Source organism: Amblyomma americanum, chromosome 1, assembly GCF_052857255.1.
Source record: "Amblyomma americanum isolate KBUSLIRL-KWMA chromosome 1, ASM5285725v1, whole genome shotgun sequence".
NCBI classification, from domain to species: Eukaryota; Metazoa; Arthropoda; class Arachnida; order Ixodida; family Ixodidae; genus Amblyomma; species Amblyomma americanum.
Window position 1 is genome coordinate 420169361 of NC_135497.1, and position 72089 is coordinate 420241449.

General features: G+C 46.0%; 1 protein-coding gene across 2 annotated transcripts; it reads left to right on the plus strand.

Moving 5' to 3' along the window:
- Positions 1-7926: 7926 nt before the first annotated feature.
- Positions 7927-53685, plus strand: LOC144103363 (uncharacterized). 2 transcript variants are annotated; one of them, XM_077636105.1, is made up of 7 exons: positions 7927-7997; positions 9261-9284; positions 12012-12167; positions 25774-25905; positions 35885-35984; positions 45982-46055; positions 53441-53685. In XM_077636105.1, the coding sequence occupies exons 1-7, from the start codon at positions 7978-7980 to the stop codon at positions 53577-53579; spliced, it is 645 nt and encodes a 214-aa protein (XP_077492231.1). In that variant the 5' UTR covers positions 7927-7977; the 3' UTR covers positions 53580-53685. The 2 variants fall into 2 exon arrangements, with proteins under 2 accessions (XP_077492231.1, XP_077492235.1); XM_077636109.1 differs by having other exon boundaries at positions 7929-7997; positions 9261-9324.
- Positions 53686-72089: the final 18404 nt, after the last annotated feature.

Here is a 72089-nt window from a genome sequence, read left to right on the forward strand (position 1 = left end):
ATATCATGGCTGCAGATTTTTCCTTACTAAACTTGAAACCTAATTTATCTCCCTCTGTACCATTAATGTCTATCAACTTCTGCAAATCTTCCTTGTTGTCAGCCGTTAGCACTATATCATCCACGTATATTAGTCCCGGTAATGTCTGTTTAGTCCATTCCCCTTGCTTGAAGATGGAAAGGTTGAAGCCTAGTCCCCTCCTCTTTAGCTTGGTCTCCAACCCTTGCAGGTACCACATGAACAACGGAGACAGAGGACATCCTTGCCTAAGCCCCCACTATATCTCTACAGGCCCTGATACATTTTTTTCCCATTTTATAGGCACTCGGTTACATTTATATATATCTTTTAAAAGATTAATTACTCCATCTTACGCATCCAATGTGCCCTGTATGTCCCACAAATACTCTTGAATAATGTTGTCGTAGGCTCCCCTAACATCCAGAAATGCTAGCCATAGGGGCCTGTATTCCTTTTCAGCAATCTCTATACACTGCATCAATGAAAACAGATTGTCCTCCAACCTCCTTTGTTTCCGGAACCCATTTTGTAGCTCCCCTAGCACCCCCTCATTCACCCAAGCCTGCAATCTGTCCTTTATAATCTGCATCACCACGCTGTAAACCGCAGATGTCACTGTTATGGGATGGTAGTTACGTCAGCTTTGTCCCCGTTTCCCTTGTATATCATGTTCATTCTACTTAATCGCCATTCATCGGGGGCTTTGCCATCCACTATCAGTTATTCACTACCTGTATTAATGTTTGCTTGGATTTTGGTCGCAACTTCTTTATTAATGTAATCGGAATACCATCTGGTCCTGTTGACGTGTCGCTAGGAACCTTCTTCTGTGCCCTTTCCCACTCGCTTTGTTCAAGTGAAGCTATTGCAGTAACCGGTCTATCCTCCTTCGATAAATTATGTGCAACATTTCTTTGTTTAAATTTTTCTGTCATCCTTGTTCCTATGTGTTTTATCGCTTCAACCCCTTCTAGTCGAATACCCTGATCTGAACAATAAACCTAGCCTAGTCTTATTACTCATTGCATTTAGATGCTTCCAGAATTTTTTAATCTGCTTTTATATCCTTTTTATTTATTTTAAACCAGCCAGAAGACGCGACACAAAGGAAGAAGCAAACAAGACGAGGCTGGACTAACAACTGAAGCGACACTACTGTAGTTTATAGAAATGAAAAACAAATCTGTCACGAGATAGTTGAAGCCTTCTACATTGCTAAGGCTAAGGACACGTGTGTGGCTAAGCCGTCGGTAAACCTTCACGCTAAGGAATTTGCCTTTTTAGATAACTTGTTAGTAAGACCCTGACATTGAAAAATTTTTTTGTGTGCCCTTTCACTGATACGGCTTATGTGCGCGCGCATCTCAGTGCGAGTCTTCGTTGTTTTCTTCCTTTCAATAAAACTTCAGTTGTTAGTCCAGCCTCGTCTTGTTTGCTTCTTCCTTTGTGTCGCGTCTTCTGGCTGGTTTAAAATGAATACTTACCAACTCACCCAGTCCTCAACCTTTTTATTTACTTTTGACATCCATTGGGCCCCTTTCTTCTACTTTTCTCAATAATCAAATAGGATGCTTCCCTTTTACACTTTATGAATGTATCCCATTTACTGTTTACTTCAACTTCTGGTTCCCCCTCTTCTTGGAATATCTGTGTTCCCTGGACGCTTCCTGGCGTGTCTCTATCGCCCTCTTGACCTCCTCATCCCGCCAACTCTTGGGTTTGCGTCTTATTCCTTTTGGCTGTACTCGTACCATAGCTAGTTCTAGCTCAAGTAATCGAGTTAATTTGGTATAAGTTCATTCTATTTCATTGTCCTCAAAAATTGCTTTCTCAGTTTGTTTGGCTGCTGCTTCCAATTGCTTTTCTGTAAAAGTTCCCCTCTGATTGTTCATCTCTCTTCAGTCCTACATTAGTTTCTCTTCTGAACTCAACTTGATACACTTCTGGTCACTACCTAGACTTCTGGAACCAGATTTATCTATGCTCATTACCCATAATCTATTATACGTCCTCTGTGACATTAGAGCATAATCTATCGTCGAGTGCAGACTCCCTGCCTCCCATGTTATGAGCCCTTCACACTTCTCGGTACTGTTGCATACAAATAAATCATGCCTGTCGCACATATCCTGCAGCATGCTTCCTGTCGAATCTGTGTACCCATCCAGGTCTTCTATCTGTGCTTTCATGTCGCCTAACAATAATCTCACCCTGTCCTCCTAGCTCATCAATGTCGCTTACAATACATTCTAACATTTTCCTGTTTTCCTCTCTGGCATTAGCACCTGTCCCATAGGTATACCAAGCCAAGGAGTGTTTGCTCCCCCGCCACTTTTCCTTTTAACCATAATTGTTCCTTGCATCCCAGTTTAACCCTTTGAAAATTCATACTTTTATGAACGAATGCCCCAATTCCACCCCTCTTTCTGCTGCCCTCTGTTCTATTGCAATATTCCCATGCGTAGTCTGGGTTACAGGGTGGTTGCTCCATGTCTCTAAGATGCGTTTCCACTAAACCAGATGCCATTAATTCCTCCTGCCTTAACTGCTCTTCTATTTCCTCCCATTTCAGTCTATTCCTCATCGCATGACATCACAACGCGCACCTCGCCGCGGATATTTCTCTCTCTCTCGCTCTACTCACAACTGTGCATGCGCCACTATACCCCGTTTCAATCATCAAGTGCAACGCTGTGAAGGCCACGGAAGTAGTCCGGAAAAAAAAATAGAGAGGTGTATCACTCTGCTCCGTGCTGTGGCCGTGTGCTCTTCACTCCGGAGAATCGACATGCAACTGGAGGTGCGTGGGTTCAAATCCTGCATAATGAAACTTTTTTTTTTGCATTTTTTTCATCGCAAGTTGCATTTCGTGTGACTTGAATGAGAAATCTCATTTTGTTCAGAATCGCTTGAATATTATGCTGCGTTCTGAAATGAACTGCATGCATCTGCTCATTTGATGCATACTGCGTTAATGTGAGCTGTCCAAATCCGTTGTCAGTGAGCTTGCACCAGCTTTTGGTCAAGAGTGGTGGTTTTCTTCCCGAATCTGCAGCATTGGGACTTAAATGCAAGCGAGAGATTTGTGTGAAAAGATGACGTTCATTCGTCGGGTTTAATTAATTAGCACAGTAGTGAGTACTCCACCGTGCCCGATTAACAAGTGGCCGTCTGCAACTTTCGATCTTGACGTCGCCGAGGAACCCACTCCTTTGTGGGCCTCTCTTAAGGTACCTGGCATGTTATGAATTGTTCCGTGCAAACGGTTATCAGCGGATCCAGTTTTTGCCAAGAGTCTGGAACAGACTTTGGCACTCTGCCTGTAGAGTAGCCCAAAGGATTTGGCGAGAGCAATTATTTTTTACAGATCGTAAAGTTCAGAAGGAAGATGTCTCTTAATTTAGAAAGCTGGTTTATCATTCGTGAGCACAGAAAACATATTCTAGACTTCTTAATTGCCTGTTTTCTGAATGTATATCTGCAATTCTTTTGTTTTTGTTAAGATATTTTTCGTTCTTAAGCAAAGCGAGTTTTCCTTTGTCATTGAAAAGAGAGCTCTGTAACTGGGCTATGATATGTAGCAGAAGAGGAGTATATTTAAACTAATGGGTCAAATTATTTATACACACACCACCCCATTATGCCCTGTTTTCCAGTGTTGTGTTAAATTCAGAACATAGTCTTGATTCACACAGTGACAGAAAATAGTACTGCCTCAAGAGTTACAGATTTGTTGTTGTGCAGAAATGTATATGAAGGCAACACAGAGGCAAGTCAGCTTGTCTCGATTTCCCTGCTCTCCTAGAAGAGCAGAAGATGCTCAGGCAGGATTTTCATGCAGCCAGGAAAAAAGAGTTCCGAGCTGTGGGAGCGCCAAGTAAGAATTCAGTAAAAGTTGTACAACGCTATGAATAAATATTTCTAAAGAGCAATCAATCAATGAGACAGGACAATAAAGAATGTTGACCCCACAGTGTTTGCGAGAAATGGTTTATTTTGGAAACAGCTAGTGGCATGGATCGGAGAGCATACAAATCAAAGGACACATGCAGTGGAGGTACACCAAAACACAATCAGTCAAGTGCTCCAAAATTGAAAAAAAAAAATATCCAGGCCATCGAACAACATTATTTCATACAACGAGAACCTGACCAATGTTTGGACAGGGTTCAAAAAGCAGTGCATTTTCAGTCAACAAAATCAAATTCCTGGGACATGCACTAACGAAGAGATGACTCGAAACAAATTCACACTGATCTGAGCAAGAGCCAGCTTGAAATCATTCACACACCCAAAAACTAAGGACAAAACATACAGTACTGGTTACCTCAACACTGGCACTGCATCTTTGCATAACATGTCAAAACGACTAGAGACTGACAGTAATGCAAGACAACACCAAACCAGGACTCCCTTTTCAGGACATGACGATCAGACACCGATACATACCATTTCCAACCCCCACACACAAAATGAGGCCCATTCTTAGGGGTGTGTGAATGTTTGAAATTTTTGGACTGCAATTTGAATAAATTCCTGTTCAATTAGTCGAATGAATAAAACAGTACACGTTCGAAATTATTTTAAACGAATTGAATTTGCTCTCAGATTTTCAGATACTCTTCGAATAATTGACACAACGCTTGATTAAGCTCCACTGTATTTTTCTGCAATGAATCTCCCAAAAACTGTACACATTGACAATGTGTAACACTATTCATACTCTAATTGGAAAAGGTACTATTTGCACTCCCTTACAAATTCTACTTCTATACAGACACTATTAACACGACCACCAACACCACCACCTCCTCCTTTGCCCCCACCAGCACGTCCTTCAAGTTACTGCCTGATACAATTCGAAGCTAATGAGCATGTGCTTTTACACACATGCACACACAGGAGTGATCACAGCATGCCGATGAGTCCTCTCTCTTTCCTCGGTAGACTGATCAACACGCACACCCACATGCACGCATATTTTCTCCTTTCCACCCACACACGCACAAAGTTGATCACAGCATGCTGATGAGTCATCTCTCTCTTCTCAGTAGCATGTCTATTACACATCCATTCGAAGTCAAACAAGTGCCTTTTTTGCTCTGAAGAGGTCAGCAGCATCTTGCACGAATCCTGTTGTACTGCTCCCAGCATGTACAAGGATCAAACGGGCCCCTTTGCCCGAAGGCGCAGCCAATCCCGTTGTTCAACCTTTCAGGAAGGCATCCTGAGATGAATTCACAGTGTTGTCCTGCCAGACGTGTTTTTTGTGTGCCTTGCGTTGACCCTGGTTTCATCTAGGTAGATGATATGCACCTTTAAATGCAGAGCAACGGAGCGCACGAGTTAATGCTTCTGAGTAAACAAACACAGCGCAGCATGTAAGTAGGCAACACATTGAAACACAGTGCTTACCACTGTCTCACAAACAGCCGCACAAAGACAATCGAGAAAAAGAATTATCTCGGCTTTATTGCTCCCTTGTTCGGGTTTATATTTCGAGGGCCAGGCAGCATTTTGTAGCCAGTTTATATTCACTGTATGTTTGCATGGGGTACTTGGCTAATTCGGCAACATTTGAAATCTCTTCACTTGAGACAAAAGTTGCCAACGTTCGCAGCAGTAGCGCCAGTAACTCGCACCACCGGAGCAATGGGCAGCGTACAGTGGGTGTTCATTCGCTCCTACGGTGACGACGAGATGGCACTACCCGTTGCAATGCTACGACATTTTTGGAAGTTTTGTTGTTTTTGCTTGCCGCACCAATTGAGATTTAGCGATTAAATCTGACCCATGCAGACACGTGCCTCACCCAAACGTAGCGCAAAACTGGCCGTGAAACGTCACCTCTACGAAAAGGTCGGCAACAGCAACGTGGTCAAGACGATTTCCTTTAAATGCGTTATTCTGAAGCAACGCACACTGTTACGACTACGAGGTTGCAACGCTAACTTCGAGCTCTATATGAAGCCAGTCTAAACGTGCTGCGTAAGAAAATAACCAAGGAACGACTCGTGCTTGCCCTGTCTTCGGAATTCCTTCATCGCCCGCAAGTAGTACCTGTGACGCCAGGCAATGATGTCACTTCGCTCGATCAGTGCAAGGTTCCGTTTTCTTTTTTTCAAATGTGAATCCGACGTCCTTCATCAAACTCCACAACGTCGTTTTCTTGAAGTTCGGCAGGTCGTCGTCCTCATTGACAGCCTTTGTCAAACTGTCCAGTGTTGGGACTTCCCTCTTCGCGTACATACTGTGCACTTTCAGACTGATGGCATGGACTGTGAAGCTGTCATTCTTGACTGTTCGCGAGCTTGAATTCTTCACGTCGCGAGGTCTTTTCTTCGGAGACGCCAAAGGCCCACACAGACGCGCCGCCTTGATTTTGGCAACGGTACGCGGGGAGATACTCCGGTATCCTCGCTCGCAGCACGCAGTGCTTCCCGAACTGACTTCTCCGGAAAACGGGTACGGGATTACACATTTGCAATTACTTGCTTGGCGTGCCTTGACAGCTTGGATGTACGAACCTTCGAGAAAATGCGTACAGGAGAGGTGGCTGCGGCCGCTGTGCTCGACGCCATTTTCTCAAAAGTGAAAGGTAAACGCGGCGGCCAGCGCATCGCCTCCTCTAGGAAGATGCCTGCCGTGTGCGCCAAAAACCTGCTGCCTGCTGCCCTTACCTTTCTCTTTTTCCTCCTTTCCACTTGAGGTAGTAGGTAGCGATCCTTGTGGCGGCCGCTTTCAACATATGCCCGCATGCGCACATCACCGTGCGGTCGTGGCGCGCCCGCGCTGTAGCAGACGACGTCTGTGAGCCAGACGGCGCCTTCCGCGCGTTTTCGACTGTTTAAGCAAACGAAAGCAAAAGCACGCAGAGCTGAAAGTAAAAAGTCGCAAATAAATTTATTTTTCTCTCTCATATGCTACTTAATCCCTCCTTAAATGAAGTTTAAATCTTTTGAGAAAAATACGTTGGCAGACCTATTAGCAGAAGAACTGTTTAACACGTCTGCTTACTGCTGCCGCTCGCTGCTTGCAACTGTTCAGGTATTTTGGCACTTCAGCCGCATTTTTACTTGCTCATGGTGCGTATTGAAAAGAATTTTGCTTTGTAAAGCACTATGCGCTATTGTTGCGTCCCAAACTGCACCTCAAGCGAACGAAGAAAGGAGCCCGGAGTCTCATTTTATGAGCTACCATCCCACAGCGCTACGTGGGAGCGGTGGATAGGGGCGATTGCGAGAAAGGATTGGGTGTCAGCATGTGATTACACTGTTGTGTGCAGCCCGCATTTCAAACCGTCTGATTTCTGAGACGACTGCAAGCGACGTCTACTGAAGGCCGAATTTATTTTCGGGACTGGTTTCTAGCCATCCAGAAAGCCGCACCCGCCGCGGTGGTTCAGTGGTTAGGGCGCTCATCTACTGATCCGGAGTTCCCGGGTTCGAACCCGACCGCGGCGGTTGCGTTTTTATGGAGGAAAAATGCTAAGGCGCCCGTGTGCTGTCCGATGTCGGTGCACGTTAAAGGTCCCCAGGTGGTCGAAATTATCCCGGAGCCCTCCACTACGGCACCTCTTTCTTCCTTTCTTCTTTCATTCTCTCCTTTATCCCTTCCCTTACGGCGCGGCTCAGGTGTCCAACGATATATGAGGCAGATACTGCGCCATTTCCTTTCCACAAAAACCAATTATTATTATTATTCCTCCCTCCTTTATCCCTTCCCTTACGGCGGGGTTCACGTGTCCAACGATATATGAGACAGATACTGCACCGTTTCCTTTCCCCAAAAATTTATTTTTTTTTCTTCCCTGCCGCGCGGCGCGTGATTGGCGGGCCGCGTGTTGCGACCCGTGTGCAGATTGCTCGTGCATCGCGTTCCGTGCACTGTGCTGGCTCGGCGCTGACGTCCGCTCCATTAGTACGTGCGCTTCCTCAGTTAACCTTCAGTTGCACGATGGCCTACTTACGATTCAGGTCAGTCATCTGCTGCCGGCATCTGTGAACGCGTCTCGGTCAGGGCAGGCCCAGACGAGACATTTTTTCACAGTTCCTTGTCCGTTCGCGATCACGCCGCGCCGTGAAGGGGGGACGCGATCGAAGGCCTTGTCCCCAGAGCGTCTCTCGTCTGACCCTGTGTAGAAGGCAGCGCATTACCGCCGCCTCCGGTTGCTGATAATGCGCCGAACCACTGCCTTGGAGCGCATGGGTCGCTACCGCTTGTTCGAGGGCGCGTCTCGAGTTCTCAGGTTGCGCCGGGCCAAACGGCGTTGTGTGTCGCGCATCTGCTTCTGCACGTCTCTTCCACGCCAGGCTGCGTCGCGTGGCCCATCGGCGTTCGAACGAACCGGAGGTGTCGCGTTCGCCCCAGAAGGGGACGTGTGGTCGTGCGCTGTCTGGGGGACATTCGCAAAGGGAAGCTTGCAGCATGTCGGTAACCTGTTGGTAGGCATAGAACGGCAGTCACGATCGTGCCGTGGTGAGGCGACCCTGCACAATGGAAGCATCTTCCGGCCATGACTAGCCCTGTTCAGCTTTAGCTGTGCCTCTGGTGGATTAATTTGCTGTACTTGGATTTTTGTGACTTGTGCAGAATTATTTCACAGCAGAAGGAACTAGTGAGCACTGAAAGTCAGTTGTGCATGTGTATGATACGGGGCACGTGCCGTCAGGCATTTTCTGCACATGGTTGACGGTAATATTCAGGGTTGTAAATCATTCTAAAGCTGGAACTGCATTATGCATTCTGGTGTTTTTGTGTTAAATTTCGCCATTTACCCGCTGCAGTGGCTCAGTGGTTTTGGTGCTTGACTGCAGGTCCCTAGGCTGCGGGCTAAATCCTGTCTGTGGTGACTGTATTTCAATGGAGGCGAAATACAAAAACACATTGAAGAACCCCAGGTGGTCTAAATTAATCTGGAGTTCTCTGTTACGGTGTCCCATAGCCAATGTGTTGCTTCAGGACAAACCCCACAATTAACAATTTGCTTTTCATCATTTCATTTATGTCTTGTGTGCAGGTCTTTCAAGAGTCTAGTTTTAAGGTTTTTTAGACATCTACTATTGGAGTGGATCATTGTGCTTCACTGTTTTCTTCAGACATTTGTTGAGTTTGGTTTTGCAAAGGCAAAATCAGTGCCTATTGAGTCAATGCATGTGGAATTCTTGTGAAGGCCATTTAAGTATTCTACTATTTTGGAGATGAAAAGTGATATTCATTAAGAAATTTCCTTCCCACAGGTGGTCACAGGAACTGCAAAGTAGGTAAGTTATAGAAAAATATAGACTTGGAGTTATCAAAGACGTAAGTAAACAAAGGACAGATGCTGAAGTAAGTGCTATATCAATTGAATGTAGTTTAGAAAAACTCACTCAGATTTCCACTGCTGCACAATGCACAAACCGAGGTGGCCGACTGATGGCAGGCAGTACGGCACACTGTATTTCAGGAGCATGTGTTTTTCTTCTGGCAAAGCTACCAAAACTCGTCGTGTTTACATCTCACAGAAGGCTGCCACAATGGCACAGTGGTTATATCACTCGACTGCTGACCCGAAAGATGCGGGTTCGATCCCGACCGCAATGGTCGGATTTCGATCGAGGCGACTTTCTGGATGCCCGTGTGCCGTGCAATGTCAGTGCACGTTAAAGAACCCCAGGTGGTCCAAATTTCCTGAGCCCTTCAATATGGCATCCCTCATAGACCGAGTCGCTTTGGCATTAAACCCCATAAACCAAATATCTGACAGTGTGCAGAACTGTCATTTTGTCTCTAGTATAAGAACTATTGAACAAGTTAATGGGGTTTATTTCATCTTTGCTTCAAATTTTCATATCCTGTGTATTTTTGTGTTTGGCGAGTATGGTGGCTGCTTACAATGGCCATTGATTCCAGTGGCCATTTGCAAAGGCCCATTGAGTCTTATCAAATTGAATGGTAATTAAAAATTGCCATGTGGTTCGATGGCTATTAGCTTAATGAGTCTGTCTGTGTGACAGGGGTATAACACAATCATCTTAGGCCATATGGCATTTGCTGGAAAATTCTAAATGCTTTCTAAAGATGCGTTACTCTAGTTAATAGCATTCTGTCTTGCATCATTCATGCATACTCACTTGGATTTATTTATATATCTATTTATTTATTTATTACCTCAAGGGCCCTGGGTATGGGGTATTAGATGAGGGATGTCCATGACAGATTACATGATGATGGCCTCGATCTTTTTCTTGAATTCGATGGGGTTGGTAAGGTGTATGGCTTACGTCGGCAGATCATTCCAATCACGATGTGATTTGACAAAAAAAGATGGGAAATGAGATGTGGTTCTTGCAGGGTACACATTTTTGTGGTCAGTGCGGCTGGAGAGACGATATGCTGATGATAGGATTGATGCTCCTAAAAATGAATGATAAAATTTATGGAAGAGGCATAATTGAGATATTTTTATTCTCAAGATTAGATAAGGAGGCTCTGAATTTTAAGAAGGCACACTAATATAATGTGAGTATTCACAGTAAATGTAGCAGATAGCATGATATGTATTTTTTCAAGGGGTAGTGAGAGGCTTGACTAAAGAGGATACCATACTGCTGAAGCGAATTCTAATTTAGGTAGGACAAAAATTTGGTAAGCTAATAATTGAGTGGAAGGGGTAGCAAAATGAAGATTGCGACATAGAAAGCCAAGAGTGAGGTTTGTGTCATTAATGATGTCCGTGATGTGTGAAGACCATGTTAGGGTATATGTGAAAGTAATGCCCAAATGCTTACAGGTAACGGAAGGCACTTCAGAGCCGAAAAGGATGCATTTAGTGGGAATGCGAGGTTACCTGCAATGAAAAGAACTTATACATGTTTTAGCAATATTAAGGAACCTTAACCAGTGTTTGCACCAAGTTTTGATTCGGGTTAGAACTTGTTGAAGGGTGTCGGCATCAGAGCAAATCAAGCTGTAAATTATTCAACCGTCAGCAAATAATCAGATAATAAAGGTAACAGAGGGAAGATCGTTAATGTAAATGAGAAAAAAACAAGGGTCTGAGCACTGTGCCTTGAGGAACACCTGGAGTAACCGGAGAATGATGGGATGACAATTTGTTGGAGTACACCAATTGGTCTCTGTTAGTCAAAAAATTCTGAAGCCACTCCATTACCAAATAATTAAGGTTTAGATGCAAGAGTTTTATTAATAGTCTTTTGTGCGGTACTTCATCGAAAGATTTTTAAAGTTAAGGAACAGTGTGGCAACAGGAATTTTTAAGTGAAGTTGCGAGCTAAGGTCATTTATAAAAAGGACTAGTTTGGAGTCACAGGAAAGGCCTGTAAAAAATCAGGTTGGTTGGGTGAAGAACGTTCACGGAGACTAGAAATTTGATGATGTGAGAGTAAATAACATGTTCCATTAGTTTTCAACAAATGCTTATGAGATAAATAATTTCAACCAGCAACCCAAATAAATTGGTTATGGCACTTGGCTGCTAACCCAAAAGATGTGGGTTCAATCCCGGCCGCAGCGATCGGATTTCGATGGAGGCGAAATTCTAGAGGCCCCGTGTACTGTGCGATGCCAGTGTACATTAAAGAATCCCAGGTGGTCGAAATTTCCAGACCTTCACTATGACGTCCCTCATAGCCTGAGTCGCTTTGGGACGTTAAGCCCCTATAAACGATGAACTGCATTGGTTTGGTTTTACGGGGTTTAACAACCCAAAGCAGCCACCACCATGCTGGCTCAGTGGTTATGATGCTGAGTTGCTGACCCAAAAGATGTGGGTTCGATCCTGGCATCGGTGGTTGCACTTCAATGGAGGTGAAATTCTAGAGGCACCGTGTGCTTTGCAGTTCCAGTGCGCATTAAAGAACCTCAGGTGGTCAAAAATTGTCTGGAGCCCTCCAGGCATGTAGTCACATTTTGGTGGAGACTTTTGGGTGGTGCTCAATATGGAGAAGATAGATGGTTGAAGTTAATCTTGTGAACCCTGCTTGCAGTTCAGGTCTGATGGATCGCCCCAGAGCTGCTGCCCCAGGCCTTGTGCCGCGTTTTGGCCAGGGAGGCGCCATCCATAGACCGTTGCTCCGCCGCCCTCATCCTCGTCCAGTAGAAGACGTTCTTGATGAACTGTGGCCACTGATAAATGACTTCTGGTATGTGGTATTTTGTGTGGCCAACTATGTCCCATGCTTAACTTAAGGGACAAGGCTGGCCTTAGCTGCTTAACTCAAACATGGTGAACATCTGTTGACTTACTTCTGAGCTCATATCTCGGGCTTACTTATATGCAGTGCCTGAAATAGTCTGGAGGGGCTGTAATGGCTTGATAGCCATGCTCTGGAACCATTGCATACAGTCTGTATCATGCAGTGCGTGCGTTGCCTTTGCAGGGGTGGTGGGCCTGCTTTTAAGTGCTTTTGTGGAAGGTAGTTGAGAGAAAACGAATGTCAACCAATATTTTTAACTTTACCCAACGTTTCGGGACCAACTCTGCCCCTTCATCAGGGGTGACTAAAGAGTGCCAGCAGCAGCGGGTTGCTGCCTTCTCTCTCCCTTTGTTAGCACGTGGCGCAGCCCACTAACGTACGCGGAGGGGACCGTTCCTGGAGTCCTATTCATCGCCACCTTTGTGAGCCGGATGTGCCACGACTCCCCATGTCGCCTCTTGAACAGGTTTGGCTCCACGGCCAAGACGCTCACCTCCTCGGAGCTTATCCAGTGTTCGGCGAGGGGGTTGGATTCTGAATTCATTAGACGAACGTCATTTTTGTGTTGCCTGATTCTTTGGTGGAGGTTTTTGTTTTGCTGATGTATGAAGCCAGGCACTTTGAGCACAGGATTCTGAAAGGGCACCTGGTTGTTTTTCTCGGGGAAAGCGGTCTTTCGGTCGGGGTAAGAGACTGCTTATTGTCGAGGCTTGTTTGTGAGCTACGTAGATTCCATGTTTTCTGAGAATGCATCCAAGTGCCTCGCTGGTTCCCCTCGCATATGGAAGGACAATGGGTGCGCGTTTCGTTGTTTCATTGTTGGCTGATCCTCTTGTCCTCTGAGCTTGACGGTGACCCACGCATTGAATAAAGCCACGTGTGTAGCCATTCTTCTGTAGGTCGCCGAAAGCGGCGGCTTCTGCTTTTTTCTTCACTTCGGAGGAGCAGATTGGCTTAGCTCTTCTCAGGAGAGAGGAGACAACAGATCCCTTATAGCTAGTACGGTGGTTGGAATTGAAATTTAGGTAGCGGCTGGTATGGGTTGGCTTCCTATAGGCACTGAACTTTAGATCTGCCCCTTTTCTTCTTATCAAGACGTCCAGGAATAACAATGTGTTGTTCACTTCTCGTTCTATTGTGAACTGAATAGAAGGCTCGACTGAGTTGAGGTGTGCAAGGAAATTTTCGACCTACGATGTCTTCAGAATGCAGAAACAGTCATCAATGTAAGGAATGAAAACTTTTGGTTTTTCTTGCAACGACATCAGTGCTTCGTCTTCAATGGCCTTCATTGTCAGGTTGACAGCAGTCACCGAGCTCGCGGCGCCTATGGCAGTGCCGCTGGTGTGCTTGTAAAATTCTCCTTTGAAGGAAAAAGCTGTGGTGCTTAGGAAAAACTCCAAAAGCCGGCAGAGTTCTTCTGGGTTCAGGCTCGTCCTAGTACCTAGGTCAACGTCCGCTTCGAGGGCTTGCTTCGCTGTGGAAACGGCAAAGGGCACAGGAACGTTGGTAAAGAGTGAGACCACGTCGAATGAAACTATACAGTCGGCTTTCAGTTGTACGTGGGAAAGACGTTCGACGAAGTGGCTGGAGTTGCGCACATGCGTTGATGAGATGCCTGTCAGGGGCGATAGGACTCGGTGGAGATAAGCCGAGAGTGCCTTAAGCGTTGAGGTCGTGAAGTCGACGATGGGGCGCAGCGGAACGCCAGGTTTATGAATTTTTGGCAGTCCGTAAAAGGCCAGTGGCTGAGCCTTTCCAGCAGATCAAGCGTAAGTAGAGGTGTTTTGATTCCGGGTGATGCTTGAAGGTAGATGCTAAAAGTTTGTTCATTCTGGTCTGAAGTTGGATCCTTTCTTAATTTTTTATAAGCTGTGCCGTCGAGGAGTGTTTTGACTTTTTCTCGTAATCCTGTCGGTCCAGCACCATTGTAGCACTTCCTTTGTCTGCCGGGAAGATGACAATGTTTTGGTCACTGCAAAGGTCTCGGAGAGCTGAGATTTCTCCTTTCGAGAGGTTCTGCGGCTGGCGGCCGGGAATCTTGAACAGAACTCCCATAGCTTTTAGCCGAACTCTTAGCCGATAGCCATGCCAAACGGCATGGCATCGATTCGTACAGGGAACAGACACCACATCTGCGTCAGCCTTTGTCATCCTCCTTTTATTGCTTCCCTCAGTGTGTCTACGGTGGCATTCCCAAAGTGGGGCCTCAGATTAGCTTTCATTAGGCCCCACACATTTTCAGTGGGGTTCATGTTGGTTCTCTTTGGAGGCCATGGCAGCTTCCACACGCCACACATATCGAGAACAGCACTCAGGCCTCTGATGAGAATCGATGGACCCTTTTTCTGGCAGTCTTACATCGACATCATTGAGAGCATGTTCCTTCCATATGGCGTGCTGGCAGCTTTGAAAAATGAACAAACACTACAAAGATTCGCGGCATTACTCCCTTCTCAAAGAAGATCAACCCGATGCATTAAAACAAATGAGGCAACTAGCAACTAATAAAATGGACCGTGTGAAAATAAACACTGAGTGCGGACGCACAGTGTCCTTTAGCGCACATAATAGGGCTTTAAACGGACGATATGGACAACTTCTGGTCGTACGTGGTGTCGCTGGGATGCAGTCATTGTGTCAGGGATGACTCATAATCCAGTTCGCCTACCCAATAAAGAACCTTGTACGGGCCGAAATAGCGGCGCAAAAGCTTTTCACTCAATCCACGGCAGCGAATGGGCGTCCAAACCCAGACTTGGTCTCCTGGCTTGTATTCCGCGTTTCATCTTCGTAGCTTGTAGCGTCTGGCATCTGTCCGCTGCTCGTCTTCGATCCGTAATCGGGCAAGTCTTCGAGCTTCATCTGTGCATTGAAGGTATGCAGTGACGTCGACGGTCTCTTCTCCGGTAACGTTGGGCAGCAAGGCGTCTAGTGTGGTCGTGGCCTCCCTGCCATGGACGAACCTAAAAGGTGTCATCTGGGTGGTCTCCTGCACTGTGGTGTTGTAGGCGAAGACGTAAGGCAGGTTGGCGTCCCAGGTCGTGTGTTCGGCATCGACATACATGTCGAGCATATCGGCGATGGTTTTGTTCAGGCGCTCGCTCGGTCATTCCGTTGGCCTGCGGACAGTGCGCAGTTGTCCTTCGGTCTCTGGTTTGGCTGTAACGCAGGGTGGCTTACGTCAGCTCCACCACGAAGGCTGTTCCTCTGTCCGTGATGAGCACATCGAGGGTGCCGTGTCGCAGAAAAATGCACTCCTCGAAAAATTTGGTGACTTCTGCTGCTGTTCCATTCGTACGGCTTTTGCCTTGGCGTAGCGGCTCATGTAGTCGGTTGCTATGATGGCCCACTTATTGCCAAGCGTTGACTTTGGGAAAGGTCCAAATAAATCCTTGCCAGTCTGCTGAAAGAGCCTTGAGAGGGTTCAATGGGGTTCAGAAATCCTGCTGGTTGGGTGGGAGGTGTCTTTCGTCGCTGACAATCTCGGCAGGCTTTCACATAATGTGCGACATCAGCAGACAGTCGGCGCCAGTAATACTTGTCTTGAATGCGGCGGAGGGTGCGAGAAAACTCGAGATGTCCATTTGTCGGCTTGTTGTGTGAAGCTTGAAGAACTACAAGCAGGTACAACAAGAAGGTAGGCTCTTTTGTTCGCTGCGAAGTTCTTCACGAGGACATCATTCTGTACACAGAAGGAAGACACTCCTCGCTTGAAAGAGGTGGGGGGGAAGAAACCTTGCCTTCCAAAAACTCGATGAGGCATTTTAGGTCGGGGTCTGAGTATTGCTGCTATGCAAAAGAGCTGAGGCTGATGGGTCCCAGGAAGGCATCCTCATCGTCGTCTGGCGGCGGTGCATCTACAGGGGCTCGTGAGAGGCAATCAACGTCAGAGTGCTTGTGTCCTGACATGTAAACGATGGTGACGTCAAACTCCTGGAGGCGCAGACTCCATCGAGCAAGGCGGTCAGAGGGGTCCTTCAAATTGGCAAGCAAGCACAGCGCGTGGTGATCGCTGACCACCTTGAACGGTGATCTGTACAGGTAGGTGCAGAATTTCGACGCAGCCCAGATGATGGCATGGCACTCCTTCTCAGTTGTCAAATAGTTAGCCTTGGCCTTGGGAAGGATACGGCTAGCATATGCGATGACTTTCTCCAGCCCATCGCTTTTTTGAACAAGGACGACACCTAGGCCCACGCTGCATCGGTATGAACTTCAGTTTCGGCGTTTTCATCAGAATGCACGAGGATCGGTGGGGACTCTTAACAACGCTGAAGTTCTTTGAAGGCTTCTGCTTGTGGCACTTCCCATTTAAATGGCACGTCTGCCTTCATCAGTTGGGTCAGGGGCTCAGCGATGCGTGAAACGTTTTTCACAAATCGTCAGTAATATGCGCACAGTCCGAGGAATCTGCTCACTGCTTTCTTATCGGCCGGCGGTGAAAACTGTTCAATAGCAGCTGTTTTCTGCAGGTCTCGAGGTACTCCCTCTTTGGCAACGATGTGGCCTAGAAGCAGCAAGCTCTTCATAGGCAAAGTGGCACTTCTCTGATTTCAAGGCTAGGCCAGTCTACTTGATGGCGTCTAGTACTGTTCGAAGCCTTTTTGAGGTGCTCTTCAAAGTTCGTGCCGATGACAACTACGTCATCTAAATATACCAGACAAATTAGACACTTTAGGCCTGCAAGCATTGTATCCATTACTCGCTGAAAAGTCGCTGGTGTGGAACGCAGACCAAATGACATCTTGAACTCCTAGAGGCCATCCGGAGTGATGAATGCGGTCTTCTCTCAATCTTTTTCATCGACCTCGATTTGCCAGTAACCGCTCTTGAGGTCCATCGAAGAGAAATACTTGGCATTGCAGAGCCCGTCCAGTGTGTCGTCGACGCGGGGGAGGGGATGGACGTCCTTTGTTATGTTGTTCAAGCGGCGGTAATCAATGCAGAACTGAAGTGCGCCGTCTTTCTTTCTCACTAGAACAACTGGTGCCGCCCATGGGCTGTTTGAAGGCTGCATGACGTCACCGCAAAGCATTTCTGCCACTTGGTCCCAGGTGGCTTGTCGTTCTCGTGGCGACACACGGTAGGGGATTTGATGGAGAAGTGCGATGCTTGTCAATGGACGTTTGTCGGACTTTTGGTGATGATGAAAAACACTCGCTGTAGCTTCGAAGCAGATTGCGGATCTGGTCTTGTCTGTTCGGGGGCAGGGCTGGGTTGATGTCGAAAGTGGGCAAGTTCTCTTGGTCAGGCGAATCTTCTGCGGAGAGGGCGAAGGAGTCTCGTACGTCATATATTTTGTCGAAGAAAGCAATCGTAGTTGCTCTTTTAATGTACCGGTATTCTTCGTTGAAGTTAGTCAGCAGTACTTCGGCCTTGCCATTGCGGAAATGTGCGATGCCTCTTGCGATGCTGATTCCTCGGTTTAGAAGCAACTGCATGTTCCCCTTGATGATGGCTTCAGCGTTAGTGGCTTTTGTGGCACCTACGGTCACGATAACGCTTTAACAGGGTGGGACGCTCACTTCTTTCTCCAGGACACTCTGGGCAGCGTGATTTTCCAGAGTTCTCATCGAAGGGATAGCCTTTTCTGCCGAAAGCGTGATCAGCTTGGATCTCAGGTTGACGATTGCCTGATGCTCATAAAGGAAGTCCATGTCCAAGATCACTTCATGGGAACATTGCCTTAGCACAACGAAGGTCGCAGAATAGGTATGTCCTTTGACAGTCACTCGCACTGTGTATTGTCCTGATGGTAAAATGAGGTGGCCCGCTGCGGTGCGAATTTGTGGGCCATTTCAAATGGTCATGACTTTCCTCAGCTGCGCAGCGAATGTTCTGTTAATCACCGAGTAATTGGCTCCTGTGTTGACTAGAATGGTAAATTTCCGGCCGTCAATAACTTCTAAGTCGAATGTCCTGGCTCTTGCGTTGCATGTCATCGTGGGCGTCAGGTCACGGCTTTGTCCGGTATGGGAATCTTGGGTAGAATGTGTCGTCGAAGCTTTTCTCGGTATCAGCGTCATTTTGAAGGCGGTTCACGTTGTGGTCGAGGTTGTCATTGTATGCGGCATCGGCGTGCCCGGGACGGTGTTTTCATGTGGCATGGTTCTTGGAGGATCTCGGTGTTTCGCTCGAGAGCAACCTCACCTCCAGAGGTTGCTGTCTATAGTTCTCCCTACTTGGGCTAGGAGTCCTTCCTCGTACCGCGGCTGCGTAGCAGCGGCGTGTCGCCGCAAAACATGAGGCTGACTGCGATTCTGAGCGCAAAAGGTGGTTCGTCGAGTACTCCTCTTGATGCAGGTACTCATCGATTTGCTGTGGACGTTGGCTGGAGTGTGGTCGTGGTGCATCAGCGGAAAATTCACGAAGACAGATACGTCGGTACGGGCAGTGACGAATATGGCCGGCCTCACCACAATGGAAGCACAATGGTCAGTTGTCGGAAGTCCTCCAGGCATCACATTTCCTGAGGCTTAAGCATCGTCCGTTAGCTGGGCGGGCGGGGGAAGGGAGGCTGCGTTCTGGAACAAGTGGCTCATCTCGGAGAGGACGTAGGGGGTGTCGCTGGGGATGTGGAGTGCGTACTGCAGCGGCGTAGGTCATGGCCTTGGGTTCTGTGGCCGCTGGGGTTCCAAGTGCCTGTTGCGCTTGTTCCCGCACCACATCCATCAGAATGGCTGCTTGTGGCTGTGCAGAGGATGGCAGCAGTCGTCGTAGCTCCTCGCGGACGATTTCGTGGATAACTTCCCGCAATTTATCGCTGGTGGTGGTGGTCGTGTCTGGATGGATTGCACAGACAGAGAGAGGGGTTGTACTGCTGAGTCCGGGCGTCAAGGGTCTTCTCTATTGTGTAAGCATCATGCATGAATTCGACTGTTTTTGGTCGCTGGCGGACAAGGCTGCCAGAGAGTTGTTCTTTTATGCTGTGCATTAAAAACTGATCTCTCTTTTTCTTGGTCTCTCGTGGTCGGCGCGATGAAAGAGGCGCTTCATCTCTTTGACGCAATAGCGGACAGGCTCATTCGGAAGCTAGATCCTGGACTCGAGGAGTCGTTCGGCTCTTTCTTTTCTCACAACACTGGTGAGCACCTTCAAAGGTCTTTTCTTGAACAGCTCCCATGTCGTTAGGGACAACTCGTAGTTTTCATACCTTGTACGTATTGATGCTCATAAAGGAAGGCCATGCCCAAGATCACTTCGTGGGAACATTGCCTTAGCACAACGAAGGTCGCAGGATAGGTATGTCCTCGCCTAGGGATCCATTGAAATTTAACGACACCCGCGGCTGTTGCAATATCATCAGCGTCGACATCTTTGGCGAGGTTGCGGTGCTCGTAGCAGCGTCTTTTCGCTGTCTGGTGCAGTCCAGCAGGGTTTCGAACTGAGGCTGCTCTCCCTGGAGACATCGGTTGGCTTGGTGAGCTGGTGGCTCATCCTCTGATGCGAAGCGCAGAGGGCTGGCATCATGACTTGAAGAGGGTGTCCGGTACATGGAAGGCTCCCCAGCGCCTCCACCAAATGTCATGAAATGGTGACTGCAGTCCAGAGAGCAGAAAGGCTAAACAAAACTCTTTATTTGGGCCGACTTGCACCCACAATGGACTGAATCACATGGCGGCGGCATAGCAACAAGCGTGCTCGGCAGCCGTCGAACAGAATGCCCGCCGCTCTTGGCCGTGCTCAATTTAAACCTGATAGCGAACTTTCGAGATCGCCGCCATGGTGGCCGAGTGGTTATGCTTGGCAGCTCATCCGAAAGACGCGGGTTCGATCCCAGCCGCAGCATTGGAATTTCGATGAAGGTGAAATTCTAGAGGCCCGTGTGCTGTGCGTTGTCAGTGCAGATGAAAGAACTCCAGGTGGTCGAAATTTCCGGAGTCCTTTGCTACGGCATCCGTCATAGCCTGAATCTCTTTAGGACACTAAATTCTCATAAACCAAACCATTAACGAACTTTCAAGATAAAGCGTGCAAAGCTACTAGAACATTCTGGAACAATGTAGAATCAGCTTGCCTGGGTGCGATCAATCGAGATAAATCTAGTCGCATCTTGCTTCGCAAACAAAGCAATAAAGCAGCGTACCAGCAGCTGTGAAGAATGGACAAACAAACAGTGCAAAGATTCACAGCATTATGCAATGTTAGCTAAGACAATAAATTCATTAGTGCAGAATAGAACTTTCAGAGTTTATACAATGTTAGCCAAAACTTTGAGTTTTTTTTGTCTAATAGATACAATTTCATCAGGGAGATTGTTGTATTCTTCAGAAGTATGGGGAACAAATGAGAATAAGAAACTTTTGCATAAGGGGATTGCAGTTCTGTGGGGATGACAAGTGCAATGTGATATGTAATAGGATCTATGAAAGAAATTATTGTGTGTGCTGGAAGGACAATATAACTTGTGAAACGGTTAGCCTACAAATCTTCTGTAGTGATGCCAATGATTGAAGACTCAGGTCAGCTTTCATTTCTGCTGCACTTAAAACGTTCAAGCGAAGTAATTCAGTTTTCACGGCTAGTATCCCAGATTGCTGTCGAGTATTCTAGCTTGGGACGTATTAATGTTTTATAAAGAACTGATTTCAAAGAAGACTGCGCAAGAAAAATTACGTTGCAGGCAGCCTGAAGTTTTGTTAGCGTTACTGATTGTGTAATCAATGTGAAGTCTCCAAGTTAGGTTAGGTCTAATGTGAATGCCTAGGTATTTATAAGATTTGGTGCTTTGAAGTGCAGTGTCATTCAGATAGAATATGGGAGACTCATTAGCAGTATGAGATATACGCATGACCTTACATTTGTTCAAGTTTAGTTCCATTAGCCACTGGTTGCACCAATTAACTATAGCCATAAGGTCGTGCTTTAAGATGTTAATATCATTATTGTTTTTAATCTCATGAAAAATCAGTTGTTGGCAAATAAATTTACATTAGATGACACATAAAAAGGAAGATCACTTATATTAATTAGGAAAAGTAGTGGTCCTAGAACAGAACCCTTTAAAACGCCAGAAAGTACATTAACGAAAGGGCAGTTTTAACCTTAGCAGCGACAAATTGTGAGCAATTAATAAGAAAGCATTCAATTCATTTGAACAAGTTATTGTCAGTATTTAGGTGACATAATTTATGAAGAAGCAAATAATGGCAAACTTTATCAAATGCTTCTGAGAATTCTAAAAAAATGCAATCAGCAACTGATGACCTGTCGAGTAGATGGTGTAAGCTATTTGTGAAAGAAATTAGTTGAGTATCATATGAATATAATTTGCAGATTGTACAGACGAGAAAAACAAATTGCTCTCGAAAAAGTTGACAAATGTAGTAAATATGCTATACTCAAGCAGTTTGCAACATGTAGTATTAGTGATAGATATGGGGTGATAATTAGCAGCAGAAGTCTTGCTCCCAGGTTTATGAAGTGGAACGATCTTCCCAATTTTCTATTCAGGTATTGTGCCTGTGTTCAGTGACTGTTGAAATATGAGTTAAAATAACTGAGTTAAAATAACTCGTAACAACAGTACTAGTTTTCTAACAAGCATGGAACTTTGTCATGATTACTTTCATGTCATACCCACCACATTAAGAGGTATTCTAACCAAAGCAAACTTTAGTTGAATTGGGCTTCATGATGTACCTGCTGGAATTAGCATTAGTTCATCTAATCTTTGTTGAGGATTGAGATTAAAGCACTAGTTATCAGAATGCTTCTCTGCTACAGCATGATGTTGACAATTTAGTTCTTGCATTGATCTTTTATTAATTCATTGAATGCAACTAAGCATGAAGTCCTGAGGGCATCGTATCCTTCCAACCACTATGACACTTAACATCTTATTTTTTTACTTGTCTTAGAACCCAGGCATTAGCAAAGAACACCTTTAAATTCACTTGATCTGTAACTTTTCTTGGATATGTTGATAGCAAGTGTAATGATGTCAATTATATTTTGGAATGACCATGCCAGAGTTTTTTGGGCTCTGCCGGAGTGTACACATTTTATGTATTTGGGGCCCTAGTGGTGCCACTCGAGCATGTGACCTTATGGCATTCGCTGTGGTTCCATCTACTGCTATTGCTTCGTGGACAGAGCATATGGGATCATGTCATGTTTGCCAAAGCAACTCCTGTGTTTTGCCTTCCTGATTACTGGCCTGCATTGTGTGTTGCTTGTGTTGATCATTTTTAGGTGAGAATGACCTTTAATATTAGTGCCACTTGTGTTTTGGCAGGTCTCCTGAACTCTCTTGCTGCTTCATGGGCTCATTGGCCATTTGTGGCTGTCATGGAGGTGTTCAAATAGATTAGTTTCTGTGCTGTGCAGCAATGCTTGTGGTGCGGTTGAGACAAATCAAGCTCTAGTGCCTCAGCATGCAATAGTGAGTGATGGCAAGGCTTGCCGCAAGTATTATTAACCTGCCACGATTGTGGCCTTCACTACCGAGTTGAAGATAGTAGCGAGATGGGACCTCCAAACAGTTAACTATTTTTAGATCTGCTTTTTGGGCATGCATAAAGGTAGCGTGCATGCATTTGCACTATCACATATTGCCAAAAGTGGGCCTTTTTTAATGCGATGGCGTTAGAGCAGACGGTCACATTGATTCAGGATTGGTTGAGAGGGTTGTAATGTCACACATTGAGCTGTAGAATGAAAATGGTTAAAACTAGAGTTTAATTGGGACTATAAGTTTGTAACATGATTGAAATTTCAGTATTACATGTAAGGCAGTAAATCAATAACCCTTGTGTTGAGAGTTGCACATTACCCCTAGGTCGATGAGGCACGTTCGTTCGACTTGATTAAAAGGAGAACCTTTGTGTCTTGTGATGTATCACATGTTTATATAGCTACTTATTAATGTGTGATAATTAATTAGTGTTTTTAAGAGGTACTAATTAAGAAAGTAGCAAATAACATGCCCTTAAGGCAGAGCTTAAGTGTCCCCCTAAATATTTTACAAAAGCGACCGTCTGAAGTTCGAGGCCTACCTATATGCAGAGCAGGCGTATATGTGGCATCCGAAGCCGCAGGTAGTACGTGCTCCATGCCAGTGCCTGCTCCTACAGTATGCATGGAGCTCTGTGCGTAAAAAAAAAAACAATGGTTAATTTGCATGTAAATTGGTTCTACTAAAGAAAATTTGAATTGCGCTATGGCTCTCTCATGCTCGCAGTCTGCTTTCTCAAACGAATGGTAAACAGTGAGAGAGCTAACTTCCGATAAGCTGTGGAGCATGCATGTCGTTCACTTCCAGCTTGAACTTGCTTCCAGCCACGGGTGCTCATGGAGCGCTTCTCTCGCTGTTGCCTGGGGACCTATTGCGCAGGCATGATGAGAGCTGTAGGCACGTCCTTTGGCACGTCGTTTGGTAGAGCACATCGTTGCACTTGCCTCTGGGCGAAGCGAACATCGCATTTGCATTTCTCACGCAAGCCGCCGGTGGGATCGATGTTTCTGAGATAATTATGTGCAGAAAACTGCCGAGGAGTGCAATGTGCACCTGGCTTAATGCTGCAGCCTCGGCAGCAATGGCTTCTGCTTATTTTTAAATGGACAACAGAAGTGAAGGCCCTAACTGGTTTTTGGAACTATTCCTATTTGGTTCCAGCTGGAATGAGTTGAGAATGGAATTGGTCCTAGTTGGAACCAACTGAATTCAACTGGGAATTGTTTCATAAACCATTTGGACTAGTTAAGATTTTCACCAGAAGCAATAGGAAAATTTGCTTCTCTTTTCACATGAGTTGAGGCTGGGTACCATGACGCTGCTACTTAGCTGCGCTATTTTATACATATGAGCACTTTGTGGTTGGCAGCCCGGATGATCGGCAGCTCACGAGTGCTTTCATTTGGTCTAAGTGCAGCACTGCAAAGTCAGTACATGGCATTATCTCGTTAGTGCCAATACAGTGCAGGTGACTTTCCTTGATTCGTTAATTTTGCTTGGAACAGTGAACTAGGTGGCAGTGTATATTCACCGCAATCTATAAGTACAGCCAGAGGCTTACCAGCACCACAGCCTTAGTGTGCACGTGCCTTTCTGGGGCCACTATTTTCATGTGCAGACCATATGCAAATGACTGTGTATAAATTTTAATCAGAAGCTTCATTTAAAATCTCAACTGATCACAGTTTCTGATAGGTGAGGCTGGAAGTGCTTTCACCGCTGTGCACGAAGATGAGTCATCACTGCAGCGTCGCATGCTGTCATATTTCCACTCCGAAAGCAATGCGATTAGGGCATTCAGCTGTATTGTTCTAGCCCGAGTGGAATTTTTTCCTTTGTTATTCGGTGATTCGTCTTTCCCTGCCGGGAGTGTAAGCGCTGCATCACCGGCATTTTGGTGCGAAATGAAGTTTTCTTTTTAATGCTGCCTGCCAATAGAGATGCGTATATTCAGTCGAACTTCATTTGCAGCATGCAGTTACGGCGATGACCGGTCACCCTCTAAGAACTGTCAACCATGAACGAGACTAGGATTCTGGGCATCTTAGCAGTTGTGTGCCACTACTTCTTTTGGAAATGCCAATCCCATCGGTGATTTGCATGCCCAGAGGAAACAAGGTCTTCAAAACAAAGTGGGTGCAATTTGGCGGTGTAAGCGTGCTGTAGCAGACGACGCGCCGGAGGACCTGCCTATGGCTCTCGCCGCTCCTGCTCAGTAGCTTCCCCAAGTGCTTCGCGGTGTGCTGGTGACACGGAGCTAGAACGGAGTTGTGTTCAAGCTGGAAGTGGGCGACCATGTACAAGGTCTGCCAATATAAAGGGAACACGTGATTGCATTGGCCACTACACTTCACGAAGCACTATGTTCCCTTTCCTGTGTTCACTTACATGTTGCCGCTGTGTTGTACATGCGTCGAGCAGGAATCCAAAACTACAGGACCATTGGCTGTTCGGCCTGCAGCTAGTCAGCCAAGCCACACTCGAGGGTGCCATTTTATCGCCTTCGATCTGCATTTGCCTTCAAGTGCTGGCTTAATGATTGCGTCTTTGTGCATGTATTGCTAAGAGCTGCGCGTGCACCGTTATACCATCTTGCGGGTAACTGCATAACGGAGTGCGGCGGTGGGAAGGGGGTATGCGTCGACTTATAAGTGGCAATGCACAGTAACTGCTTTTTTGTCGCATCACTGTTGCTAGAAGTCTGCTCAGAAAAGTGGTGTGCTACCTGTGTAATTTTGAGTCAGTTTCCGGTCAGTGCCATTTTTGTTCACGTCCTCTGCAGAAGCACTGTTGCTTCTAAAGTGTTTCATGAGGTTTGTTCAGCTGTTTGGCATCAAAATGCGAACTAAAGAGTTGTGGACAGGGCCGTGGAGACCATGCCATACTGCACTCACTCATGGCTAATTCCTGTGTGTGTCTGTCACTTGAGGCAAAGAAAAGGTGGGCCTCAGGTATTTGCTGCCTGGTGCAAATTATACACTTCGTTTTGTTTTTCAAACCGAGAAAGTGGTGAGGCTGGGACGCGTTGCGTTCCTTGGGGCTCTAAGCTCCAAGTAGTGTGTGTCTGTCACCTCTCTTCATGCCCTGCTGCAGTGGCTGCATCAACGAGTACCTGGACAAGCAGCACCCATATCGCTTCCAGCGTCGGCCTGGCTACACTCCTGAGTGGAGTACCGTGTGGGAGGTGTATAAGCATGTCAGCCTTGCCCAAGAGTACATGGGCAAGTGAGTGCGCTCCGCCTGATCTGCATGTCTGCCTTATCAACAGTTGGCTGTTCAAAGGGGCCTGCTTTGCGCAAGCTGCTAAGCAGTGGAGGCTCGGCCACTGTGCTATTAGGTCATCTGCAGTGCAGTTTCTCTCAAGCTCTCGAGTAGTTTGCGCACTAGCAGTTTCTGTGGCCATTACTTCCGAAAGCTTGGAGCCACAGATTCTCACAATGTCAAATTACTAAAATGTACGCAGCATTTGATAGCAAAATGTGTGTATGCACGTGTGCGGGGGAGAGAATCATTGCACACTGGCCACTCGACCAGCTGCAGTGTCAGACGCTACATGAGTCGCTGAAGCTGCTCTGTTAAGAAAACTGTTTTGATTGTTATGCTTGACGATTAGAGGCAGTTTTTGTTATTTATTTTTATTCATTGAACCCTCACTGCCTAAGGCATTAAGGGGGTGCGCCATGCTTTTCACACCTGTCTTTGTAGCCACTGTAGCTTCGGTTTATGTAGCATTTTTTTTAAGTGGTGTGCGAATATTTGAACATGCATTGAATATGATTGTTATTTGGTTATTGTTATTGTTACTTTTTATTCCTTATGGAGAAATATTAACTGGAGGCCAGCAAATTCCAATGTTTGGTTGCTAAAGTGAATTCAGCAAAACCTCTTTAATTCGAACTTACCCGACTGACCAGAAAAAGTTAAGAACTGCTTGCATCTTGGTAAAATTGTTTGGTGAGACTGGGCAGTGGTTGCCTGATTTTGAGACCAGAACAGCTTGGTGATGATTGTTTTTCACGTTAACATCAATGCTTATTGTGCACATACTGCTGGTAGTATTGAAGCAGAACTGCTCCAAAATTGTAAGGGCTGTGCCTCCCCCATACTTCATGTGCGGTACTGTGGAGCTCCACCACTACTGTGTCCCGCCCTTCATAAGCGGCACGGTCGCGTATGATGAGAATGTGCAAATGGCAAATAGCATGTGACAAGTGTGCAGTTTCGCGCACTGGAAGAATGGAACTATGTGGATGCAAGCGAAGCAAACAACGCTGAAGCAGTGAGAAAAGGGGGGGAGGGGGAGGGTAGAGAAAACACCAGCGATGTGCCAATCGGCATCCAAAACGTGGTCAGATGGGCTAGCTTGTTTGGCTGATGCTGGCTGGGGAAGCCACCGTCACCGCAGGCTCATGCGAAGCCCAGAAAAGCAAAGCTGAAACTAAGCAGTTGTCTGTTCTCAGAGACTGGGCTGTTCATTCCTTGTCACCCGCATGTCAGAGGTGCGGCAGCAACTCCGTAGCCCGGAGTTTTCAGTAGGGCTGTTTCGACGATCTCTTACCACGACAGTCATATTTGGACGTGGCCTCCCTTCGGGATCCTGTTCAAATGAGCCGGTGCGAGACCTTTAGTGTCTGAATTAGCGTCTGACACCATAGACTTACTTGGGTGTTGGCCGGGACAGAGCCTGCAGTTTGATTTCTGAATTAACAAGGGTTGAATAAACGAGCTTTTACTGTTTTTGAGAGCTCTCTAATATTCAGTGGCGATTGAATACCACGCTGACATTTGTAAATTCAATGGTGGCAAACCAGAATATCTGGGGAAATTATCTGAAGATGTGGTTTAAAATGTCAGGGAAACTGTATGAAAGGGTCCTCTTCACTTTCTTTACTGTCGTTTTGTGCGTTGATTGATCACATTCGGATGCTGATAGACTTGGGTGTCATGCGAAATTCCACCAGTTGGGCTTTCCGACATATCATGTATGATGAGAACAAAATGGTCAGCCAACCATTTCGAACAATTGCAATGCGAAAGGGCATGGTTTCTTTTTGTTGGATCCTTCTGTAATGTGTTACATACCTAATGTCCACACCCATGGCACTCATTCTTTTGCCTCCACAACTGTTCTAGCCCGAGATCTGCCACCTTGTTTTGGTTGGCTATCATGCGCGAGAAAGCCAGCTTGTAGGGATTCGCATGCAGTTCCCAAAGAGAGGCCAGGTCGAGGAATCACCAGTGGGACAAGCGATTGTGTAAAATTGCACCTGTTGCACTGTACATTGTAAGCCATGCACCTTTGATGTGCACGTAATGGCAGGTTTGACGCCAACAGGGCTGCTTCTGTCGCTAGGCAGATGAATAGCCTGACCGCATAGTTTCGGCTTCCGAGCTTCGCTGCCAGCCCACAGTGATGGCAGCTATTGGTTGCACATTGGCAGCCATCTGAACCCAGCTGCGCACCGCCTTGACACTGATTGGCACATTGCTATGCTCCGCTTCATATATCAGGTGCAACTCTGTCATAGCTAGTGCTCTTGTTTGTGCTGCTTTCATCCGTAATCAAAAAGTAATGCGTTCCTTGGGGGAGTGGAAAACAATTGCTTTAATTGCTTTGTCTGCTGTCTTATCAACTGATAACTTCTTATGAGCTTGATAAAACACACTCTTATTGCTGACAAAACAGTGCAAATGTGGAATTTGCTTTTTTTTTTCATTTGTTGTTTTTGGCAGTGTCAGGCTTTTCGCTATCCCAGCAGCCGTGCCCTCACTAGCTTTGAGATGTAGTCCATCGCAACAACCTCGAACAACTCTCCTGCTAGCATACTTTGAAGTCACACTTTGCAGACATGGAAACATGGCAAACAAGTGATTACGAATGTCTAAGCCAATGCAAAGATTCATTTGTGCAGAAGTTTGCTTGGAAAATTCTGAATTGTGACTGAAGATGGAGCATGTGCGTGAGATTCTGGCATCTCCTACAAACGCATTACTTAAGTGTAAGCTCCAATAGCATAGAAAGCACATTTAAAGGACATATACAGCATTTGAATTTAGACAGCAGATTTGGGGCCACTCTTATGAACGCAGTATGCATGAAAGGAACTGATAGCTTGGTTTAGTGCAGCTCCGCATATGTATATATTTGACTGTAATTAAAGAGGATTTAGAATTAAAATGTTGCCAAATAAAAAATTTTGTAAAGAAAAAACAAAGCCCCCCAAAATTCTTTGCATGGTGGATTCAAACCTATGCACTCTAAATTCTCTGTAGTATTCTCCAGAGGTGTGCCTTCGAGCACTCAGTCACAAACCAAGCACGGAGTAACAAGCCTTTATTTTTTCAAGCAAATTACTTATGTACCTTTCACAGTATATTGTACCTGAAGTATGAAATGAAGTGTAGTCATTTATTTTTCTTTCTAGTAGTAGTCTTGCTGTTCTGACGCCAATTTTTATTCCCTTTCACTTAATTATGTCTGCATTGTTCTTCCTGCTTGCTGAAACTGCCCGCTCATCACTAGGCTTGTTGCCACATTTTTGAATTTTTGGAATTTTTTTATGGGGAGGGACTTTATTTACTTGTCCTTCTTATAATTAGGGCATTTGTTCCTCTCTGTCTACCGCCAGATGAGTTCCTGAAAAACGTACCAAAATCGGCAAATTGTTGTGGTGATTTTTGGAAAAGATGAATGCTGTCAGGCTTAAATCATACGCTCTAAAGGCGCGAAGTGCATTTTGTGGACCACTGCTACCCTCTAGTGTTAGAAATTGCAATCAACTTAATTGGCGACCATATCTTATCTTTGGCGGTGGGAGCAGCGCAATATTGGGCTGGACGAGTGTCACTTGCCTTACAATCTTTCATAACGAGTACAGCCCTGGGGTTGGTGGTTGAAGGGTTAGGGAGGTTTTGCTACCCGTTATATTATATTTAGTTACCAGTCAGGTGTCATTTATGGGTTTCATTTTGTTACTTTGCACGACCGCAGTACAGGTTGCATACTGTTATGCTGTCTAAGTACTGCACATTTTTTTTTCTTGTGATGCTGAGTCAGTCCACGTACACTATTTTGAAGAAAATAAGCACATTTACTTGATTATCTTTTTCTGAAATTTTTTTTCATACTGAACACGAACTAAATGTTAGAAAGCATTTTGTCTTCATATTCGTATTCAAGTCATATTAGAAAACCTCGGTATTCATACACACCTATTTTCTTTTTTTTTTGCAGTGAAAATAATGGTCTGCATCTATTTCACACTTTTCAGTTTCATGATCACCCTACTGTCTTTCACCTGACGTTTGCATTTACTTGTTGGCCAGCAAGGTCTGCACGCAATAGTACCGAAAACAGTTTCAACCTACATAACGATGCTCAAATAGTGACAGATTTGACCTGGCATTTGCACGGCACACTGCTTTTTAAGCTGCTGCCATTTGAGCTTGCATGCCTGCCATCATCCAGTAGTGACCTTTAGGATAGGGTGCTGCGATAGATTGTGGCTCCTTGATACTAGCAGCAGGAAGCTGAATTTCATGGTAGTGGGGCTTCCAGCACCCTGCTAAATTTTCACATATCCTTGAAAATGACCCATTTCTGCTGCGCATGTGTCTTTTAATCCTCAAGTCAAGGGATTTCAGCTTCTTTGTATGCAAGCATGGAGCTGTATGCACTGTGTATATTTTCTGGATGTGTGAAGAAGGGTAGAATTTGCCTATTTGGCTCTTGTTTATCAGTAATGGAGGGTCCACCAGATCACCCAGCTGTTTAGATTAGGTGTGCAGAATGCTAGGTCGAGACCAGTAGAATTCCAGAAGACATTGTTTTTGTATCCCACACTATACTGTTACTCTGTTGCTAAACCAAGAGAACATGCATTGAAACCTACATGGCAGTGAGTGTCTAGGGCCATGGTAAGGTCCAATAATTTAGTTTTCACAGAATGCATCAAAAGCCACACTTACCGTAAAAACCGGACTATAGGTCGGACCGGAATATAGGTCGACCCCCTAACTAACCAATTCTAAAAATGAAAAAGATCTTTTTTCAATGGGAAAAGTACCGAAAGACATCCTTACTTTGAAACAAATGCGACTCGAGAGGTTGGACAATGGTGACAGTATTTAATTTCATTTAAATGCAGCTTGTATGTACACCCGGCAAATTTTTTAACAATATCGCGCACCAATCGGCCCGCATGTTTGTTTCTGGCACAGGCAAGTACGGCGCCGTAGAGCAAAGCCCTCCTCTTCATGAATCGCCGCAACCAGGATGGCGAGTCTTTGAATTGCGCCCTCGTGAGTCTAGAGGCACGCGCGATCTCTGCCGCTTTCACGCGGATGCATTCGGCAGTCACAGGCAGCGATCTTGCTCGCAGCGCAACGTTTCCTTCCTATTCTCGATACACTACGGTCTGCCCACGAAATGTTTTCTTCTGGTTGCTGCAAGTTGTAATACGCAGCTTCTGCCTCCGCCAGTACTGAATGCTCTTTTCGGATACTCCAAATTCGCGCTGTACCGCCAGGTTCCCGTGAGCTTCCTCGTACTCAATCGTGTTTTTCTTGAAGGCGACGGTAAATTGCCGTTAGCTTCCGCTTTGCATCTACTAAAACGCAAAATGGCAGCACTGCTGCTGATGGCGATGGTGATGGAGGCTGTTGACTTCAGCCACCCATTGTTGCAAGACTTCCGTATTTTTTCCGCCAATGACCGGTATATAAGACGGGGGTCGACTTTTCACCATGGTTTTTTGAAAAAAAGTTCGACCTATATTCCGGTTTTTACGGTATCATCCTACTCTGAAAGTGGACCCTTTCCTCGACGTGTGCTGCTTGCATCAATATTTTGGCACTTTCGGGAGGTGGTTGTGGTGGGGTGGGGGTGGCAGGAACCTTGTGGACAAGTGCTTGGAACTCTCCAATGACTGTGGATATCATTGAAGTTGACTTCTATGCCTGGTTATGACAATGCAGCTGCAACTATGGGATTGTGTGCAGATTTTGTAATAATCGTGGAAGGTGCTAGAAAAGTCAGCACAGCCTTTACCTCTGCACGTATGTGAGTGTTCTTGGGAGCTGCAGTGCCACTATGGATGGGAGAGTTTGCTTGAGGAGAACTCAAGCACTGGGCATGTGTCCATATCAAAGCATGAAAGTCGGGTGTGGCTGATTTGGTCTATGCCATGCAGTACTGCTGGCTTCAAGACAGCTTGTACTTTCCATGTTTAGGCATATGACTCTACTGATATATTGCGACTGTGTGTCTGTAAACAGTGTATGGTATTATTGGAGTGACCAGTGCCAGAACGGCGTCTTGACCTCATCCTTATTGTACCAATGCTGGCTTTGTCAGGATCATTATTCAAGTTCATTCACCACAACTATTAGCAGATTCAATGAAAGATTGCCTATCTCATGCTGGGTAAAGCAGATTCTCTTCACTGAGTCACTGTACGACTATCTCAAATGGTCATGCCCTTCCCACACAGAATGAACAATCCTCTCAAAGGTTGAGGTTTCACACTTAAGTTTGGCCTCTAAGGCATTTATATCTTGCTTAAATCATTGCCCAAATACGTGTTCTGATATTTTTCTGCCTGTATACCAAGGTGTCCCAGCTAGCTTTAGCCAAGGTTTAAAAATACTCTGGAGCACAATAGGCACAGGCAACTGCAACCATGTTATGACCATTGTATGTAGTAAGTCAGTTTTTTTTAATTTCTTCAATTGAATAACTAAATACACTGAAAAAAAATGATCTTTCTTGCGATTGCGTTTCCGACAAGTTCTAGTGCCAAATTGTAGAAGTGTCCCAAAAAGTGTCTAATTCATCAGTTATTATGTTGGTGTGTGCTATAGATTAGTTTTTTTTGCATTGAAAAGAATGTGTGCTATAGATTAGTTTTTTCGCATTGAGAAGAAAGCACGCAATACATGAAAAAACCCCGTGTGACCATCTGCTCGTGTGTTTTGACAGCATCTCATAAACTCAGAATTCATGAACATAGCTGCATTTGATGGTGCCACATGTGACGTTGCAAAAACAATGAAATGGGTGCTGGTGGCAAAATCGAAAGTAACACATTTGAGCTGGCTGCTCTCATTGCAGAAAGCAGTGGGCGTGCTTGTTCCGGGTAGATATATACAGGCCAAAACACGTAAGCTGTGTTCCTAGTTTGTGTGTGGACAGTATTTTGCACCTAGTGTCTCTCATGTGGTGTCATTACGTTCTGACGCATTGCTCTGTTTCTAAATAGTCATTTTTTTCCAGCCCAACAGACAAAATGCCCGACTGATGACTGGGAACATTGCTTAGTGTTTCAGCCTGTTTACCGCTACCAGGAGCCAATGCACCCATTATTTTCTGCAATGCACATGGCCAGGTGGCACGTGTTACTTTCAGTTATACCATCAGAGCCCACCTTATTGGTTTTGTCCCGTCACATTTACGACTTTGTTCATGAATTCTGTGTTTAAGGAGGGCTGCTGTTCCTAGAAAAGAAATTCTTATTATTGAAGTTACAACTGAAATTTTCAAGGAATGTGTGCTTTTTGTAGGCTGATTTCAAATATGCCATTTTATTTCATGTAGAACTAGGGCTTCTGCACTTACATAATTGCTGCCACGGTGGCTCAGTGGTTATGGCGCTCAGCTGCTGACCCCAAAGACCGATTCCGGCCGCGGCGGTCGAATTTCGATGGAGGTGAAATTCTAGAAGCCCGTGTGCTGTGCGATGTCAGCGCACGTTAAAGAACCTCAGGTGGTCGAAATTTCCGGAGCCCTCCACTACGGCGTCCCTCATAGCCTGAATCGCTTTGGGATGCTAAGCCCCATAAAACCATAAAACCAAACTTACATAATGTTGTGTAAGGCTTCGGAGAGAGACAAGAAATTTTGTCTGCTGGGAATTTGCTAAAGTGCATGGATTTCAGCAAGTTCCCTGCAGCAAAATCACAAAATTTTTATACAAAATTTCACATATTACATTAGTGCACTAGCAGTAGTTCTACATGAAATTAAATGTTATATTTGGAATTTGCATGCAAAAATGGGCATTCCCTGAAAAGTTCGTCATTGCGATTATGAAATTTTTTTTTCTGGGACCATGCCTCCCTTTAGAGCGCTGCTGTTGTGGCATACCATCATATGGTCACGTGGGATTTTTTCATATCTTACAGGCTTTGTTTTCAACGCGGAAAAAAACTTATCTATGGACCTTTTAAAAAAGAGGTTGATGGGCCCCGCCATATTGGGCACTGGGCTGCGCTTGTAGTACAAAAAAGTGTTGAGTGTTAAGCTCCCCCACGTTCTCCCCACAGCCCAGAAAACCGGTTTTCCCAGGGGTCGTGAAAAGGTCTGTAGCACACATAAAAAATAAAAACTGATGAATTGAGCGTTTTTTGGGATGCTCTACAATTAATTGGGCACTGGAATTTTTGGAAGAAATGCAACAGCTAAAAAATTAACTTTGTATTTATTCAGGTAAAGGAAATACAAACACTGACTTACTACGTACAGTGGTCAACATCATTAAAGTTGCCTCTTTGTATTGTGTCTCTGTATATATATTTTAATTTTTGGCCAACGTTAATGGGGGCATTTGGTAGAAATAGCTGCCGTGGCGGACAGATGAGCCTATAGCTTTTAGTGTCTAGGTTGAAGTCCACTAATGTCTGTGTGGTGTCAAAGCAGTTTGTTTTGAAGGAGCGGACTTGTCTGTGCAGTTAAAAAAGTATCATATGAAAAGTTGAGGTAGCTGATATTGCAGGTAAACCAGCGCAGGCAGAGATGTGGGGGGACAAGAGGACAAAGGAAGAAACACAGCACAAGCGATGGCTTGCAGCTGAGGGTTTCATAAGGTAACACTGAACATGTAATCACTGCCAAAAAGAAAAGTGTGTAGAAGCGCATGCAGCAAAAAAAAAACCTCTCTTTGGCAGTGTGTACAAGTTCTGTGTTTTCGAGCCATTGTGTCTGTTCCTTCCCCTGCCCTCTGTCTGTCTGCTCTGTTTTTTAAAGCGCAGGTTAAAAACAAGATGTTCAGGTAGCACATTTACTAGAAAGAGCAAGCAGCGAGCTCTTTCCATGGGCCTATTGCAGGTGTGTTGAAGTTCTGCTCTCTGTAGTGGTCATGGTTGGCAAGGGGGGCAGCAGTTGCAATTCAGTATGTGGGCTTTAACCTCCTGATGCTGCACATGGGCTATGAGATGTTGAATTGGGGTGGCTTAAAATTGATTTTGATTGCCTGGGCTTCTTCAATATACTCTGACATCACTTAGCACATGCTTTGCATTCTATCTCCTTCAAAATGCAGCCACTATGTTCAGGAAACAGTCATGAGTTGTTGGGGTGGCATGGCGCCTAAATTTATAAGACTTGCTTTTCTTCTGTGTGCTGTTTTTTTTCTTCTCTGCTGCACACCTTGCATTTAGCGGGGCTATTATGAATAAATGCACCATTTCTGTCACAATGAAAAAAAAAATAGCATAGTTGTGATGAGGCATTTTGCTTTTTTCTTCTCCTAAAGTTTGAAATTGTTGAGTGATGGATCTTGGACCTTGAACAGATAGGTGCAGTAGATTGGTGCTTTGTTTGCTGCTTGTTAGTTGCTAAATTTAGGAGTACAATTTTAAAGCAATACCTGTGTAATGCGGAGCTATAGTGCTCGTAGCTTTTACTCTTCGTGTGAAGTGAAAGTCAGGCGAACACATTCTCAGTCAGTTACATGCACTGGATAGCTTGCTGAACATGTTGTGACATTTGCTGCGTGACGTACATCTATGGTTGGTGCCACATGTTAGGAGAACACAGTTCTGAGGTGGGACTTAAGGGCATATTATGCCTACAAGTGCCGTTTCAGCACCAGGTATGTGTGCCAACATGCTATGCCTTTAAATTTCTTTTACCCAAAATGCCAGTGCACTTTTATTATAGAACTTTCTTTTTGGTTTTCATCGAGTTTACATTGCAGCAGTTTTGTTCACTGTGTTGCCAGAAGGTTACTTTTGTAGCCTCTTTATGTTGCCAGGCTGGACACGTTTCCGATGCAAGCGTGTGCCATCTGTGGCGTTCAAGTGGGCCTGACCCTGGAGGGTATGGCATTGGCCCCTGGAGCTTCCTCACATTTGAACTACCCCATGACAGTGTACCAAACTGTTATGGCCACAAGTGGTGAAATGGCCATTTTTCCCTTCTCTGCAGCCTCTTGAAGAGGAGTGAAGATGAGCCGGGAACCCTGATAGATTTGGCTGAAGCCTTTGTGAATGAGCTAGAGAAGCTTTCTAAAGTCCTTCGCCACAAGGTATGGCTCCCTCTGTCTCCTTTTAGTGCAGCTGAATGTCAGGAGGCCATGGCAGGCACACACTGTTGGGTGACCCTGAAGGAGGGTAGAGCAACTTCCTCAGTGGTGAAAATAATTTTTCGAGACTTTGTCTGCTGGAATTTGGGTACCTTGTCATCCATTCTGCAAAATACCTTGTGCAAAATACCTCTCGTTCCTGCCAGCCCTTAAACCACTCCACAGGGGTTTGCTCACACCCTCAGGGAATTAGTGCTGGCCTGTGAAACCTGTGTAAGTGCAGCATAGGCCATAACACCTCGTCACTGGTGACATCCCGTGGCATAGCAACATAGCAAATTACAGGGGGGAATGAGCATATCTTTGGACCCTTTGTTCTGTTTATAAAACTGATGAGTTCTGACTGTGCTGTTGGGTTGGCATATGAGATAATGGGTATCGTAAGAGGCTGGAGAGGCTTCTCTTATGATGGCGCGATACAACTCACAAAAATCACACGATGAGTAATTAAATCTCTTGTATTGAGAGCACCAAACTGAGGGGGCATGGATGCTTTGTTGAATAGACATAGCATGGGAGTTATTAAAGCATGCCACTGATAACATGGCATGCAGTGACAGTATCAAATGATTCAGCTTAGTTTGAATTTTCTTGTAATGGGCATTGAATTGATAGTGTCCTAATGTTCCACTGTGCTGAAGCATATATGTCATATGAATACATCACTGATGAGCCATGTGACTTAGCAGAAGTGACTGGGTAAGTCAACACGTTGTGAATCTTTTGTGTGAGATACCTCACTGATTGGGTCTGAATGCTTTTCCTGACAGGCATAACGTGGGTGTGATCTTATTTTTTCACTGATGTCTTAACACACAAGTGAAATCACAATGCTGCAGGGTATTTTGAATTTCGCTTTGTTGATGTTAAACTGATCTATTCTGAATGCTTTTCTGGAATGACTTTTCTGGAATGAACTGCATGTTTTTCAGCATTGACGTGGTGGACCTTTATTATTCCTTGCCACATTGTGAACTCATGGAAGCTGTGAAGATGTGCATAACACAGGACAATGATGAAACTGCTTTTATCGATAGATGCGGTGTCTTGGTTGACAGTTTTTTAGAAATCTTGTCCTTTTATCTATCTGCAACAGTGGTTGATTGGGAGGGAAAGGCTTTTGTACAAGCGTCAGGGGTTTGCATAGGCTCCAGGGTGGCACCTGTGTTAGCCGACATCTTTTTAAGCAGGGTTGATAGGGAAATTGAAAAGGCATTGGATGGGGTAGTTGTCAGGATTTTTCGGTATGTCGACGATTACTTGGTGCTCACCCGAACAGGCAGTTTGCCTAGAAGTCTAGTCGACGTTCTGAAGACTTTTAAGGAATGCGGACGTGGGCTGGAGTTCACAACTGAGGTTCCCAGCAACAAAGAACTGCAGTTTTTGGATTTGGCACTGTGTGGGGGTAAAAACACTTGTGTTGGTGGTATTGCCCGAGGGCTGCCAAACCATTGCTAAACTTCCGGTCTGGCCATTCTAAGCTCATAAAGGAGGGCATTGCCGCATCTTGCCTGCAATCAGCTCTCAGGAAATCTTGCCATGAAAGGACGCGAGAGAGCATTTTGGCGCAAACAGGCAGGTTACGTGTGAACGGGTACCCAGATCAACTCATTTCCAGGGCAGCGGAGAAACTTCTTAGGCAGCTCAATAATGGGGCTCAGCTGAAAGAAGCCAAAAAGAAGAAAAAGCCGGCTGTGGTCCTGTATGCACACTGCTTGTCACATGGGCTGAAAAAAGTTGCGGGCAGATACGACGTTGATGTCGTCTTTTCTGCACCTAAAAAACTTAGCGCAATGTGCAAACAGGTGAATCAGAGGCACTACGGCAACAGCAAGAGGGATGCTTGTCAAGTGCGTCATGTGTCGCCATCTATACCTTGCGAGGTAGGGGTGGTATACCAGGTCCCCTTCTCTTGCGGTGCCATGTACATTGGCCAGACTGGCAGGTGCGTTAACAAACGCTTGATGGAGCATGAAAACACCAGGAAAAATGACCCCCTGTCTCACACAGGCTCCCACAGCAGGCAATGCCAATGCAGGCATGAAAAGGATCATGCAGAAAGGAGAGCTAAAGGGGACCCCCTTGCCCAAGCGTCTTTCCAGTGCAAAAAGTGCCAATGTGTTCCAGATTACAAGAACACGCGCATCCTGTTCAGACATGACAATAAATTAACACACGAAGTAATGGAACCTTTTTATATTTACCACAACAGCACAAAATGTATCAGCAGCCCTTCCATAACGTTATCCGAGAGGGAATTGAGCTATCTAACCTCCCACGTGCCTTCCAGATAACTTTTGTTGATTGATAAGTAGTTCACTGTTTGTATTTATACGCTTTTCGTTCTTCAATAAAAAACCAGTTGATAGTCAGCGCCTGTTTGTGCTAGTCCTTCGTCTTGTGTCCCGTTCGTGTTGCGCTGAGGGCGAAAATGAACACATACCAACTCGCCCAAATTTCTGCCTTGCTGAACATAGCAGATTTCTATAGTATTAATGAGAGAGTGGCAACTATTGTAATTAGGCTTAACAAGAGGTACAAGCTGAAGGTAGTGCAGGCCTAGGCACCTACGTCCAGCCACGGTGACAAGATAGTTGAAAGCTTCTATGAAGACATGGAATCTGCAATGAACAAAGTAAAATTGCAGCACACTGTACTGATGGCCAACTTCAATGTGAGGGTATGTAAGAAGCATGTCGGAGACCATGTGGTATGTAACTATGGCATAGGAATATCAAAGGGGAGTTATTAGTAGATTTCGCGGAGAGAAATAATTTATGGATCATGAATACCTTTTTCCGCAAGCGAGAGAACAGGAAGTCATGGAAGAGCCCCAATGGTAAGACTAAAAATGAAATAGACTTCGTACTATGTGTTCACGCTGGCATCGTGCAGGATGTGGAGGTCCTCGGAAAGGTGCATTGTAGCGACCTCAGAATGGGAAGGTCTCGAATTGGCTTAGGCTTGAAGAGGGAACAAAGTCTAGTGAAGTGGAAGTCCATTATGATTTAAGCAGTAAAAGGGATAGAGGAATTCAGGATATTGTTGCAGAAGAGACATTTGGCTATAACTGAGGAAGGCGATCCTAATGTTCATACAATGAACAATAATCTTGCAGCTATCATTACAGAGTGGGCAGTAGAAGTAAGTGGTAGGATGGTTCAACAGAGTGCCAGCAAGCTATCTCAGGAGATGAAATTTCTGTTTAAGAAGCGAGAAAGCGTCTAACCCTACAAACAGAATAGAACTGGCAGAGCTAACAAAGTTAATAAATAAGTGCAAGGTAGCTGACAAAAGGAAGTTCAATATGAAGAGAATCGAGGTTTCTCTAAAGAAGGAGGTAGCCTAGAAGCGATGAGCAATCTAGGCATAGCTAAAAGCCAGATGTATGATTAAGAAACAAAAGGGGAATTTCATTAGCAATATGGATAATATAGTTAATGCAGCCAAAGAGTTCTACATAAATCTATACAGCAGCCAATGCAATCAGAATGTTATCGAGAGAGACAGTAGCGCAGAGCAATGGGACATCCCGCCAGTAACGAAAGAGAATGTAAAGAAAACCTTAGGAGCAATTCAAAGGGGGAAAGCAGCTGGTGAGGATCAGGTAACAGCAGATCTGTTGAAGGACGGAGGGTAGATTGTACTAGAAAAACTAGTGCCCTATATACGCAATGTTATGACCTCAAGTGTACCAGAAGCTTGGAAGAACGCTAACATTATCTTCATTCATAAGAAATGCGTCAAGGACTTGAAAAATTAGACCAATCAGCAGGTATATTACAAACAGCAAAAATGTTGGTGTTGTTAGCAGTCCGTAATTAATTGGCTGCATACTGCTGCAACAGACATGATCTCTCAGTGACGACCAATGATGTCGACATTTAGGGTAACTTGTTTGGGCATAAAAAATGGAATTTGCCTTCCAAGTTTGATAGGACACTAATGTATTGTCTTCATGTCGACTGGGTTGACTGACGAGACCAGCATGAGCCCAGTGCCACGGCACGAATCCCGCAAGCTTTATTGCGTGCTCGCTTTTATACACAGAAAAGGGGCAACGCCCCTTCGTCTTATCAGCTTGTCGCTCGAAGCCAGACGCGATACGATGCATCCTTTTTTGTTGCAGTGAAAGAAAAGAAGTTATTTACAAATGGACCATGACAAACTTTTGCGACGTTACAACTTGCAACAGAAAGTATCACGCGAAAAGATGAGCACAGCGAACTCAAGAAATCTGTGCAAAGTTCTGGTCATATTCTAGTCTTCGTGGTGCTCTTGTCTGTCTGCGACCTCCACGGGGCTCACATTGGAGGCACACTGCGACAGGGCAGGTGCTGCTGCGGTGCTGTTACCTGCGTCATTGACGGTTGCACTTGAACTCATGCACTCCGGTTCTCCCACATCATTGACGTGGCTCAAGTCGAGTCGGAAGTCTTCTCCCGTCGGCAACAGGTGTTTGCGATTGCGCCGAAGGGTCCGCCCCTCCTCCGTCACTACGTGGTAGGACCTGGGGTATGTTGACGATTTCAGGACCTGTGCTTTAGTGGCCCATGTACCCTTTTAAACTCTCACGACGTCTCCTTCGTTGAGCGCCGACAGCAGCCGCGCTCGGGACTGAAGCTGTGCATACTTGACGACTTTGTGGACTGGTCCAGATCGGTAGTCGGGCAGGGTTGTCCGTAGTCTGCGGCCCTGGAGGATCTCTGCTGGCGTCTGTCCATCCTCCAAAGGAGAAGTCCTGTAAGCGAAAAGTGCCAGCCAGAAATCTTGCTTCGCTTCGGTAGTTTTCTTGAGCAGCAGCCTCTTTACCACCTGAACACCCTTTTCGGCTACCCTGTTTGAGTGCGGGAATCCTGGACTGGAGGTGATATGCTTGAAATCATATGCGCGTGAAAACGCGGCAAATTCCCTGCTTGAAAACTGGGGACCGTTGTCTGAAATAACTTCCAAGGGTATGCCGTAACGAGCGAAAATGGCACTAGTTGCATCAACGACGCTCCTGGCTGAAGTGTCGCAGAGGCATTCCACCTCTGGGAAGTTTGATAAACAGTCGTAAACACACAGTTAGGACTTTCCACCGTAGTGAAAAAGGTTGATTCCCACACGGTACCAAGGCTGGTCAGGTACAGGGCACATCATGAGGAGTTTCTTTGGCTGACTGTAAGCGTATTTTTTGCATATTGCGCAATTCTGAGCTAGCGCCTCAATTTCAGAGTTCATGCCAGGCCAGAAGACGAGATGACGTGGTCTTGCCTTACACTTGTTGATACCCTGGTGACCTTAGTGAATCCTTTGTAAAATCTCTCACCTCATACTACTTGGAATGATGACTGCATCCCTTGAGCAGAACACCTTTAACAAGGGAAATTTCGGAAAAGAAGGGTTTCAATGGACCCTCTATTGGTTCATTCATTGTCAAGTTTCTCATCACGTTTTTAAGGTAACTATCGCTGGCTGTTACAGTAGCAAGACGTTTCTATGTTGAGTCACTAATTAGTGAAGATACCGTACTCACGGCGTGCACCTCTACGTCATCGGTGCTGACGGCATCGCTTCCTGGACTGCTGGAAGCTCGAGACAGCATGTCCGCGAGCACGAGCTGCTTTCCTGGAATGAAGTGCAGGTCGAAATCGTATCTCAGCAATCTCAAGAAAAAGCGCTGCAGCCGCAGTGGCATATCGCCGATAGCTTTTTTATAGATAGCGATAAAGGGCGATGGTTGGTCTCGATGATCACTTTTCGGCCGTAGACAAAGTGGTTGCATTTTTCGCAGCCATACGTTATGGCCAGGGTTTCTTTTTCTATCTGGGAGTAGCGTTTTCCTGCATCCGAGAGTGTTCTTGATGCGTACACGACTGGTTTTCACATGCCGTTGTGGTTCTGCAAAAGTGCGGCACCTACTCCGTCGCATGAAACTTGAAACATGAAACTTTTGTTTCCCTCGTCGGATCGAACACTGATAGCAGCGGTTGTTCGCTCAAGGCCTGGCACAGTTGACGGCACTCGTCCACTTGATTTTGCATCCACTCAAACACCGAGTCTTTCTTGATAATGCTTCTCAAAAGCTTTGTTCTGTCTGCCAGCGCTGGAATAAACTTGCCAAAATAATTTACTAGGCCAAGCATTCTTTGCGCGGCTAGTTTATTGCTTGGCTCTGGCGTCTGCAGCATGCATTGACCGAGAGAAGGACTGGGCCGTATGCCTTCTGGTGAAATTACGTCGCCTAGAAAGTCTATTTTTCTCACGCCGATGACGCATTTGGCCGGTTTGAAAGTTAGGCCTGCTCGTTCTGCAGCCTTCAGCGCAGACCTCAACCGTTTGTCGTGTTCTTGTCGTGAGGCACCCCACACTAGTATGTCATCGACATAAACTTTCGTTCCTGGCAGTGTCTCGAAGACGTCGTTTAAGGTCTTTTGAAATACTTCGGTAGCGATAGCGGCCAAATGGTGTTGCGAACGTGCAGATTCTTCGTGAAGCGGAATTTGATAGAATCCTGAGTTTGCATCTAGGCGCGTGAACACCTTTGCTCCCGCAAGTTCACCCTCTATGTCGTCGCGTCTAGGCATTTCATAGTGCTCTCTTTTAATGGACTCGTTTATTCTCCTGGGGTCCATGCAGACACGAATTTTACCGTCCTTCTTGCATACTATGACGAGAGGGCTTACCCAGTCTGCGGGCTCGGTTACTCTGGCGATGATGCCTCCATGCTCCATGCGCTCCAGCTCCTCTCGTAGCTGCTCTTTCAGGGCCATTGGCACACGTCGTGCCGGCTGGACAACTGGGCGTGCATCGTCATAAAGAACCATGCGGTAGTGGCGCTACACACAGCCTATGCCAGAAAAGAGGTAGCGAAATTCATGTACAACTTTTTCCGAACTGCTTTGCAATACGGTGTGGACTTGTCGGGATAACAGACCAAGGGCCTCGCATGCCTGCAAACCGAGGATTGCTTGGCCTCCCTCGCGAACAATGAAGAAATCCTGTGTGAAAATACGCTCATCTAGCGTCACTTCTTTTCGTACGATTCCGAGGTGCTTGATCTGATTTCCACCGTAAGATCGTAGCACTGCACTGCTGGGCTTCAACGGCGGCCTGGGGTGCATCTTTGCGTACACGGCAAATGGCAGCAGATTAGCCTGAGACCCCGTGTAGCTCGACGAGCATACTCCCGACCTTTGCCTTCACAGTCCAGTCTGCCTGGCTAGGGATGTTATTCACTGAGAGTGTTTCAAAATCTTCTTCAGTGCCTTGCAACTCGCCAACTTGCGTTTTCGTTCTGCACCATTCGGCAAAGTGATTCTTCTTTCGACACGCCCGACAAATTTTTCCGAACACGGGGCATTTTCGTGGGTCATGCGTCCTTCCGCACTTTCGGCATTTAGAACACGCTTGCAGCCTCTCACTGGAACCTGCTCTTATCTATCGTACAGGATCGGTTTGTTTTTGTTCTCCAAACCACACTTCCTGATGTGCTGACACTGCTTCTGCTGCCTGACACAGCTCTTCTGCTTTTCGTAGCGTTAACTGGCTGTCGGCGAGAAGCTTCTCTTGAGTCTTTGCATCATGCATGCCAAAAACAATCTGGTCTCTGGTCATGGACTCTGCTAGCGCTCCGAAGTTACACGATCGTGCTTTAGTCTTCAAATCTCGTATAAAACGTTCGAAAGGCTCACCGGGCTCTTGCATTCGGCTCCGGAACACATAACGTTCATTTACCTCATTGACTTGCAAAGCGAAGTAGGCATCGAATTTCCTGACTACCATTGCATAGAGTTCTTGGCCTTGCTTTCCTGGTAGGAGAAAGTATTGTACACCTCGATGGCTTCTTCTCCAGCGATGCTCAGTAGCAAAGCAGTCTTCGTTGATTCTGTCCGAGGTTTACCAGGAAACTCTGTTGCAGCCAGGAATAGTTCAAACCGCTGTTTGAACAGCGTCCAATGCTTGCCTATGTCTCCTTCCAACCGCAACGGCTCCGGTGGCTTCACAAGTTCCATCTTGCGTGTCTTCTTTCAGCGGCATGGTTTAGGCACTTCTGACACCATGTATCGTCTTCATGTCGACTGGGTTGACCGACGAGACCAGCATGAGCCCAGTGCCACGGCACGAATCCCGTAAGCTTTATTGCGCGCTTGCTTTTATACACAGAAAAGGGGCAACGCCCCTTCGGCTTATCAGCCTGTCGCTCGAAGCCAGACGCCATACGATACAACTAAAAGGAACTATCAGAATTTTCAGGATGGGTAGATTATTCCTTGGGAACGCAAGCAACATTTGTCTGCATGGAAGGGTGGCTGTGTTGCTGAGAAAATCTAAAATTGAAGTCCCAAAAACCCTCTCATATTCAAGCCGCCTGCAAAAAATGAGTGCAGTTACGTTGTTTCTGTGACTCATTTGCAATGGAGCTCTCCGACCTATCAGAGGCGTCACTTCTGAAGAGCAGAAGGGTGTTTAGAAACCAGAAAGTGCAGGCCGCACGAGCCCTTCTCCGACCTATCAGAGGCGTCACTTCTGAAGAGCAGAAGGGTGTTTAGAAACCAGAAAGTGCAGGCCGCACGAGCCCTTCCACTACACCCTATCCTTCGATGGGCATATGGTAGAAATGGGCTGCACGGGTGTGAAAAGAACTACACGAAGTTATCGAGGGAAGGTGCCAACTACTGAACAAACTTGTGATCGCAGCCACGCACGTTTACATCAGCGGCAACAATGCAAGCAGCTGGCCTTCGGTGCATTGTGCTGTTGTGATGTGTGCACAAGGTTTGAGATATCCTCAAAATCATGTGAACAGCAGCCTTACTGTTAATGTATTTCATCCGAGGGAAAAATTGCATGTGTATTACTCACCAGACTGCACGCTGCGGTCGATTATCGCATAATTATTGACTAACTACAAAGTAAGTATGGTTGCAGATGACCCTTGTGATTGACTCTGGTGTGGTCATTCATATTTCTCTGTTCATGAATTGCTTCCTGTTGTAAGCATAAAAAAATCAGAGTACACCACGCCTAACTGTAGTCTGCCGCCTGCCAGCTATAGATGCGGCTGGGCATGCATGCAAAACTTGAACACACATCAGCTGGTTGAACACTTTTCTTGCAGAAGCGGGTATACTGTTAATACCAGTTTAGCTGCTTATCGCATCTGTATGCTACTGCTTTCCCATAGAGAACGAGCACTCAAATGAAAGGTACTAAAATCATGCTTTGCCTGCTAGTGCCTGACGTACTGCATGCATGATGGCCTGCATTGGGAACTTCTTTCTGTAATGAGCAAAATGAGATGTCATGGTGCATGCATGTGGTACATCTCAGATCTTTTCAGCATATCTGCCTTTGCACTGTGAAAAGACAAGCTGCCGTGGTGGCTCAGTGGTTATGGTGCTCGGCGGCTGACCTGAAAGACGCAGGTTCGATACAAGCCGTGGCAGTCGCACTGCAGTGCAGGGGAAATGCTAGATGCCCAAGTACAGAGCAATGTCTATGGACTTTAAAGAGCCCCAGATGGTCGAAATTGTTCGCAGCCTTCCAATACGGTGTCCCTCATTGCCCGAGTTGCTTTGGGACATTAAACGCCATAAATCCAAAGCAGCTGGGATGGTTTTCCCATCTTCCTTTGCTGTAGGGGTGTGACGTGTGCAAAAAACACTGTGTGCTGCGCTGTTTGTGCCTTCATTTGGTGGTTGCTCTCACAGAGCGAAGGGAAGTGGTACTGACAGCAAAGCATGGCGTTTGAGGCCATGTGCATCGACCTCCTTTGCACATGTGTGCCAGCGATGTCCTGCGTGTTGCATGGAGGAAATTGAGTCACTATGATGGTAGGGCTCATGGCATTCGTTTGAACAGCTGCAGCACCTTGCTTGATTGTAAACATGCTGTTTTGCAGTTGTGGGAATGTTCTATTGAGCAGTCTTTTTTGTTTTTTCATGCATGCTCACAGGCAGGGCTGCCAGAAGCGGAATGGAATTTAACAGCGCCAAACGTTTTGGATCACATCGTAAATCCCAGAGAGAGGTAAGTTTTCTAATGCGAAGCTTTGCAAGATATAATTTGGGAAAGGAGTGGCCAAAGGGATGCTGAGGGCAGATTGGAGTTGAGAAATTACCACATTCTAATACCAAAGATGCTACTTTGACAAAAAAATGGAGCTGTTGCAAGCAAGAAAGGAACAAGAAATAAATGGCAAGGTGTTGCTTGTCCCGGCCGTTTTCACAAGCAAAGTGCAGTGACAGCGTGACAGTTTTTTATGCGTGCGTTTCTGAGGCTAGGCTGCACCAGCATTTATTTACAAACTGTGATCCCTGTCGTGCGGCCACAAGATTGAATCAAGTGATGAGAAAATTTTTAAATACAATTTCCTGCAGTAATATGTGAGTTATCTGCTGCCGGACAAACATCAGCATAGCCACAGAATGTTTGGTGTTCGCTTCGGTGCCCCACCAGAAAGGTGGTTAAGCAGTGTGTGGGGCGCGTATGTCCAGTGTGAGAAAGCCAACTTAAAGGGACGCTGAGGACAACACCCAATTATTGTTCCCAGTAAAAATTGATTCTGTGGCTCTTTCTGGCTATGCATTTGTCCAGAAGCAGAAAACGCATTTACTGGCGAGCAAATTGTATTTAAAAATCTTCATGTCAGTCTGTGACATCCTTACCAAACAGGACTGGTTGTTACCGAGTTGATGGGGGTGGTGGTGGAGTGTAGCCCTTGTGATCCGTGAAAAAAATTTGTGTTGACAAAATTCGGTAAATGATATAAAAGTGCACTGAGGATGGCTTCATTGGTGATTGTGATGAAAATGCACTTGTATGGGGCAGCTGGGGTGCACAGACAGTCCTCGTGCTGGTCCTGGTCAGAGAGAGCCTGGTCTGAGGCCTTGAAGGGAAGTATTCCTTCCCTTACTGCGCGGTTTGGGTGTCCACCAATACAGGGGTCATTTCCTTTCCTTTAAATTGTTAAAGGTGGACTCCTTGGCAGCTGCTGGCTGCACACAACACACTGTAGCTTCCCACCCCTAAAGACAAAGCTTAAGCATCCTACAATTTCCTGCCCTTATGGGGGTGGCTCAGGTGACCACGGAGATATGAGACAGGCCTCATTTCCTTTCTTAAATTGCCCACTGCCTGCCAAAGGGTGGACTGCTTGGCAACTGCTGGCTGCAACACAACACACTGTGACTTTCCACCCTTAAAGCTTAATTAAATCCTACAATTTCCTTTCCCTTGGGGGGGTGGCTCGGGTGCCCACCCAGGAGATATGAGCCCTTAAATTCTCCAGTGGGTGGGCAATGGGGTTCTGTGGACTCCTTGGAATGCTGCCACATGCTGTGGCATCCCATTGTTAAAGGGGAAGCTTAAGCATCCTCCAATGGTTTGTAGGAAGTTTTGTTGAGATCATCAACTGGAGCATTATTGTAGTCTGGCACCTGTCCTGGATAGTTTTTTCACTCATATTGAACTGTCTCTCTGCTCTTCATTCCCATTCTGCAGCACATATTAAATGGCATGGAACTTTAGTTACGCATCCTAGCTTCTTCGCCTCCCAGGCGGCGTCATGTTGAGCATAAACAACACAAGACTGCTCATGTACCGTGCGATGTCAGTGCACATTAAAGAACTCCAGTTGTTGGTCGAAATTCCAGAAGCCCACTACAACGTCCCTCATAGGCTGGGTCGCTTTGGGACGTTAAACCCCATAAAACCAAAACCAAGCAAATCAGTACGCGCAAGACACCATATGAATCCGACGCTGAAATCGAAACTTTTGAGAATATGACTGGGCTAGATGTGGCGGCACGTGCTTCGTGCTGCTGTCGCGTTCTTTATGGTTGTTGTGGGATTATGTGGTTGCACATGCAGGCTATCATTTTAAAAGTAATTCTAGCATAGCGTGATCCACATTCTGCTACCGTGAACTGCTTCTGCAAGGCCCTATCTGCGCATGCGCAGGTGGAGCAGCCGCAGTGGCTCAGTGGTTATGGTTCTTGGCTGCTGACCGAAAAAGAAGCGAGTTTGATCCCATGCATTTGGATCGAGGTGGAATGTTAGAGGCCCGTGCACTGTGCGATGTCAGTGCACGTTAAACAAAAGAACCTCAGTTGGTCGAAATTTCCAGAGCCCTTCACTACGGTGACCCTCATAGCCCGAGTCTCTTTAGGACGTTAAACCCCCATTAACCAAGCATGTGTATACTGCCCCGAGAAGCACACACCTGCCACTACGCCGGTGCAGCTGGGTCCCTACGAAAGTGGATTGGGCTGTACTAAGGCTAATAACTCTTCTTTTTCTTTTGCACGTGGATTTTTGCACATAGGTTGTGCTCCTCAAGAAAGAAAACAACCCACTTTACCAAATTCTGCCCCTTCCACAACATTCTCAAACATTTAAAGTGCTTCAAGCAAAGCCTACAGTTGTCAGCGGAACACGCTGTTTTCACCGCTCACTACTTGAGTGCACTCTGAACATATTGCATCTCATTGCTTTGAAATTGCTGCTGTTTGAGGCAGTGCAGAACGCTCTTTTTCCAGTGCTGTGAGCGGTAGTATTACGGAAAGAAAGCTCGAAGTGGCCTCATGTCTGCACGTAATACCTACACAAACGAAACCACAGGAACAACCTGGAAGTCCAAATTCCCACGAAGAAGCTTCGCCGTAACAGTGTCCACCATAAATTGAGCACCACCTATAACAAGCATAGCAGCATACAACTTTTAAAAAAAAAGAGCTGTTGGTAACACCGGGCCATGGTCTGCGGCGTCGTGTATTGCTGCACTGGCCAATTACAGCAATAAACAGAATCAACTTTTCAGTGTTTGACTGTTTTAAACAAGCCAGGCATCAAAATTCTAAAACTTTTAATTTTTCTTGTGATTAGCTTCTTGTTTTATTAAAACTTACGGGTCATTTTTTGGTCGTGGAGGATTTTGTGTTGTGGTCGTGCAGACTTGCATCCGACTGTAGGTTCCCATAGCCCAGCCTCTCAAACTAAACCAATTTTCCATCACAATTGCTGGTTTGCTTGTGCTGAAATGTGTACGTTATAGCCTTTTTTTATCAAATGCCATTACTTTTCATGGCCCTGTCATTTTCCACTGTGTAAGTTATAGTCTGAACCATATAGTTTTGGTATGCTGTTGGACCTGCTTTTCTAGTGCGAAAGCACAGCTTCATGACTTCATAACTGACCCACAGTTTGCGTGAAGCTTGGTCTTGAAGGTGGCCTTGGCAAAAGCTAGCATAGCAACAACCCATGCAGAAATAAAATAAATATTGCCACGACTGGGTTTTGAACCCACGGCAGCACGAACAGATCAGCTTCGATGGCCACCGCATGAGGGCACTTTAATTGCTATCACTGCAGCTGATCACGCACACACAGCACTCTCACTGTGCACTGCAAATCGTCTTCATCAGCTTCCATCCACGGCACAAACAGACCAGATCACCTTAACCTCGATCAGAGCTTAACCAGAGTAATATCAGGGTGTCTACCAAATGGGAAAACCATGAAAACCGGGAATTCTCGGGGAATTTGGGTAATCTAGAAAAACTCGGGGAGAACTCAGGAGATTTGTGCTTATATCAGGGAAAATTAGCTGCAGTTCTACATAAAAGGAACTAAAGTCATGATAATGCTGCCTCGTGTAAACAATGAGGACTGGCATTGCACAGATTGTCCGGTGCGGCGTTACACGTCCTCTCCTCAGCGACCGCTGGCCTCCAACGTTATGCTGTCAATTGGAGCATCCCAGCAAAGCGGCAAAAAGCTTTGCGGTGCAAGCGGCGCTTTCAATTTTGAAGCGTACTACGTCGAAAGCGGACACGTTCCCGCGCTTTCACAGCGCTGTGGCCGATGGCAGAGCGCGCGCTTCCTATGGTTCGCACGTGCACTGGTCGATGGCCAGCGGCCTCCCCTTGTTTTTTTGTTTCCAAGTGGACGTCTCAAACTAGGTGGCAGAAAGCGTTGTGAGAACTTGCAATGGTTCTAAATGAACTCTTCCTTCCTCCCCTTGATGTAAGTCTCCATAACTGCCGCAGGGGGTGCACGCACGCATTGCAGGCAGCGAAGCTTTGGGAGAAAGGGAAATAGTTTCGCGCCTTTTCGCGATATGCCGACGCAAGCAAAACGAATTCTGTCCGTACTTAGCTGCGCCGTTTTGAACCGACATACTTTTAATTACTCCTGTGGTGCCGCAGGCAAGCTGCGTGCGACGTGTGTTTGCCTTCAAGTGTACTTTCGTCCAGGACTGGACGAATGCGAAACGTTGCGAGTTTGGAGCCTCAATAAGGCCCGTCAAAAGTAACTCGGACGCAGCGTACTGTGCGCTATGCAGAAAGCAGTTTTCGCTCAGCAACATGGGAAGAAGAGCGGTGACAAGTCACGCTGAAACTAAGAAGCACTGGCTGCCAGTACCAGAGTCGGGACACTCTCTGTAGCCTCAATTTTGACACCGCCGACCACCGTTGTGACCAATGCCGGGCCAGTGCCGTCAGTTTCTGCGCATCCTTCAAGTGCTTCAACTACTGCTACAAACATCCAACCCGATCGTACAGCAAAGGATATCTTTCAGCGTGACTTAGAGGTCATAAATACTGAAGTTATGTGGTGCCTCAATGCTGTTATGACGCACAGATCACTCCGTGCTGCCACGGTATTGGCTTCTCTGCTCCCTTTGATGTTCCTATCATTAGCTACAGCCAATACAGGCAAGAAAATGCAGCTTGGCAAAAACCAGGTAGGATATACTATTGTATATGGCTTCACACCTTTCCTCAAGGAGAACCTCATGTCGGAAGTAAGCCAAGCCACCCACCTTGTCGTGGTGTTTGACGAATCGTTAAACAAAGTTGCACAAAAGGAGCAAATGGACGTATTGATTCGCTTTTGGTCAGATGCACAGCAGAGCATGAAAATGCGCTACTTGACGCCATGCTTTCTGGGGCGCACGCGGGCGGGGAGGAATTGGTGTCCGCTTTTAAAACTTCCACAGATACTCTCCCGATCAAAAATTCTTCAGATCTCACCGGGTGGTCCAAATGTAAATATAAAATTTCTTTGTGAGATTAAACAAGAACTTTGCGAATCCAGCGACGGCCGTCGTATTCTCGAAGTTGGTAGCTGTGGCCTTCATGTTGTGAACAGTGCTTTCAAAACCAAACACACGGCAAAAGGTTGGCAACTCGTGGAATTTCTTTGTGCTTTGTACGACTTATTCAAAGGTGTACGTACCCGACGCGCTGAATACGCACGCTTAACCGGGAGCAACATTTACCCTGTGAAGTTTTGCGCTGTGCGGTGGCTTTAAAATGTTCGTGTAATTTCAAGAGCTATTGAGATTCTGTCGTACCTAAAAGTGTATGTCGAGTCATGTCGAAGCGAGAACAATCGACCGACCAGCTCCATTTACTGCGTGGTAGAAACAGTCATTCGCGATCCTCCGCTGCCTGCAAAGCTAACCTTTATGCATGGCATCGCGGAGGAACTGCAGCCGTTCCTGGCTCAGTTCCAGACCGATTCGCCTATGCTTCCATTTCTTGGCACAGCATTGGAGAACCTTCTACGATCACTAATGAGTAGAATAGTAAAGAAAGAAGTAATAATGGCGGCAGTTGAAGTTGATCAAGGTGGACATGGACCTTACTGTGAACGTAGCTACGACGCCCAAGGTTGACCTTGTGTTTGCTACGAATAATGCACTCCGAAAGGCCCCGAAACTTTCAGATTCGGTTATCCTGGGGTTCAGAAGGGACTGCGTCACTTTCGTGAAGAACTGCGGCAAAAAAATCGCGGAGGTCGCCGTTGAGGTTCAAGCTGGCGAGGGGATCATCTCTGGATCCCGCATGCGCGCTGATTCCCGATCTCGGGGGAACAGCGTCTAAATGGTGCACTTGAAGTTCTAACAAAGCACCAATGGATGATGGATGACAGGAACAGAAGCTGACCGGGCGTTGCGGTACTACAAGCATATGTATGCTCCCTAGCCTCGACGCTAGTGTCATTGAAAAATTTCAGTAGGAGCACACATCGGCTGATGCCCTTTGGGCAGGCATCTGTGGTTCGAATAAAGAATGTTCACATTTGTCAGATTCTCTCTCTTTTGCACAGAAATGTCTGTTGAGCGGGGATTTTCTGTTAACAGGGAATTCCTTGTTGAAAATCAGAAGGAGAAATCTCTGGTCGCCCAGCGAATCATGTATGATGCTGTTATGTCGTCAGGAGGAGTTGCCAACGTTCACCTGGCCAAGAGGATGCTCCAAATGGTCCGTGGGGCAAACGCACAGTGGAAAGAGGGGCTGGAGAGGATAACAGGCAGAAAGGGCCGATGCACTGAGGAAGGAACGGGAAAGGAAGCATGCCGCCGCTTCTGTGAAAGAGCAAGTGTTGGCTGGCACCGAGATGCAAGTGTCCCTCATCCAAACGAAAATAAAATCTCTAAAGCACTGAAACAACACCGAAGCATTGTGCACGAACTTGAGGTTGACTTTCCAGTGTTACTTTGAGGTTTGTCGCTCTTTCACTTCTACAAACTAAGGTTTCTATAATCTGCAGTTTATCTAAATAGACTTGCTGAGAGAGAATCGCATTTGTAACACTAAAGTTCAGGTCCCACACTATTGTGATTACTATCAGTAGAGAAATATCTTGCATTTAAAATTATTTGTTTCTGCATGCATCTTCCTTTTAGTTCGTAATTGAAAATGTTCAATTCAATCCGCAATTTGTTTTAGCATTTTTTCGAAGATATTCAATTTCCTATGCATTTTGTCAATCTCTCCCCTCTTTTTAAATGAAATAAACACTGCTCCTTCATATTCAAATAGGGTTAAATCGTTTTTTTATTTTTTAATATGCTTACTGGAGAGTGATACCATCAGGCGGCTTTGTGTCAGCTTGTTTTCATATAAAGCAAAGTACTGCATCACTCAGGGAATTTTACAATGCACTCAGGGAAAACCTGCAAAACTCGGGGAATTTGGAAACATCAGCTTGGTAGACACCCTGAATATAATCGGCAGACGTGCCGGCGCCTAGCAAAAAAAAAAAAGCCAGCCAGACTAAACACATGCTTTCGAACTCTGTTTAGCTATCTTAAAACCCTGCCAGTTTTTTTTTAGTGGAAGCATATCTATTCCATTTAGATGTGCACTGACATTTGTTGTCTATTGGTAATAAGTTCATTAGAATGTTTGTTTATGGCCGAAACAAACAGTATGACTGCAGCTTGCCTTTTTTACATATCTGCATCTACTTTGTGGTGTATTTCAAGTTTGTCTTTTCTGTCAACAAGTGCTGCAGCTGCTTCCTTTGCACATAGCTAGTGTGTGTTGTAAAACCGGTCTTTAGCTGCACTTTGATCTGGAGATAGGTGGCCAGCATGTGTTGTGCTTGTCTTGCCTATGCAGGGAGATCCTTCTGCGGAGACATCAGAAAATTGTGACTCTGCATGACAGCCTTGTGTACTGCGCAATGGAGTTACTGCCTCAACCTCACCGGAGGCAGACCCCCAAGGCAGACCCTCACCGGAGGCAGACCCCTAAGTAATGCGGGAGCTTCTGTTGAAGGTGTCTACACCCATCTGTCCCTAGTGCTGACTGAGTTTTTTTTTTTTTTTTCAACTTGCTGTCAGCCAGATATGCGAGCATGTATAGCTGGGCACTCGGTGTAAATAAAAATTCTAGTCATTTTGACGGCTGTTCCCTTTTGATCCCAGCCATGAGGACCACTGCCGTTGTTAGTAGCCAAGTGGTATACCGTATTTACTCGCGTAATGAACCCACTTTTTTCCAGGAAAGTTGACATAAATTTGGGGAGAGGGTTTGCACCGGGAGAAAGTTTCCACATTTTTTTTGGAGTCGAACTTAAATTATATACGTCCCGCTCGTTCGTCCGGCCGTCATCCACGAAAGCACGCGGTAATCAGCCGCGTTCTTGTCGCCGGTGTTTGGCATCATTTGCGTGACGATTCCCCAAGGCAGCAAACGCCAAGGACACTGCAGGCGCCTTCACAGAAGCTGAGTACCTGGGCCATGTCATAAACGCAGACGGAGTGAGGAAAACGCCAAAGCAAATAGAAACTGTCGTGAATGCTCTATGTCCCAAGGACGTCAAGCAACTTCAAAGCTACCTTGGACTCTAATTTCTACAGGCGTTATCTGCCTAACCTCTCGACAGTTCTCCGGCCCTTGAATCTGCTACTTACAAAAGGAACTCCTTGGAAGTGGACAAGCGTAGAGGAACAAGCTTTCAGAGAAAGTAAAGTTCTCCTGACTTCTGCGCCGGTACTACATCATTTTGATTCTTCCAAGCAAATCGTTCTCAGTTGCGACGCTTCACCATACCACCGAGCATCGAACGGAGCAGCGGTACGCATCGTGCAAACAATTGAGGGGAAACTCAAGAAGGGAGCGCCTGGAGATTTCCAAACAAACATCGACAGGATCCTGCTTTCCTACAGAACAACGCCGCATGCGTTTACTGGGTCCCCTCCCGCTGAGCTCCTCATGGGCAGGCAGCTGCAAACGCCCATTCAGCGAATGCACACCGGCCTAATTAAGGGCGCATGCGGACTACAAGCAATTGAAGCAAAAGATGCGCTGCGACAGTAACGCACGCAAAAACTTTTTGCCTTCGCCCGGCGAGCCCGTCTTTGTTAGAAACTTCCGACCAGGCCCAGCTTGGATTGCCGAAACGGTTCGCCATCCCACAAGTTCTTCGTCGCTTCAAATAGAACTCGAAGACGGAACGCTGTGGAACAGGCACGCGGACCACGTGCGACCGCGAAGGACGCCCGGCGTTCTCTCAGACGACGAGGAGCCTCCTCCTGCACTAGCAGCGACAACGGACACGGAACAGCTGTCCCCACCTCGCTGCTCATTAAGCACCGAGCCGTCTACAACAGCCTCGGCGCGGCAACAGCAGTCAAGTGCGGCCCCTTTGCACCCCCAGCTTCGCCGGTCTACCCGGGTCCGGAATCCTGTTATCTACTACGGACTGTAGAGGCATAAACAAGACACTGCTCGTCCCCAGTGCCGTGCAGCAGGCTTCACAACAAAGGGAGGGGTATGACGATTCCCCAAGGCAGCAGACGCCAAGGACACCGCAGGTGCCTTCTCAGCGGCACCCAGCTGCACGGAGGAAAGGGAAAAGATAATAAACGCTCCCCCTCCTTTCAAGGAGAGGGGCCAGGCTGACTCCCGCCAGCAATGCGTACGCGTGTACTGTCGGTTTACGGGGCGCGCGCCCTCACGTCGGTGACCCGTTTCGGCCTTCGCTTCTAAGCTCACCCCCTTACAATGCTATAACAATTCGTTTCGATAGGTGCTTGCTATATCACGGCACGATCTGGCGATTTTTGAAAGCTGACAGCACCGGCCAATTGCGACGCAGTGAAGCAAACTTTCAGAACACCGGCCCAGAAGGTCAGGTGCGCGTTATTTACGCGAGGCTAAAAAAAAAAAAAACTGGGTCAGACGCGAGTGTGCAATGCGCGCTAATGTTAGCTGTTTGAGAGAGGGGATAGGCATTTTCGCTCCCGACCTCTAACATACGAAACGCTTTGGGGGCTCTCAAGGCGGTCCTGCTTCCTCTATAGAATTCCAGTGTAAAGGATGTTTTATAGTGTTCGGGTTGAAACTGCTACGTTCTTTTCGCTGTTTAGAGCGCTCGCCGTATTTCTGAGCATACATAGGCGTAGCCGGGTGCACAGCAGTGCGCCGAGCACGCCACGTACCGCAAGCCAGAGCTCCTAGCTCTCAAGGGCGCACAGCGTCATTGGGCTCGGCCAAGCTCGCAGGAAGTCTCGTCACAAGACGAACACGCCGCGATATCGGCGCGCACCATCTGGGCGCGCTCCTGTGGTCACTCCCAAAGAAAGTACGGCATTGAAATTCCGCCGGCCAAGCGTGCCCAGACAAGCTACAAGATCAGTCTGTGCCATCTAGGCAAAGCGTTTTAAGTGGAAACAAGCGTGGCAAGAGCGAGACAGGAGCAGCGTTGAAAGCCAAGCTATGCGGCACACAGCCGGTGATCAACCAATGACAGCAGTATGAGAAGTTTGAATACAATTAAGGTGTGTGACAGGTATACCTCCGCCTTCTGCCCTGCTGCCGCAGGCAGTGCGCAGACGGCAGCCAATCAGTCGCCCTTGTGTATACAGTATTGTGCGTCTTTATCGTGACGACATCAAAAAATGTTCTTGCTTCAACTGCTGGCTCGTTTGCAGTAAAAGTGAGCACATACAGAGCTTGTGTACTGTAACTTTTATCGGGCAGCAAGTTTTACAACAATGCTTACTTAGCGATGCTTAGCCGTGAATGATTAAACTCTGCAATCGTCTGCGCCGAGATCGACGAACTGAAAGCCACCAGCGCCGAATTGCCACGAAGGGCGGCAGTGGTGCAATCAAGGGACCTGCGCAGCTTTTAATGCTGACCTCGGCGCCCTCCGCGTCGTGGCGCTTTCCTGTGCAAGCAATAGATGGCGTCGCTAACGCTTTTCAGAGCTGGTGTCTTTTGTACGTCGATTTCGAGACAGATACGGGTTTGCATCATATATGCGTCTGAAAGCTTGAGTTCCTTCGTCTACGAGGCGGCGTAATTCGCATAACAACTATTGCTCAGTTGGCTTTTCCCCGTTCTTGGCACAGAACTTTACATTTTTTTCCCCAAAATATTTTTTGAACAAATAAAAAAGTGATTAGCGCCTATATTGCAAGCTGCAAATATTGCATTAAAAATAAATACGTGCGCCGACCATTAACAATTTGGCATCTCTCTAGAGCCCACAAACTCAAGTTTAGGAGCCATCATATATATATATTTGAAGCCAAAACTAACCTAACAGTTGTTCACATTGTCTTCATTCAAGGTGATCCATACAAAATGTTTGTGGTGAGTTCATTTCTCTTGAAACTGTGAATACTACAAAAATTAATGACATTTTCACGAAAGCACTGCTTTTGGCAATTTCGCATGATTCAGACCTCTATTTTTCACCATAAAGAGAAAATCTGGGCAAAATTTTGAATGAGAAAGTGCAAAAGAATGAGTTCTCGCACTCAGGTGAACATTGCACTGATACAACGTTTCCCAGCTAGTTTTGCATCATTTACGGTGAATTGCATGTGCTTTCTTGTTACCGTAAAGCAAGCGCAGCAGCTCTCCGCATGTGGCCACAGTTCCCGAGTGACACGTGCTGACCAGCCACCGCAATAATGACATTATCCACGTCTGTTTCTTTCTGAACCTTCATATTATTAAATAGAATGAAAATGTGTTTATATTCGGCGTATGTTTGGCTAGTTAAGAGGAGAAGTGGGCAAATGCCCTCATTTTTATTTTTCCTCCTTCACCCTCAAGTTTGAATCCATGGCTCACCCTCATTTTGAAAAGTTATCCGGCTCCCTTGCCTTCACCCTCAATTCCAAAATTTCCTCGCCCTCCCTCGCCGTCGGCTCACCCTCACTAACAGTCCTTTTAAAACTCGAGTTTCTTTCACTCCCTCCTTCCCTTGCGGCGCGGTTCAGGTCAGCGTGAGTCAGCGCGTTGTTTTGTCTGCGCACAAAAAGTAATGCACGCCAAGAATATTTAGAAAACAATGCAGTAGCATTTGCCACGACCATTACAATAAGTGCTAAGCACAGAATAGACTCAGAACAAGGCAAGTTTGTAGGTCGTTTAATTACCATTACCCGATGACATTGCGATAGCGCTGGGTCTTCTGAATTTCAATGCTTGTAATCTCCAGCCGTTTCGTGCGGTTTGCTGCTTGCTTGTCTGATGACGCTTCCTCGCGCACGGATGGAAGGTGAGGAAGACCACGCTTTCAAACTGCAGCGTGAGAGACTGGCAGTTTAACAGGCGTGAACGCGAGTACCTGACGAAGACTACGGGATTGCAAGCACAGCTACTCAGCCCGTGTCAACTCGGATTCCGGCCATGGTGTTCGATATGGAATGCACATGCTGATCTTGAGAGCAGAATTCTTCTTGCTCGTCGTCAACGCCAGGTCGCGGCTTTGGTTACGTTAGACGTCGCCAAAGCTTATGACAGTGTAGAACACTCCATCCTAATACATAAGCTACAGTCTCTTCAGTTTCCAGATTATATAGTTGCTTCGGTATCTGCATTTCTTTATATTAGGGAATTCTTTTGCGTCCATAATAGTGTTCATTCAGAGAGGTACAAACAAACGAGAGGTGTACCGCAAGGAGTTGTTCTTTCTCCTGTGCTCTTTAATATTCTGTTGAGCTCAATTCCTCTCCATCGCCATGTACGCACTTACGTCTATGTGGACAACATTGCGTTTTTTGCGGCTGCGCCGGATATACATTCCCTGTATGGTCTTTTGCAGTCATATTTGAGTACCCTTTAGCACTGGCTGTGCAGCTTACAGCTGAAGTTAAATGTTAGCGAGTGCACCATCCTTGTTTTCCCTTTACAGAATCCTGTAGTGGTCTCTCTCACTTTCCAGTTACAACCAATACCGCAGGTTCAATCTCTAAAATACCTAGGGGTCATTTATGACAAGAAACTCACCTGGCGATCCCACATTGATCATGTTGCGGTGAAAGGGGCTCGTGCCGTGAGCATGTTACGTAGACTATGTAGTCACCGGTACGACATGCGAAGAGATGCTCTATTAATGATTTACAAAATGTATGTCAGGCCAATTTTAGAATTCGGATCTGTGTTCTTTTTGGGCTCGGCTGCATACAAACTTCGTCCTCTCGTCGTTTTGGAGAGGGAAGCACATAGGATGTGCGTCGGCCTCCCAAAATTTGTGACGGCCAATGTGCTGTACCTTGAAGCCCACATTCCCCCTCTCTTATCTCGTCTTCAATTTTTAACTGTGCAGACTTACCTAAGAATCTACGAATCTCATTTCCACCGTTCACAAAGCTTTTCCTGTTGCCAGCCGACCTCTTTTTCTAGTGCCCTCTGGTCTCGTTTTCATACCCCACAGGTGGTGTTTGTGCAAAGCTTACTTGAGCCTTTAGATGTGAAAATTTATGACAACCTTCCTGCGCTGTGCAGAGAGCCTGCTGTCCACATTGTTTTCGATGATATTTTCCCCCAAAATGCAAAGCTTTTGCCACCCTGTATTCTAAATGGTCGACTAGACGATCATGTAGGGACCCTACCTACAAAAATTGCAATAGCAACCGACGCATCGCAGTGCAATGAAAAGGCAGGTGTGGAAATATTCTGTTCACATTTAGAGTGGTCCTTTTCACTGCGCCTTCCAGATTTCACCCCTATTTTTCAAGCAGAGTTTCTGGCAGCAGTACTTGCACTGCGCAAGCCACACTCCTCTATTACCGCAGTGGCAGTAATTACCGATTCTTTATCTGTGTTCGTCCCTCGCCGCGCATGTTGATGATCCCATTTTCAACACATTCATATCCCTGCTTCCTCCGCATTTGAGTCTTGTTCATTTAGTATGGGTTCCCGGTCACAGCAGTGTGACAGTTAATGAGATTGCTGATACGCTCGCAAAGGCTTCCCTAAGCAGCCCCGTGTTGCCTATAATCCCGGCTACATCCTATATATATTACAGCATCTAGGTTTCGGCGACGTGGGTTTTTAAGCACGCAAGACACAACACTTCTAACATCGGCGGATTATCAGCATCTCAGATATTCTTAGAACAGGCAAGTTTGTCGATCTCGGCGGCGGGAAGTATCTCTGACGAGGCTGCGGTGCCGAATCCCTCCTCTAAATTTCTATTTACACAGGTCGGGTTTGGCGCTCTCTCCCCTTTGTGCATTTTGCTGGGAGCCTGAATCTATTGATCATTTTTTGCTCTATTGTCGCCGATACACCTCTTTGAGAAGAAGGTTGCTGGAGGAGCCCTTGCGGCCCTTTGGCCTTAGTTTAAGCAGCCCGCTCTTTCTATTATTTGGGTTCAGCCACAGATCTGTTTGTGCTGCTGTTCTCAATTTCCTGCTGTAATCTCACCGACTGCCATGCTAAGGGTTACAAAATTTTCTTTTCTCTCAATTATCACATTTTGACTTAATAATTCAGTTCCAGTCCCTCTATTTATTATTATTATTATTATTAATTTTGAAATCAAAACTTCCATCTCTTTTCATGAGGAATAATCCTCCGGTGCTGCTTTCCCGCGTGCTTTTCATTTTAATTACCTGAGTACAGGTGAATAGTCATTCGATTCTTGGCTTGGCCGATCCCCCAGTGTGGGTATGTGCCATCCTTTGATAGGCTAACAACAACAGTTGGAGAGCTTGGCATTTCGTACAGGCAGGATGTTAAGATTTTTCCCAACTGATTTTTCCTCTGAGGGAAGTGTTTGAACCGACCTCCTTTAAACGAGAGCGGCACACCCTTTTGGTGATGTGCTGAGCCTTACCTTGCGTCTAGTGATCTGTTGATCTGGCATTTTGCGATGTGTTTCGTGGCATTTCCTAAATAAGTTAGTTAATGTAAATAGAATATAATTTCAATGTAATATATACCATGCTTAAATAAAAGCTGTGTCGATGTCGTGGTCTGAAGCAGCGGCCAGCGGAACTGATTTTTTAGCGCCGCTGTGTGGTTCGGGTCCCGCTCCCCCAGGCATGAATTGTTTATTTCTTTAGTCTGTTCTCCCAGTGCCGGCTTTCCGCTGCAGTGAGGCTTTTATGCCCTCGCTTAAAATAAAACTTTATTGAGGCCACTTAAAAATCAAACTGCTCAAATAAATGGTGCATTTGGGCTGAATAATGGTAATCGTGTAACTCCCCGAGTCTGGGGTGGAAAATCCCTGTGGTTGCCGTTTCAGTGCCCTAGCACTGCCACTCCGGCGAAAAGCGGGGGTCTGTCTGTCCGCGCCTGCTTCTAGCACGTGGGCCACCTAGGTCACGTGACGTTGTGACGTTATCACAAGCTGCCCACCGTGGCAGTTCAATTAATGATTCCCAGGTGAAAATCTTCAACTGGAAACTTAACTGGGAGTAACTGGTTTCAGTTCAATTAATGATTCCCAGGTGAAAATCTTCAACTGGAAACTTAACTGGTTTCAACTGGGAGTAACTGGTTCCAGTTGGAAACAAACAGGTTCCAGTTGGGATTCAAATGGTTCCAGTTGGACGCCAACTGGTACCACCTTGAAGCCCATCTGGAGCGCAACTGTCCCAGTTGGGGCCAAGTGGGAGGAAAATGGTTCCAGTTCGCCACCAACTGGGAAGCAAGTGGTTCCATTTGTGGGTCAACTGGGCAGCAAAAATTCCCAATTGAGGGCCAACTGGGCAGAACTGGTCGTGGGTGAAAACCAAACGGGAAGTATTTACTGCTTGGAGGGACGTCGAGAAGGAAATAAATACTGCTGCGGCTCAGCACACCGTGTAGTCATTAGGCGCCGAATTAAGTGTACGTACTGTGAAATTACCTTGTTTATCGGCCAACATCAGTCCGATCGCACTGTGTGCTGCATGCAAAAATGCCCGTAGATGCTCTTCTGGCGAATAACACAATTTCCAACTCTGCATTGCGTGTTTGCATGGGTTGCGCTGCAGCGTGTGCCCGCGTTATTATTACAGCTATTTTTTTTCATTAAGCCCGCCCTCTAGCCCATTGTGACATACGCGTTTCGGGCAGGGTAACATTATATTTATTTATTTATTTATTTATAATTGTCCAACCGCCGAAATGCTCTCTTCTGCGACTCCAACTACTGTGACACGCCGTCCGGCGGTGCAGATAGCGTGGTGTAATTCTCTGTGCCGCCAGCGCGTTGGAGTTCGTAACGTATTTTATCAATAATAGCACAAACTGTGAACGGCGGTTACAGCTGTGATAAAAGTAATATGTTACAATTTAAAAAATTATTAACATTTTTTGTGTCACAGCAAGCAGAGTACTAAGTATAAAAAAGGACGATACAAAACAAGCGTCGATTCCGCAAAGCCGCTCTCAGATACATAGAGAGTAGCCATAAGTGTTGAGTGCTAGGTCGCAGGATGTTTACATAGAGGCGCAAAGTCCTTCGATGCAAAAAGTAGCCATAGCCTCTGGTGGTGTATTTTTGTTTTACTACTTGTTTTACAGTGCTTTTATTTAGGGCAAACAGGTTGGTTTTGTTAATGTAATATAAAACACAAAAACTTGACAAAACGTATCTCTAGTTATTAACACAATTTGCAGTATGTTTACTCTTTCCAATCATCCAGCTCCCGCAAAGTGATGTCATATCCGCTGCTAAAAACCGCCACTGCATGGTAACACCGCTAGCGCCACTAATTTGTTTTTGCGAGGTAATTAAAATATTAAAAACCGGAGTATACGCGTCACGACCGATGCTAATATCACTATAACTCATTATATGCAACCAAGAGGCTAAACAATGCACTGATTATGTGTTTCGGGGCCCCTTTAAGTGCTGCTAGCCTCACTCTGAATCGCTCTCGGCCAAGTTATCTGCTGGTGCCCACAAAAGTTTCCGAAACACGGAAACATGAAAAAGCTTAACTGCCTGGCAGTCTCTGCACTGCCCTGCCGGGTCCGCACAGTGCACCCCTCAATGCCAGGCCTCGCCTGTAGGTGGCAAAAAAATCCAGGATTCCGTGTTCCAAACTCGCGGTCGAGAATAGACGTAAGCATGAAATTTTTTGCAGTGCCGGCTTAGCACATTCTAGAGCCTGAACCTCGTTGCAAGACAAGGTCTCGTCTCGGCCGAACACAACTCGTCCGCAGTGTCGCTCAGGCGGCGAGTGCCATGCAACCTCTCGTGCTAGGGCGCCTCAATGGACAAGCGCCGCAGAGGCCGGGCGGACATCGATTCACACAGATTCACCCTATCTTGCGCTGAGCCGTGGCGGCATCCCTCGGCGCTGCGTGGTCGCAAACCTGCACCTGGAGCTTGTGGTCTGAGCAGTGCGCCTCTTTTTGTAATGTGCGCGCCCGCCGGCAATGCGCCCCACCCTCACTGTTAAAAAACGAGTTCCACGCAGCGCCGAAGGATGCCGCCACGACTCAGCGCAACATAGGGTGAACCTGTGTGAATCAACCACCTCCCGAAGTGGAAGTGGCACAGTATCTGTCTCACATATCGGAGGATACCTGAACCGCGCCATAAGAGAAGGGATAAAGGAGGGACTCTGGAAAAAAGAGCGGCGACGGCGGTGACGAAGCGCGCGGCGCACCCACTCCTCCTCCCCGGTTGCTATGGTAACGGCGCAAGCGCACACAACTGGCCTCTCCCATGTACCATGGTAACGGCGCATGCGCACAACTGGCCTTTTGCGTGTACCGCGAAATGCTCGACTGGTAACCTAGTGTAGCTCCCGCTAAAAAAAATGGCTGTGGTTTAGCTCGGCTAACCATAGTTTGAATTGCGAAAGCTTCGTTTCCTCGGCACGTCGTCTACGCAGCGTCTCATTCAGACGCTCTCGAGAAACCGCTCTCTTCCGCAGTTGAAGAGTCACGCCGGGACGGGGCACGACTTTTTCTAGCCGCGTCTTCGTTTCGACGCTTCTCGAGTCGTGCGGCGCGTTCTTCTGGCGTCTCTTGAGCGCGTTGTCTCTTCCTCGCTTCCTTCTGTCGTTGTTGGGTCTCTTTCGCGCTCTCTATAACGACTATAATACGCTGCTGCTGATGATGATGGTGAGGATGATAGGAAGAAAGAAAAGGAAAGTGCACGGGCCTGCCTACTTGTTCAAGCCGAACCACGCTCGCTGCCGCGAGCTGAAAGTAGGACAGTTAAAGGATAGGAGAGCAAAGATAGAAAGAAAAGGCCCGCGCTAATATGCCCCGGGGCGATTCCGGAGGCAGTGCAATACCAAGCCCACCCGTGCCAGAGTGCCGCAAGCCGAGCACTCCGCCATATTCCAAAAATAAGTTTAATATCTTGGGTCCAAAGACCCGCTGCAGATATTAAATCAGGTGTTAGATATCGCGGTGGTATTAGAATACACTGAGGCGAAGTATATATATATATAGTATAGAAAGATAAACGTATTTGGTTGCTAGAGGCAAAAATTCAAAGTTGAAAACGCTTCATTTAGCCATAGATTTATTTTGAATCCACGTTTCGGACAGAGCCTGTCCTTTCTCAAGACTGAGACTCCTTAAGAAGAGGAAGAAGACCCCTGTAACCTCAGTCTTGAGAAAGTACAGGCTCTGTCCGAAACGTCGACTCAAAATAAATCTATGGCTAAATGAAGCGTTTTCAACTTTATATATATATATATATATATATATATATATATATATATATATATATATATATATATATATATATATATATATATATATATATATATATATATATATATATATATATATATATATATATATATATATATAGAAGAGAAGTGCTATTGGCAACACCAGTTTTTCCTTACCGTGAGTTTTCCGGTCGTCACGCATAAAATGTCGCATCACGCGTAAAAGAAAATGAGTGAGGGTTTCTTCAACGAGCGTCATGCTTAGGTGGTGCACGAAAACAACGCGTATTTTAAGCCACGTGGTGCTCAAAATGAAGTTCACGTCACCGACAATAGCGTTAAATTTCACGCTTAAAACCGATCTGCGGCATGACTCTATGCTGAAAAATATTCATAGTGTATATTAACCAAGAGCGGGGGGTAAAAGCAGGAAGGAAAACTTCATGTACTCTGACAGAAATGAAAATAATATAGCGTAAAACGTAGAAAAAAAATTGGATAGGACAGCAAATAAACAAAATAAAAGATAAACTTAGAGAAGCCCTAGCTACCGCCTCGATTTGTACGGTTTGCCAGTAACATCCATTCACTGATGCTGGCGGCGCTATAATATACTACAGTTTAGCTGGTGTTGGTTTGGCTCGATATCATATTATGATTTTGCGCTATCATTTACATACCTCCTAAATTATTACATCAGGGTGAGGATTAACGTGCTTCTAAACTTGCTTCCTTTTAATTGGAAGGGAGCTTGTTCGAGGCACAACTCCAGGCTAAGAGAAGGCATTGGGGAGTGTTAAAGAAAATTGCTGAAGATACGTGCACGATCTTCAGAACCAATGCACACCTTCTATTCTTTCTTTATTTTACACTAGCACTATCAATCGCTTACAGAAGGAGTACTTCTCAGTTTCTCAGCGGGCGGCCGCTCCAGGGCCGTAAAAAGCTGAGCGGAGGCGGTGTGAATGCAATGCATCGCTTTCCTTCGCGCTCCAAAACGCTTGGAAAAACAACGATAACAGGCACCACGTTTACCAATGTATGACGCTCGATCCAGCAACAGCTGTTAAGGTATTTGTATTTTATGATATGCTGAGGTAGAGAATATGAGAGCGACTGCATACCACTACAACTATAGAGAGCTCTTTTCAGTTTTGTATTCATCCTGGCTTTTCATGTTCACTTCCACCGATCTAGGCACGCGGGAAACACCCTCAGGGTGGTTCCCGTAGAAACCATCTTCCTCATGCGCCTTCCGCTCTAGCCATGCCTTTTTCCATCCAGGGTAAACCCCCTTCGGTTGCAGATTGCTCCGAAATGCTTGAAAGGGGGCTGGTTGGTGGGTCATAATGACATAGTGGTGCGCTAACTTCGGAACAGATAACACAAAGAATACACCACGAGACAGCACGCAAAAGCAGAGGCTCCTCCGCCCTCTACATATCCCCCTTCTTCCAAAGTAAGCAAATTCGAAGTGGTTCCAGTAATGGCCGCCCACCGATTGCGACTTCTTATTCTTTCCCAATATTCTTCCCCTTCCATATTAACCATCCTTATGTTGGGGATGGCTCCGCTCTAGTGATACCCTCCTCCTTCTACAGGAAACAGCCTCGGCTTGGTACATTATAGGTTTACGTTTAACGCAAGGAACACGCGCGATTTTGTTGCCGATGGGTTTCGTACCCGCCTCGCAATTAAAGTGCTGGGTTTATTTCCCGTTCCTTCGGCAGAAATTTTATTTGCTTTCATACCACGGTGACGTCAACAATTTTTTTTTGAAAGGGGGAGGGGGGCCACTGCTGCTGGTCAACGCCTACAAAGGGCTTCGTTGCGGGTTTTTACCTCCGCATTAAAATGCTGATTTAAAATAATTGGCATGTGTTTCTTAAATGAAGTGCGTTGAGCGCATGTGCTCTTTTATAGCTGACCGCATTACTGCCCTTTCCATGTTCTTCAGCGCGGTCATCAGCTCTCTGCCGACGCAACAAAATCGCGCGTGTTCCTTGCGTTAAACGTAAACCTATAATGTACCAAGCCGAGGCTGTTTCCTGTAGAAGGAGGAGGGTATCACTAGAGCGGAGCCATCCCCAACATAAGGATGGTTAATATGGAAGGGGAAGAATATTGGGAAAGAATAAGAAGTCGCAATCGGTGGGCGGCCATTACTGGAACCACTTGGAATTTGCTTACTTTGGAAGAAGGAGGATATGTAGAGGGCGGAGGAGCCTCTGCTTTTGCGTGCTGTCTCGTGGTGTATTCTTTGTGTTATCTGTTCCGAAGTTAGCGCACCTCTATGTCATTATGACCCACCAACCAGCCCCCTTTCAAGCATTTCGGAGCAATCTGCAACCGAAGGGGGTTTACCCTGGATGGAAAAAGGCATGGCTAGAGCGGAAGGCGCATGAGGAAGATGGTTTCTACGGGAACCACCCTGAGGGTGTTTCCCGCGTGCCTAGATCGGTGGAAGTGAACATGAAAAGCCAGGATGAATACAAAACTGAAAAGAGCTCTCTATAGTTGTAGTGGTATGCAGTCGCTCTCATATTCTCTACCTCAGCATATCATAAAATACAAATACCTTAACAGCTGTTGCTGGATCGAGCGTCATACATTGGTAAACGTGGTGCCTGTTATCGTTGTTTTTCCAAGCGTTTTGGAGCGCGAAGGAAAGCGATGCATTGCATTCACACCGCCTCCGCTCAGCTTTTTACGGCCCTGGAGCGGCCGCCCGCTGAGAAACTGAGAAGTACTCCTTCTGTAAGCGATTGATAGTGCTAGTGTAAAATAAAGAAAGAATAGAAGGTGTGCATTGGTTCTGAAGATCGTGCACGTATCTTCAGCAATTTTCTTTAACACTCCCCAATGCCTTCTCTTAGCCTGGAATTGTGCCTCGAACAAGCTCCCTTCCAATTATAAGGAAGCAAGTTTAGAAGCAAGTTAATCCTCACCCTGATGCAATAATTTAGGAGGTATGTAAATGATCGCGCCAAATCATAATATGATATCGAGCCAAACCAACACCAGCTAAACTGTAGTATATTATAGCGCCGCCAGCATCAGTGAATGGATGTTACTGGCAAACCGTACAAATCGAGGCGGTAGCTAGGGCTTCTCTAAGTTTATCTTTTATTTTGTTTATTTGCTGTACTATCCAATTTTTTTCTACGTTTTACGCTATATTATTTTCATTTCTTTCAGAGTACATGAAGTTTTCCTTCCTGCTTTTACCCCCCGCTCTTGGTTAATATACACTATGAATATTTTTCAGCATAGAGTCATGCCGCAGATCGGTTTTAAGCGTGAAATTTAACGCTATTGTCCGCGACGTGAACTTCATTTTGAGCACCACGTGGCTTAAAATACGCGTTGCTTTCGTGCACCACCTAAGCGTGACGCTCGTTGAAGAAACCCTCACTCATTTTCTTTTACGCGTGATGCGACATTTTATGCGTGACGACCGGAAAACTCACGGTTAGGAAAAACTGGTGTTGCCAATAGCACTTCTCTTCAATACGTATATATATATATATATATATATATATATATATATATATATATATATATATATATATATATATATATATATATATATAATAAAGTTGAAAACGCTTCATTTAGCCATAGATTTATTTTGAGTCGACGTTTCGGACAGAGCCTGTACTTTCTCAAGACTGAGGTTACAGGGGTCTTCTTCCTCTTCTTAAGGAGTCTCAGTCTTGAGAAAGGACAGGCTTTGTCCGAAACGTCGACTCAAAATATATATATATATATATATATATATATATATATATATATATATATATATATATATATATATATATATATATATATATATATATATATATATATATATATATATATATACCAAAAGTGATTTCTGGCAGCTGACTTGGTCAATATAATATAAAATGAAATCACCAAAAATTGAAGAAACATAACAGGATTTAATTCACGACGTTTCGGCTGGAAAAAGGCTGGTCGTCCAGCCGAAACATCGTGAATTAAATCCTGTTGTTTCTTCAATTTTTGGTGATTTTATAATATATATATATATATATATATATATATATATATATATATATATATATATATGTGTGTGTGTGTGTGTGTGTGTGTGTGTGTGTGTGTGTGTGTGTGTGTGTGTGTGTGTGTGTGTGTGTGTGTGTGCGCGTGCGTGTGTGTGTGTGTGTGTGTGTGTGCGTGCCTGTGCGTGCGTGCGTGTGTGTGTGTGCGTGTGTGTGTGTGTTGCCACAGGAGGCACGCGACGCGGCCGTTACTCGCTCCTGATTTGCTGCTGTCGCTTGCGCTTCCTTTCATTTATTCTTCTTTGAATGAAGAGGCATTGGAATGTGACGTTCGCTTGAGTGCTTTTGGTGGGAAAACCTGGTTAGACCGTTAGAGCATTTGGAGCCACAAGCAGTAGCAGTCTTTATTGTGCGTCGTGTCTGCCTTCGTTTGAAGCGTGTGCTGTGTGGCTTGCTGGTTTCTGAAGGTGAAGAGCTGCGGAGAAGCAACAATGTTATGAGTACGTTGACATCGGTTGGCTAGCTTGGTGTGCCACGCAGTAGGCGCAAGAACACATAGTGCGACTGCCCAGAGTTCACGCGCGATACGTCGCCGCTCACTGCGTACTGTGGGCTCTCATCGGCCAGTCACGGTCACTTGGTACATAGGATAGGATAGGATAGGAAAACTTTTATTGAATCATAAGTATTTAGGCCATGATCTTCGCTGCAGCTTGACTCGGGTCATGTGGTCTTCCGGGAGAGACGACAAACAAGAAGAAAGGAGGGTTTCTGTCGCTGCCGTTGTTGTGAGCCGTGATGGTTAAACGGGCCTAATTATTTTACAGAACGTGAAACCACAGTGTCTTCTCGTTCTGTAAAAAAGGTTAGGGCGTTCAACAATCATGAACAACATACTAGTAACAATTCTCGCGAATTCAGCAGTTATCTTGTTGTGAGTCGTCTCGTTCGCCAGCCGGTTTGCGCCTGTCTCGGCGCCAAGCTCTCGTTAAGTGCCAACTCCAAAGGCCCTTCCTGGGCGTACGCGCCCAGCGTCGGCGCTCTTGGCGTACGCCGGAACGGGCGTCGAAAAGGGGCATGCACCTCCATGTTCCTTGTGCTGGCTCGCTTCCTTTCTCGAGCTGAGGAAAAGAATTTCAAGCCCTGGAGAGAAATGGTTGGGGGCGGTGAAAGGACAACTTAAACCGCGAAGAAAAGTTAGGGGAACCAGAAAGAGCTTCAAGCCATGAAAAAAAAAGTCACCGAGAGCCCCGCGACCCTCCCATTGTTATAAACCGGACCCCTCTTCCGACGCGTACACGAGCGCCCTAGCGCTGACGCCGATATCTAGCAAGGACAGATATCGGCACCTCACCGAGGCTCGCTGGCGTCTCCTGCAGTTCGCATGCGCAGACCGGTATTGGCGTACGCCAAGAGCGCCGACGCTGAGCGCGTGCGGCCAGGAAGGGCACTTGGAGTTGGCGCTTTAGCTTTGGAGCGCCCAAATTTCGCGGCCGAGTCGCGGTTCGTGTAGATGGCCTTTTTCGGGAGAGGTTTAGCAACACTGGTGCCCTTTGAGCCGTCTGGCTTCTCGCGCATGAGTGTAGAAAGCGCCTCCCACAGTTCTCCGCGCAGCCCATCTAAAAACAAAAAAATGTGGCATACAACAATTTCACAGTTCACGCGCAGAAACTTGTACACAGAACCACCGCGTTAAGATCAACCTGGAAATGTGCCTGTTTGTGCTGCACATCGCGGCTCGAGAGTGCTTAGTCTGTGACAGTGAGCGGCGCATCGATCGCACACATTATACTGAAATCGCAAGTGCCAAGAGACAGCTCTGGGAACAGGCGAATTGACTCTGGGCGGCCCTACAACCTAACCTTGTGTTGCAAGATGCAGTTGTATTACATCTACGAATTTCAGGCTGCTGGCTGAAGTTGGCAATAAATATTTTGGTTGCGAGAGGCAGCACAAATAGGTTTCCGGTCTAGTAGCCAGAGCCAGTGCCGCTACGGGTGGCGGCGTAATCTGTCGCAGCGGCAAAGATGAAGCATCGTGGCATTAAGGATGTGTTCTCGCAATGACAGCATAGAAACGGGCAAGGAAGCTGTCTTCTCTTAGCTGCTGAAGAACAGCCGATGTCTTAAAGCCGTGACTTCGGATTTGCACATCTAACTGCAAATAAACAAAAACGCCGTTACTATAAAAACCCTGTACTTCGTTTGCTGCCGACTGCTGTGACTAATAGCCTCTCTCCTAATTGTCATTCCTGAAATTCGCGACGAAAGCTTGATTGATACAACGAAATGTAGTAAGAAAGATCTTGAGGCTGACGATTTTTTTCTGACTGACGAATATTTTTGAGATACCGCGCTGAGCCTATGTTCTTTCCATGTAAATCCAGTTCAGTACTACGAATTTCAGAACAGATATTTTCATGACTATAATACACACAAGTTGAGACCATTTTTTAGGTTTTCTTCGATGTCATCAACACTCCTATACTACAAATTTGAAATTCTGAACCGATATGTTAAAAATATCGCACGTACCGTCCTCGGCAAGTGACGTGACAAGCTATAGCAGGAGCGCACTACAAGAGCATGAACCGAACACGTCGCTTCAGCAACCAAGCAGAGGCCGAGATTACTGAAACGGCTCTTTGCAATGGGTTGGGTAGCGTCAGCTTAGAATCGATGACAGTAACATACCGTAATTTATGCTCAGGAACAAGTTTGCTGCTCGACTTGATGTAATCCTGTGAGGCATTGCATGCCTTTATGCCTTAGAAGTAGATGTATTATGTGTTATTCTTTCCAGTGAGTGAGTTTTTGCAGGCTGAGCAAATCAACGACGTACTCACATACGCCGTGCGCACAAAAGAACTCCACGTTGTGCATAACTGTGGAAGGTGGAGGAGGAGGAGAGAAAATTTAACGAAACAGGAGTGGTCTACCTGGTTGTCGACCTGGCATATACTACGCCAGGTTAAGTGTAGAAGACGAAAGCATGCGTCATAGCAATTAACAAAAATTATTAACAAAGCACACGCTATTATTGTATGTTTTTTTTTTTCAGAGCAGTCTGCACCGCCCTCTCCAAAATGCGACCAGCAGCGTCCATATTCCTCGGCGAGTAAAGATTAGTGGAGAGCAACCACCATGGCTATAATAGATGGTAAGTTTACATACGTCTGCATTTCGCCAGATGACGACTAAAATTTTTGAAACTGTCGTGTCAAGTGGGACTCATTACACACAAACTAATGCGCTCGGTACAAAGAAGGGATTAAGCAAGGAACTGCTGTGAAATGAGCCATGAAACAAAGCAGCGGCGAACCTGGTATCCCTAGGGGAACCGTCGTACACTGACATAGACACATACCTGCGGCCAAGTCTAGCATAAACTGCCCCAAATTCAGCAATGAGTAAAGTCGTTTATCATAACCGAAGGTTTACGCTTAATTGTGAACCTGTTCATTCTGCCAACACTAATTATTTTTGAGCTGTGTATAACGAAGATTGAACGCCGCAATCGCAATGCGAGACTTCGCTAATAAAAATAGTTTTTATGAATTTGTAGTTCCTTCAATAAGTGAGATTTGTCAACGGTTGGCTTCATCAGGTACCACTTTGTGTTGGTAATTTTATGTTTTCCAGGTTTCACCCGTGGACATCTTTTGCCCGTGCATTTCGTGGGGCGACGTGAAGCATCTGGCTCGTGTGCAGTAAAAATCCCCGTGAAATCGTCAACTTTCCACCCGGCACATAATAGAAAAGATCTTGGTGCTTTGCTGGTGCGTATATTACGTGAAGGGCATCACGTACACGGCGACTTTTTTCAAGCAGTGATAGGATGTACCGGTGTAGCCGAAATTAAATG

What these genes read in the sequence shown, in the direction of transcription:
- LOC144103363 (XM_077636105.1), top strand. Translation starts at nt 7,978, where the DNA reads ATGGCCTACTTACGATTCAG. An exon ending in CTAAAGTCCTTCGCCACAAG is followed by an intron (nt 35,985 to 45,981) that starts GTATGGCTCCCT and finishes GCATGCTCACAG; the next exon opens with GCAGGGCTGCCAGAAGCGGA. An exon ending in ATCGTAAATCCCAGAGAGAG is followed by an intron (nt 46,056 to 53,440) that starts GTAAGTTTTCTA and finishes TTGCCTATGCAG; the next exon opens with GGAGATCCTTCTGCGGAGAC.